This window comes from Xenopus laevis, chromosome 1L (assembly GCF_017654675.1).
Source record: "Xenopus laevis strain J_2021 chromosome 1L, Xenopus_laevis_v10.1, whole genome shotgun sequence".
NCBI classification, from domain to species: domain Eukaryota; kingdom Metazoa; phylum Chordata; class Amphibia; order Anura; family Pipidae; genus Xenopus; species Xenopus laevis.
This window is the reverse complement of record NC_054371.1, coordinates 114,745,918-114,818,006: the sequence shown is the minus strand read 5'-3', so window position 1 is coordinate 114,818,006 and position 72,089 is coordinate 114,745,918. Positions and strand designations below refer to the sequence as shown.

Below are 72,089 nucleotides of genomic sequence, written 5' to 3'. Positions count from 1 at the left end.
TGAAGATCGGAAAAGTGGTGTGTGACAATGGAAGCAATCTGTTGGCAGCACTGAGACTGGGCAATTTAACACATGTGCCCTGCATGGCACATGTTCTGAATTTAATAGTCCAACGTTTTGTCTCAAAGTACCCAGGATTCGAGGACGTTCTCAGGCAGTCCAGGAAGGTGTCGGCCCATTTCAGACGTTCCTATACAGCCATGGCACGCCTTGCTGACATTCAGCAGCGGTACAACATGCCAGTCAGGCGTTTGATTTGCGACAGCCAGACTCGCTGGAATTCAACGCTCCTCATGTTGGAACGTCTGCATCAACAACAAAGAGCGGTCAACGAATACCTGTTTGAACTGGGTGGTAGGACTGGATCTGCAGAGCTGGGGATTTTTTTCCCCCGTTACTGGGTGCTTATGCGCGATGCCTGCAGGCTCATGCGCCCTTTTGAAGAGGTTACAAATATGGTCAGTCGCACCGAAGGCACCATCAGCGACCTAATACCCTTTGCTTTCTTCCTGGAGCGTGCCGTGCGACGAGTGACAGATGAGGCTGTAGACCAGCGTGACGAGGAGCAGGAAGCGCACGATTTCTGGTCGGAATCACCAGAACGAACCCAGGCACCTGCTGCAACGCAGGGAGAGGTGTCAGAAGTGGAGTCAGAGGAGGAAGGTGGCTTTGTGGAGGAGGAGGACCAACAGGAGCAGGCTTCACAGGGGGCTAGTGGTGACCTTTTGGGGACCCCTGGTCTTGTACGTGGCTGGGGGGAGGAGACCGTGGATGATGCAGTCCTTGATAACGAGGAAGCGGAGATGGATACCTCTGCATCCAACCTTGTGAGAATGGGGTCTTTCATGCTGTCATGCCTGTTTAAGGACCCCAGTATCAAGAGGCTTAAGGAGAAGGACCTGTACTGGGTCGCGACTCTACTAGACCCTCGGTACAAGCATAAAGTGGCAGAAATGTTACCAACATACCACAAGTCTGAAAGGATGCTGCATTTACAAACCAGCCTGCAAAACATGTTGTACAATGCTTTTAAGGGTGATGTCACTTCAGGAACTCATCAACATTCCAGGGGCAGAGGTGCCAGTAATCCTGCCACGAGCGCACCTGCAAGGACAAAGCACTTTGGCCACTCTGTAACATCAGACATGCAAATGTTTTTTTGTCCAAGGCAGCGCCAGAACCCTTCTGGATCCACCCTCAAAGAACGCCTCGACCGGCAGGTAGCGGACTACCTGGCATTAACTGCAGATATCGACACTCTGAGGAGCGATGAACCCCTGGACTACTGGGTGCGCAGGCTTGATCTGTGGCCAGAGCTGTCACAATTTGCCATGAACCTCTTGTCTTGCCCCGCCTCAAGTGTCCTCTCAGAAATGACCTTCAGTGCAGCAGGAGGGATTGTAACTGAGAAGAGAACTCGCCTAGGTCACAAAAGTGTGGATTACCTGACCTTTATTAAAATGAATGAGGGGTGGATCTCGGAGGGTTACTGCACGCCGGAAGACTTGTTCTGAGTTTCTGACTCCCCATGCAGCTGTCCTTCTCTGCACGCCTCATGACTCCACACACAGCTGTCCTTTAGCGTCCTCCTCCCTCCACCACCGTTACAAACTAGGGTGCAAACCCTACTGGTTTAATTTGAATCCAGGTAAATCCTGAGTTTTTCTGGCCTCTGTGCTTCAGCGGCTGTGACAAAAAAAAATGAATATTTTCAGCATTTATATGGCATATTGTTTCTGGCCTCTGTGCTTCAGTGGCTGCGACAAAAATAAATGAATATTTTCAGCATTTATAGGGCATATTGTTTCTGGCCTCTGTGCTTCAGTGGCTGCGACAAAAATAAATGACTATTTTCAGCATTTATATGGCATATTTTTTCTGGCCTCTGTGCTTCAGTGGCTGTGACAAAAAAAAAATGAATATTTTCAGCATTTATATGGCATATTTTTCCTGGCCTCTGTGCTGCAGTGGCTGCGACAAAAAAAAATTAATATTGTTTGCATTTATATGGCATATTTTTTCTGGCTCACGGGGTGCAGGCAAGCAGATGGCAACCGGGAAACAAATTCATTCAAGGTGGAACCCAAAGTAGGTTAAAACTTCGTCTTTATTAATCCAAATAAAACAATTTGTACACGAGGGCAGGGAGAGTAGCTTGACGCGTTTCGTGACCAATACGTCACTTCATCAGAAGCTCAAGCACCTCCCTTCAAAGATCACATTTATAACCACCACCAATAAAGGAAAAGAGTACACCAATTAAAAGGTCACAGTAATTGCGTGTTGAGCCAAATCTGACTATACTTGTATTAGTATGAGAGATTTTTTAAAACAGTTAAGTAAAGTTAAATGTAGAAGGGTATTTAGAGCAAAAAATAACATGATACAAAAAGTGAACTAATATAATAACAAAATAATACAAAAAATTGCTACATAAAGGAAGGAAGAAAATATCTCACATGATACATAGTATATCAATATTAAAGTTGCAATAAGTTAAGGTAGCAAGCTATAAATGTGTCAAAAAAATATAACCATATAAATATCACTCTAAGTATCTGTGCAGAGGAGACAAGCACTAGCATATAGGGTATATAGACAAAAATAATAATAAATATATAAATATTAAATATTATTAATATATCAAAATACAACCGGGTATATAATGGTTTAGAATAAGTGACACTAAGGGATTGTGATCCTAAATGTATAAAGGACAGAAGTTTCACTCCACATAACAGTTAAGTTCCCACTCTCGGTTTAAACCCCTGGGTACAACAGTGCCTAACTTATAAATCCAAAAAGCTTCCTTTCGGAGGAGTGAGGTCTCAATGTCACCCTTACGAGCCCCAACGACAACCCTGTCTATGATCTGAAACGAAAGACACAATTCACCATTGTGGTGTTCCAATACATGTTTGGCCACTGCAGAGCTAGAGTCATGTCGAGCCACACAGTTCATGTGTTCTGATATACGTTTCCTAATAGGCCTTGTTGTTTTGCCTACATATTGTAGGCCACACTGGCAGGTAATAAGGTAGACAACATTCTTAGTCCCGCAGTTAGCATAAAAATCAATCTTGAAACGTCTCGGTCCATTTCTACCACCAAAATCCTTGGAAATATTCATAAATTTACAAGCACCACAGCGTGAGACGCCACATCTGTAACAACCTTTAACCTCTAGCCAATGTGTGGGCTTACAGGGCTTGGAATCGGTGAATAGACTGGGAGATATAATGGAGCCTAAACTGGACCCTCTTTTGTACGTAAAACTTGGTTGAGAAGGTAATATATCTTTTAGATTAGGATCCTGAGCCAGAATATTCCAATACTTGGAAACTGTGGTACGAACAAAATGACTGTCACGAGAATAGGTAGTGATGATACGAGGGAACTCACTGGTCATACGCCTCCTGCCTACCTTGTTGGCGCCCTTGGGTTTCAAAAGGTCAGCCCGGTTAGTGCCCACAGCTCTATCATAGGCCCTCTTAATATCCCAAAAGGGGTACCCCCTTTCAAGAAACCGATCCCATAGTAACATGGCTTGATGATTGAAGGAGTCCCAGGAGGTACAGATCCTACGCAATCGCAAAAATTGACCTGTGGGAACACCACGTAAAACAGAAGATGGGTGACAGCTGTCAGCATGTAATAAAGAATTACGAGTGATGGATTTGCGATAAAGATCTGTAGTCACCACATTCCGTTCTGCTGTGAATACAATATCTAAGAATGATATATGTTCAGAATGGTATTCACTCGTAAAGGAAATGCCACAATCAGTCTGATTACAATATCGTACAAAAGCCTCAACCGATGTAACGTCCCCGTCCCAAATTAAGATTAGGTCGTCTATATAGCGAAAATATTTCACAATTTGTCCACGGAACGGGTTATTTTCGCCATAAATAAACATACGCTCCCACCATCCCATGAAGAGATTAGCGTACGAGGGAGCAAATCGTGCACCCATCGCCGCTCCTCTCCTCTGGAGATAGTAGGAGCCGTTGAACATGAAATAATTGGTGTTCAATAGATAGTCAAGGGCACGCAATATAAAATTGCTTTGAACCCCCATGTATAGACCGGAATGACCTAGCCAAAACTCAATAGCCAGAGTTCCTCGTACATGATCAATTGAAGAGTACAGTGCAGCTACGTCCATAGTGACCCACAGAAATGAGGATTTCCAGGCAACATCACTAATTTTATTGATACAATCCATACTGTCCCTAAGGTAACTATGTAAATTCAAAACTAAAGGGAGCAGAAGATGATCAACATATTCAGATAAATGCTCATAGAGAGAGCCAATGCCGGAAACAATGGGTCCATACCGGATCTGTACTCCTGTCATCTCTGCAGTCACAGGCCGATCGGTGGCTGACCCCACACCAACTGAAGATCGGAAAAGTGGTGTGTGACAATGGAAGCAATCTGTTGGCAGCACTGAGACTGGGCAATTTAACACATGTGCCCTGCATGGCACATGTTCTGAATTTAATAGTCCAACGTTTTGTCTCAAAGTACCCAGGATTCGAGGACGTTCTCAGGCAGTCCAGGAAGGTGTCGGCCCATTTCAGACGTTCCTATACAGCCATGGCACGCCTTGCTGACATTCAGCAGCGGTACAACATGCCAGTCAGGCGTTTGATTTGCGACAGCCAGACTCGCTGGAATTCAACGCTCCTCATGTTGGAACGTCTGCATCAACAACAAAGAGCGGTCAACGAATACCTGTTTGAACTGGGTGGTAGGACTGGATCTGCAGAGCTGGGGATTTTTTTCCCCCGTTACTGGGTGCTTATGCGCGATGCCTGCAGGCTCATGCGCCCTTTTGAAGAGGTTACAAATATGGTCAGTCGCACCGAAGGCACCATCAGCGACCTAATACCCTTTGCTTTCTTCCTGGAGCGTGCCGTGCGACGAGTGACAGATGAGGCTGTAGACCAGCGTGACGAGGAGCAGGAAGCGCACGATTTCTGGTCGGAATCACCAGAACGAACCCAGGCACCTGCTGCAACGCAGGGAGAGGTGTCAGAAGTGGAGTCAGAGGAGGAAGGTGGCTTTGTGGAGGAGGAGGACCAACAGGAGCAGGCTTCACAGGGGGCTAGTGGTGACCTTTTGGGGACCCCTGGTCTTGTACGTGGCTGGGGGGAGGAGACCGTGGATGATGCAGTCCTTGATAACGAGGAAGCGGAGATGGATACCTCTGCATCCAACCTTGTGAGAATGGGGTCTTTCATGCTGTCATGCCTGTTTAAGGACCCCAGTATCAAGAGGCTTAAGGAGAAGGACCTGTACTGGGTCGCGACTCTACTAGACCCTCGGTACAAGCATAAAGTGGCAGAAATGTTACCAACATACCACAAGTCTGAAAGGATGCTGCATTTACAAACCAGCCTGCAAAACATGTTGTACAATGCTTTTAAGGGTGATGTCACTTCAGGAACTCATCAACATTCCAGGGGCAGAGGTGCCAGTAATCCTGCCACGAGCGCACCTGCAAGGACAAAGCACTTTGGCCACTCTGTAACGTCAGACATGCAAATGTTTTTTTGTCCAAGGCAGCGCCAGAACCCTTCTGGATCCACCCTCAAAGAACGCCTCGACCGGCAGGTAGCGGACTACCTGGCATTAACTGCAGATATCGACACTCTGAGGAGCGATGAACCCCTGGACTACTGGGTGCGCAGGCTTGATCTGTGGCCAGAGCTGTCACAATTTGCCATGAACCTCTTGTCTTGCCCCGCCTCAAGTGTCCTCTCAGAAATGACCTTCAGTGCAGCAGGAGGGATTGTAACTGAGAAGAGAACTCGCCTAGGTCACAAAAGTGTGGATTACCTGACCTTTATTAAAATGAATGAGGGGTGGATCTCGGAGGGTTACTGCACGCCGGAAGACTTGTTCTGAGTTTCTGACTCCCCATGCAGCTGTCCTTCTCTGCACGCCTCATGACTCCACACACAGCTGTCCTTTAGCGTCCTCCTCCCTCCACCACCGTTACAAACTAGGGTGCAAACCCTACTGGTTTAATTTGAATCCAGGTAAATCCTGAGTTTTTCTGGCCTCTGTGCTTCAGCGGCTGTGACAAAAAAAAATGAATATTTTCAGCATTTATATGGCATATTGTTTCTGGCCTCTGTGCTTCAGTGGCTGCGACAAAAATAAATGAATATTTTCAGCATTTATAGGGCATATTGTTTCTGGCCTCTGTGCTTCAGTGGCTGCGACAAAAATAAATGACTATTTTCAGCATTTATATGGCATATTTTTTCTGGCCTCTGTGCTTCAGTGGCTGTGACAAAAAAAAAAAGAATATTTTCAGCATTTATATGGCATATTTTTCCTGGCCTCTGTGCTGCAGTGGCTGCGACAAAAAAAAATTAATATTGTTTGCATTTATATGGCATATTTTTTCTGGCCTCTGTGCTTCAGTGGCTGTGACAAAAAAAATGAATATTTTCAGCATTTATATGGCATATTTTTTCTGGCCTCTGTGCTGCAGTGGGTGCGACAAAAAAAATGAATATTTTCAGCATTTATATGGCATATTTTTCCTGGCCTCTGTGCTGCAGTGGCTGCGACAAAAAAAAAATTAATATTGTTTGCATTTATATGGCATATTTTTTCTGGCCTCTGTGCTTCAGTGTCTGTGACAAAAAAAATGAATATTTTCAGCATTTATATGGCATATTGTTTCTGGCCTCTGTGCTTCAGTGGCTGCGACAAAAATAAATGACTATTTTCAGCATTTATATGGCATATTTTTTCTGGCCTCTGTCCTTCAGCGGCTGTGACAAAAAAAAATGAATATTTTCAGCATTTATATGGCATATTGTTTCTGGCCTCTGTGCTTCAGTGGCTGCGACAAAAATAAATGAATATTTTCAGCATTTATATGGCATATTGTTTCTGGCCTCTGTGCCTCATTGGCTGCGACAAAAATAAATGACTATTTTCAGCATTTATATGGCATATTTTTTCTGGCCTCTGTGCTTCAGTGGCTGTGACAAAAAAAAATGAATATTTTCAGCATTTATATGGCATATTTTTCCTGGCCTCTGTGCTGCAGTGGCTGCGACAAAAAAAAATTAATATTGTTTGCATTTATATGGCATATTTTTTCTGGCCTCTGTGTAGGGATGTAGCGAACGTCGGAAAAAAAGTTCGCGAACATATTCGCGAACTTGCGCAAAAACGCGAGCGGTTCGCGAACGGTTCGCGAACCCCATAGACTTCAATGGGAAGGCGAACTTTAACATCTAGAAAAGACATTTCTGGCCAGAAAAATGATTTTAAAGTTGTTTAAAGGGTGCAACGACCTGGACAGTGGCATGCCAGAGGGGGATCAAGGGCAAAAATGTATCTGAAAAATCTGCCTGTGTGTGCTTGGAAGAGATAGTGTAGGGGGAGAGCTGTTAGTGATTTCAGGGACAGATGATAGTAAGTTTGCTGGCTAGTAATCTGCTTGATACTGCTCTGTATTGGAGGGACAGAAGTCTGCAGGGATTTGAGGGACATTTTAGCTTAGGTAGCTTTGCTGGCTAGTAATCTACTGTTCTCTTTAAACAACTGCCATACGTTGACCTTGTAGGCATTGTTTGCCCAGTTTTTTTGGACGCAGCCACTGAAGCACAGTTGCCATAAAAAATATGCCATATAAATGCTGAAAATAGTCATTTTTCGCCATACGTTGACCTTGTAGACATTGTTTGCCCAGTTTTTTTGGTTGCAGCCACTGAAGCACAGTTGCCAGAAAAAATATGCCATATAAATGCTGAAAATAGTCATTTTTCGCCATACGTTGACCTTGTAGACATTGTTTGCCCAGTTTTTTTGGTTGCAGCCACTGAAGCACAGTTGCCAGAAAAAATATGCCATATAAATGCTGAAAATAGTCATTTTTTGCCATACGTTGACCTTGTAGGCATTGTTTGCCCAGTTTTTTTGGTCGCAGCCACTGAAGCACAGTTGCCAGAAAAAATATGCCATATAAATGCTGAAAATAGTCATTTTTTGCCATATACGTTGAGTCAACGTATGGCAAAAAATGACTATTTTCAGCATTTATATGGCATATTTTTTCTGGCCTCTGTGCTTCAGTGGCTGCGGCCAAAAAAACTGGGCAAACAATGCCTACAAGGTCAACGTCGTTGACCTTGTAGGCATTGTTTGCCCAGTTTTTTTGGCCGCAGCCACTGAAGCACAGAGGCCAGAAAAAATATGCCATATAAATGCTGAAAATAGTCATTTTTTTGGTCGCAGCCACTGAAGCACAGTTGCCAGAAAAATTATGCCATATAAATGCTGAAAATATGCATTTTTTTGGTTGCAGCCACTGAAGCACAGAGGCCAGAAAAATTATGCCATATAAATGCTGAAAATATAAATTTTTTTGGTTGCAGCCACTGAAGCACAGAGGCCAGAAAAATTATGCCATATAAATGCTGAAAATATGCATTTTTTTGGTCGCAGCCACTGAAGCACAGTTGCCAGAAAAATTATGCCATATAAATGCTGAAAATATAAATTTTTTTGGTTGCAGCCACTGAAGCACAGAGGCCAGAAAAATTATGCCATATAAATGCTGAAAATATGCATTTTTTTGGTTGCAGCCACTGAAGCACAGAGGCCAGAAAAATTATGCCATATAAATGCAGAAAATATGCATTTTTTTGGACGCAGCGACTGAAGCACAGTTGCCAGAAAAAATATGCCATATAAATGCTGAAAATAGTCATTTTTTGCCATACGTTGACCTTGTAGACATTGTTTGCCCAGTTTTTTTGGTTGCAGCCACTGAAGCACAGAGGCCAGAAAAAATTAAACCAGTAGGGTTTGCACCCTAGTTTGTAACGGTGGCGGAGGGAGGAGGAGGACGCTAAAGGACAGCTGTGTGTGGAGTCATGAGGCTTGAAGAGAAGGACAGCTGCATAGAAGTCAGAACAAGTCTTCCGGCGTGCAGTAACCCTCCGAGATCCACCCCTCATTCATTTTAATAAAGGTCAGGTAATCGACACTTTGTGACCTAGGCGAGTTCTCTTCTCAGTTACAATCCCTCCTGCTGCACTGAAGGTCCTTTCTGAGAGCACACTTGAGGCTGGGCAAGACAAGAGGTTCATGGCAAATTGTGACAGCTCTGGCCACAGATCAAGCCTGCACACCCAGTAGTCCAGGGGTTCATCGCTCCTCAGAGTGTCGATATCTGCAGTTAATGCCAGGTAGTCCGCTACCTGCCGGTCGAGGCGTTCTTTGAGGGTGGATCCAGAAGGGTTGTGGCGCTGCCTTGGACAGAAAAACATTTGCATGTCTGACGTTACAGACTGGCCAAAGGGCTTTGTCCTTGCAGGTGTGCTCGTGGCAGGATTACTGGCACCTCTGCCCCTGGAATGTTGATGAGTTCCTGAAGTGACATCACCCTTAAAAGCATTGTACAACATGTTTTGCAGGCTGGTTTGTAAATGCCGCATCTTTTCGGACTTGTGGTATGTTGGTAACATTTCTGACACTTTATGCTTGTACCGAGGGTCTAGTAGCGTTGCGACCCAGTACAGGTCCTTCTCCTTAAGCCTCTTGATACGGGGGTCCTTCAACAGGCATGACAGCATGAAAGACCCCATTCTCACAAGGTTGGATGCAGAGCTATCCATCTCCGCTTCCTCATTATCAAGGACTGCATCATCCACGGTCTCCTCCCCCCAGCCACGTACAAGACCAGGGGTCCCCAAAAGGTCACCACTAGCCCCCTGGGAAGCCTGCTCCTGTTGGTCCTCCTCCTCCACAAAGCCACCTTCCTCCTCTGACTCCACTTCTGGCACCTCTCCCTGCGTTGCAGCAGGTGCCTGGGTTCGTTCTGGTGATTCCGACCAGAAATCGTGCGCTTCCAGCTCCTCGTCACGCTGGTCTACAGCCTCATCTGTCACTCGTTGCACGGCACGCTCCAGGAAGAAAGCGAAGGGTATTAGGTCGCTGATGGTGCCTTCGGTGCGACTGACCATATTTGTCACCTCTTCAAAAGGTCGCATGAGCCTGCAGGCATCGCGCATAAGCACCCAGTAACGGGGGAAAAAAATCCCCAGCTGTGCAGATCCAGTCCTACCACCCAGTTCAAAAAGGTACTCGTTGACGGCCCTTTGTTGTTGCAGCAGACGTTCCAACATAAGGAGCGTTGAATTCCAGCGAGTCTGGCTGTCAGAAATCAAACGCCTGACTGGCATGTTGTAGCGCTGCTGAATGTCAGCAAGGCGTGCCATGGCTGTGTAGGAACGTCTGAAATGGGCCGACACCTTTCTGGACTGGGTGAGAACGTCCTGGAATCCTGGGTACTTGGAGACAAAACGTTGGACTATTAAATTTAACACATGTGCCATGCAGGGCACATGTGTTAAATTGCCTAGTCTCAACGCTGCCAACAGATTGCTTCCATTGTCACACACCACTTTTCCGATCTGCAGTTGGTGTGGGGTCAGCCACCGATCGGCCTGTGACTGCAGAGATGACAGGAGTACAGATCCGGTATGGTTTTTGCTTTCCAGGCACGTCATCCCCAAGACAGCGTGACAACGGCGTACCTGGCACGTCGAATAGCCTAGGGGGAGCTGGGGGTGCACAGGTGTGGAGGAGGAGAAGGAGGACCCAGCAGCAGAGTAAGAAGAAGAAGAAGACGAGGTAGAGAGCGATGGAGGAGTAGAGGTGGTGGCAGAACCGCGTGCAATCCGTGTCGGTGACACCAACTCCACTGTTGTTGTTGAGCTACCCATTCCCTGCTTCCCAGCCATTACCAAGTTCACCCAGTGGGCAGTGTAGGTGACATACCTGCCCTGACCATGCTTGGAGGACCATGCGTCAGTAGTCATATGGACCTTTGGCCCAACACTAAGTGACAGAGATGCGGTAACTTGGCTCTGCACATGTTGGTACAGGTGTGGTATTCCCTTTTTAGAAAAAAAATTGCGGCTGGGTACCTTCCACTGCGGTGTCCCAATTGCTACAAATTTGTGGAAGGCCTCAGAGTCCACCAGCTGGTATGGTAAAAGCTGGCGGGCTAAGAGTGCAGACAAGCCAGCTGTCAGACGCCGGGCAAGGGGGTGACAGTCAGACATTGGCTTCTTACGCTCAAACATGGCCTTCACAGAAACTTGGCTGGTGGCAGATGACTGGGAATGGGAACAGGTGGTCAAGGTGGAAGGCGGAGTGGAGGGTGGTTCAGACGGGTCAAGGAGAGCAGAGGTAGAGCAGTAAGATGCTGGACCAGAAGGAGTGTGGCTTTTAGTTTGCCTGTTGCCTTTGAGGTGTTGCTCCCAAAGTGCTTTGTGCTTGCCGCTCATGTGCCTTCGCATAGAAGTTGTACCTATGTGGCTGTTGGGCTTACCAAGGCTCAGTTTCTGACTGCACTCATTGCAAATTACAATGCTTTTGTCAGAGGCACACACATTAAAAAAATCCCACACTGCTGACTTTTTGGAAGTGTGCGATCTGGCGGTAACAGTAGAAGTTGGCGGCATTGGCGGCAATGGCGGGTGCGTTGGCCGGCTGAACACAGGTGCCGATACATGTTGTTGCCCTACTGATCCCTGCGGGCTGTCCTCCCTGCTTCTTCTAAGTCTTATTCTCCTACTGCCTCTCTGACTCTCCGTCTCTCCATCTGAACTACCCTCCTCTTGCTCTCTTCTACTAGGCACCCACAAAACATCAATCTCCTCATCATCATTCTCCTCAGATGCATCAATTTCTTCTGACACATCACAGAAGGAAGCAGCAGCGGGGACCTCCTCCTCATCACTCATTATGTCCATCTCTATCGTGTTCTCTGCCAGAATTAAATCTGGTGTAAGGTCCTCATCTCCTTCATCTTCTTCTGGCAATAATGGTTGCGCATTACTCAGTTCAAGAAACTCATGGGAAAATAACTCCTCTGACCCCAGTGAAGAAGGGGCACCGGTGGTGGAGGAAGTGTTACGTGGGGTGGCCATAGCAGTGGAGGATGAGGAGGATGTTGTGGTAAAGTTAGAAACGGTAGAGGATGGGGTGTGCTGTGTAAGCCAGTCAACTACCTCTTCAGCATTTTGGGAGTTCAGGGTCATTGGCTTTTTAAAACTGGGCAATTTGCTAGGGCCACAGGATTGCATAGCAGCACGGCCCCTAGCACGGCCTCTGCGTGGCGGCCTGCCTTTGCCTGGCATTATTTTTAAAAAAACAACAACAACAACAAAAACTCAGTTGGTTTTTCTGGAAACGATAATACACACAGCTAGATGGCGGGTTGAAGAAAACAGTGTGCAAATAATGCCTACAAGGTCAAAGTATACACTACTACAGCGGTGGATACGGATTACGTAAAATATATGAATGCTGCTTGAAAAAAAGTAACTCAAGTGGTTTTTCTAGAGACGATAATATTATCAATATTTAGACAAAATGTGAACAAGGTCACACAGCTAGATGGCGGGTTGAAGAAAACAGTGTGCAAATAATGCCTACAAGGTCAACGTATACACTACTACAGCGGTGGATACGGATTACGTAAAATATATGAATGCTGCTTGAAAAAAAGTAACTCAAGTGGTTTTTCTAGAGACGATAATATTATCAATATTTAGACAAAATGTGAACAAGGTCACACAGCTAGATGGCGGGTTGAAGAAAACAGTGTGCAAATAATGCCTACAAGGTCAACGTATACACTACTACAGCGGTGGATACGGATTACGTAAAATATATTATGGCTGCTTGAAAAAAGTCACTCCGGTGTTTTTTCTGGAGACGGTAATATTATGGATATTTAGACAGAATGTGAACAAGGTCACACAGCTAGATGGCGGGTTGAAGAAAACAGTGTGCAAATAATGCCTACAAGGTCAACGTATACACTACTACAGCGGTGGATACGGATTACGTAAAATATATTATGGCTGCTTGAAAAAAGTCACTCCGGTGTTTTTTCTGGAGACGGTAATATTATGGATATTTAGACAGAATGTGAACAAGGTCACACAGCTAGATGGCGGGTTGAAGAAAACAGTGTGCAAATAATGCCTACAAGGTCAACGTATACACTAATACAGCGGTGGATACGGATTACGTAAAATATATTATGGCTGCTTGAATAAAGTCACTCCGGTGTTTTTTCTGGAGACGGTAATATTATGGATATTTAGACAGAATGTGAACAAGGTCACACAGCTAGATGGCGGGTTGAAGAAAACAGTGTGCAAATAATGCCTACAAGGTCAACGTATACACTACTACAGCGGTGGATACGGATTACGTAAAATATATTATGGCTGCTTGAAAAAAGTCACTCCGGTGTTTTTTCTGGAGACGGTAATATTATGGATATTTAGACAGAATGTGAACAAGGTCACACAGCTAGATGGCGGGTTGAAGAAAACAGTGTGCAAATAATGCCTACAAGGTCAACGTATACACTACTACAGCGGTGGATACGGATTACGTAAAATATATTATGGCTGCTTGAAAAAAGTCACTCCGTTGTTTTTTCTGGAGACGGTAATATTATGGATATTTAGACAGAATGTGAACAAGGTCACACAGCTAGATGGCGGGTTGAAGAAAACAGTGTGCAAATAATGCCTACAAGGTCAACGTATACACTACTACAGCGGTGGATACGGATTACGTAAAATATATTATGGCTGCTTGAAAAAAGTCACTCCGTTGTTTTTTCTGGAGACGGTAATATTATGGATATTTAGACAGAATGTGAACAAGGTCACACAGCTAGATGGCGGGTTGAAGAAAACAGTGTGCAAATAATGCCTACAGGGCAAATAATGCCTAAAAGGTCAACTTATACACTACTACAGCGGTAGTAAAATAAAAAAAAGTAAAATAAAAAAAAATGAATATTAAAAAAAAAAAATTAAAGTTGGTGCTGCTGAACTACTAGGAGCAGCAGATTAGCACACCAGTCCCACTCCCCAACACTGCTAGACTAATAGCACTGGGCTCTTATAGTAGTAGTAGTAGTAGTAGTAAAACAACAAAAAAATAAATAAAAGCAGTCCTTACAAGGACTACTGTTATTGCAGCAGTCAGCAGATGAGATCAGAAGCAGGACAGCTGCCCACTGCAGCTACATACAGAGCACTGCAGTAGAAGGTAGATTACTAGCCAGCAAAGCTACCTAAGCTTAAATGTCCCTCAAACCCCTGCAGACTTCTGTCCCTCCAATAACAGAGCGATTACTAGCCAGCAAACTTTCAACTGTCCCTGAAATCACTAACAGGCAGCAGCTCTCTCCCTACACTATCTCTTCAGCACACACAGGCAGAGTGAAAAAACGCTGCAGGGCTTCGGTTTTTATAGGGAAGGGGAGTGGTCCAGGGGAGAGCTTCCTGATTGGCTGCCATGTACCTGCTGGTCTGGGGTGAGAGGGCAAAAAAAAGCGCCAACAATGGCGAACCCAAAATGGCGAACGTCGCGCGACGTTCGCGAACTTCCGGCGAGCGCGAACACCCGATGTTCGCGCGAACAAGTTCGCCGGCGAACAGTTCGCGACATCTCTACCTCTGTGCTGCAGTGGCTGCGACAAAAAAAAATTAATATTTTCAGCATTTATATGGCATATTGTTTCTGGCCTTCTGGTTCAGTGGCTGCGACAAAAAAAACATAATTTTTCAGGAAAGTACACATGCCTAATTTTTCAGGGTTCTGCAACAGTGGCAAAATCGCATCTTTTATGGTCACCGCAGGTGATCAATAAAGTAGACCAAAACTGGGCCCACACTGCAGAATCAGTGTTTTTTGGTTCACTTCACTGTACATTGAATTACCTCTGCCTGACCGTGCACGTGCGCACAAGCACGGTGACTGCTAAACACACCACTACAGAAATATTGCCACCAACAGGACGAACATCCTGGAGGTGACAAGCTCAACTAGTAATTAACAACTATCATTTGCTCACTTGACAGTATCATTCATTAAAGCTCTTTGCGTTTTTTTGCGTTGCAGTAAGCGCCGCGTTTCGTCTTTGCGTGTGAACAGGCTGTAACCTTTACATGACTTGATTGGCATGTAGACGCCGGACGTTTTAAAGCATTTTATTACACAGGTTTAGAAATGTAGTGTGATTTCTGCCCTTTACAGCACAAAACGCAGCGCTGTGTCAACAATGGATTTTTTAGAAACATATTTGCCCTTGATCCCCCTCTGGCATGCCACTGTCCAGGTCGTTGCACCCTTTAAACAACTTTAAAATCATTTTTCTGGCCAGAAATGTCTTTTCTAGCTTTTAAAATTCGCCTTCCCATTGAAGTCTATGGGGTTTGCGACGTTCGCGAACCGTTCGCATTTTTGACGCAAGTTCGCGAATATGTTCGCGAACTTTTTTTCCGACGTTCGCTACATCCCTACTCCCTGGACCAATTTCCAGGTTTTGGGTAGGGATGCACCGAATCCACTATTTTGTATTTGGCCCAACCCCCCGAATCCTTTGCGAAAGATTCAGCCGAATACCGAACCAAATCCTAATTTGCATATGCAAGACATTTTTACTTCCTTGCTTTCTGACATAAAGTCAAGCAATTTCCCTCTCCGCCCATAATTTGCATATGCATATGATTCGGTTTGGCGCAGAAGGATTCGGGCCGAATCCTGCTGCAAAAAGGCTGAATCCTGAACCGAATCCTGGATTCGTCGCATCCCTAGTTTTGGGCTTTGCCCACAGGGGGGCACAGAGGTGACTCTCATCCCAGGCCTGGGCAATTTCTGGTTCTCAGGGGGGCCTGGCCGTGCTGAAGAAGAAGCTGCTCTGTAGAAAATGGGGAGAGCAGGAAGAAGAGGTTAACCCGAACCAAACCCGCCTGCTACCTGCAAAGGGTGTGCTAAGGTTGGCCCGCACCCGCCCGACCAGCAGATAACAGGCCAGCCCGCACATCACTTAAGACTGCCGAAAGATTATTTTTGACCTTTAGAAGCAAATACACAACTTACTAGTGTGGAATAACCTAACGTGGCCTGGCTATAAACTGTATGATCCCTTTGAAGAACGGTGCAATGGGTGCCCCTTGAAGATTAGAAACCTTTAATATAAAACATACAAACTATATGGTTATCCTTTGGGTATCTAAGTTTACTGAAACTTGTGTTTCTAAATATTTCTACAGAGGGATGAAATCACAAATGGCTAATCCAACTTTCTCCTTCTAATATGTGAGCCTCACCCAACCTCTTATATAAATCAGGCCCGGACTGGCAATCTGTCGGTTCTGGCAAATGCCAGAGGGGCTGCTGTAATTTGCCACAGCCAGTCACTATTTATTGGGCTGGTGGGGAATTGTTTGGGCCTCTGTGTAGCTATAGTGCCAAGGCTTATTTTGAATCTCATTGCAGACCTGATATAAATAAGTTTGGTGTTATCGACCTCTAAACAATAATTAGCCCTCAGAAACAACAAGGAAACTCAGAGCAACATCACCAGTGGGAGTCTGAATATTATATATCACTTAATCACTAGTGCACTGATAGGTTTTTTCACACTCGTCACAAGCACTTTGTTATACTTTTGCGGGTACTACTGCTTCAGGTACTACCGTTATTGCTGTCTGCAGCGCATCAGGCTCACCGCCATTGGATAGGCTAATGGGAGGAGCAAAGTTCTCCCTTCAGGTTATCCAATCGCTGTACAGGCTGTGCCGGGTTATACGCGTTGAGAGTACTCAAATAACACTAGCAATTCCAGGAAGTGATAGCAAGTAATTGCACTCTGCACCGCATACACTCATGCAGTAGTGTTTCCGAAGATGGTTTTTAGAACCGACTAGCCTGATATGCTTGGACATTACTCAGTGCACATAACCGGGGTATGTGAGCCGTAACTAGCGAGCCCACACTTATAAGTTCCCCTGTACCTATTATTTAATTCTTAGGCTGTCCTTCCGAGGCGCCTCGCGTGACTTCCTTACCTGGGTCACACCCCCTCATTCATTACAGCAGCCAACCAGCTTCTTTTCTCACATCCGGGCAACGCTGCTCCTCCTAGTCCGATGCTCGACTGGTGGAGGTACCCGGTGCTTTGGTGGTGGAGAAGCGACTTCTTGATTTCGCTCGGACACCCTGCTGGGTCGGAGGTTGTCTGTGTGTGTTGTAAACGTATGGGTAATGCTGAGTTCTCATGCCTTGTCACTGTCACTAAAGGAAAGAGACAGCTACTACAGCAATAAAGCCAGTGTGTATCGCTATGCATAAATAGTTCCGCCCATAATGACGCTGCCTCCTTATAAACTTAGAATATTATGACAGGCAAACGCAGTACTTTCTCAAGTTTTTACCTGAGGGAAAGAGTTGATAAATACGACATTGTGTGCGAGGATCAGTTAGTGAGATGAGAAGGGAGGCCAAGTGTTTGTAGTTTAGGGATCATGCGAATGCATCAATAACGCTTTGGGTCACATTCACAACCTGCAACACGTTTAAGGGATTCACAAAGACATCACAAGATTTGGCAGAAAGGAATAGCCAGACACCTGTAATACTGAACAATTATGATTGTATCTGATTATTCTTTGGCTCAACAAGAACCCACCTGTTGCCTTTAGGAACCTACCTTACCTGTCAAGCCATTGTGGAACACTGGAGACACCTGGTGCCTGTCTGAAGCATTGCGCAACAATCTGCCCTGGTCCTGAGTGAGACGATCAGCAATTGGTCACAGCCAGCAAGGAGTTAAAGCTAGCAGGGATCCTGGAGCAGCAGGAGGCATCCTGGGGCAATGGGGACACACAGGTAGGACACAATAGGGACAATGGATACCAGGGGTGTAACTATAAAGGAAGCAGACCCTGCGGCTATAGGGGGGCCCAGGAGGTATAAGGGCCCCATGAGGCCCTAATTCATATTCAATTTCAATAAACATTGGTAAAACAAGCCAACAAGTCAAGTGGGGCCCAGTAATATCTAGTTACGCCGCTGATGGATACCCTTGATGAGGTAGTGTATTGGTACAATACTGGAATTAACAGTGTTTTGGGCTTTTAGGTGGATGATCTGGCATTCCAGGAATTACTGGACTTCTATGGTTATGAAGCTTCGGATCCCCTTTCTGACCAAGAGGGTGAAATCAAAGGATCTGACTCTGAGCTGCACCAGAGTAGCCAGGAATTGGTACGATTAACTAGCCTAAACAAAAGGCACTTCTCTACTAATTAGTCATACGTCATTCATCATAACTAGGATTTATATTCCATTGTATTACCCTGTGCCTGTGAGGGTCTGGACACATTCATTATTTCTGTTTACTTGCAGGAATCAGTAGATGATGTGCCCCTTGAAGCTGAACAGATGCCCCCCTCTTTGCCTCCTAGGGATTCACTCAGTCTCTCTCCCTGGTCTCTCGGTAGTAAGTTTACTTTTATAATGAACGTTCAGTTCTTGTTAAAGTAGATGTCAACCCAAAAATTACATTTAACCAAACAAAACAAATTGTATTTCTCGGCTGTTTTCCACTGCATGTTGATTACACACTTTCAGTTGCTACTTGTAAATATAACTGTTTTGAAATATTATAAGCAGTATATGTTTGTCCCTTGCTATTTTCAGCCCTGGTGGCTTGGACTTTTGAGAGCGCATGAGTGTGCCCCTTAGTGCTCACTTGCGTCCTCTGGACTGCTGCTCTCTGCCCTGTGTGATGAATCAAAAATATGGCACTCGTTTTATTTGGATCTGATATCTAAATTGTCTTAAATGAAAGCATGGTAGTATCAGATGATGGCTATTTTCTTAAAGGGGCTATGGTGGAATAGTATGTAATTAAATCCACAATAAGGTATTGCAGCAAGTTCATGTATATCATATTAAGTGGCCTATTAAGGAATCTTACCAACCAAGAACTTGATATCAGGGCAGCACTCCCCTACTATATTGGCCTCAGGTGCACGGTAAAAGTTCCAAAGTATAATAAAAAAAGACCAGCAACTTAGAGATTTCTTGTGATAAAAAATGAGTGTATTAAAAAGTGCATGTACAGCCAATGTGATGCTTCGGGCCAATCAGGGACCTTTGATAAAATGAAATGAAAATTGATGCAAGGCTAGGGTGTCACTTTGTCCATTCCCTTCCAGCCTGAAGACTTACAAGGGGGCAGGATAACAAGTGGCCCTCCAAAGAGGTCCCGATACATAATGCGCCCACGGCAGGCCAGTGTTCAGGGGGGGAAGGATCCCAATGGCCACACATCTCTCCACTAGAGAGGTGCATCTTACCTGGAGGTTATGGCACCAAATCCAAAAAGTGCTATGTGTTAAAAAGTGCCAAGGTGACTCCAAAGGGTGTTAAAAAAGTGAAACGTTAGTTTAAATGCAGTTGCAGTGTTTTAAAAGTGGCTTTAATTTAGGGATGCACTAGATGCAAGGAATCGGTTCTCGATTTGGATGTATCCCAGCACTTTTTACAGCATTTGGCTGCATCTATAGAGTTTGTATTTGGTTTGCCAGAATACTTAAAGTCATGTGACTTTAAAGCTGTGAACATCTGAAAATGAAGAATGTTTTTTATTTATCTCAAATTTGAATATGCAAATTAGGGTTGAGCTTTGTTCAATATTCAGCCATTTTTTGTGGAACATTCAGTCCAGTTTAAATTAATATTTTTTATTTTATTGCTGCAGCTCATGAGGACCGGACACTGGAGCCATCTAGAGTTGAAGAAGTAAGTGATAAACTATGATTTATGAAACTTTTATCTAAGTACTCAACATTTATGCAACTGGTCAATTATGCACTTTCTGTACTGGTCTTTAATCCACCAATTCATATTTCTTTTAAATACTGCCCTGAAAAATTTGTAGAATTGTTTTTTCAGTTATTACTTGTTTCTGGAACTTGCTTTAATGGACTGAATTGTTACTAAGTTAATAGGAGTCACTGCTAAGATGGCAATCATAGCCTCTAGGTATGCCAGAAATTCTTTGTCATTTAGTTTGTCCTGTTAACTACAGTAGGTTACACCAGGTCTTCAGTGATATAAAATAATGGCATAATTATGAGGGTAAGTATGACATAAAAAAACACATATACATACACTTAAGCACATCAACAATGTCAGATGTTGCAAACACAAGTTTGTCCACTGCTGCCATATGCTTTGTAACACAAGAATTTTTCATACATTTTGTAGCAGGAAGTACCCATCAGTGCATTTGCACATAATAAATTGCCCTTCACACATAATACATTGTTCTCTGTATATCCTAATTTTTCTTTCATATTTGATTTTGGTTTGTTGGATTGAAGCAATCCTCCGATTATTTGAGGATAATTGATTACCTGTGCCAATTGCCAAATATTATTTTCTATGTGCTATCGCCTTATTAAAAAGTTGGAGTAGAGCAGTCTATAAGCAGGAAATAGAAACAAACAGAGACTTTTATATTAGCGCTGAAGGCATCTCTGTTTTAAATCAGGGCAGACTAGTGCAACCCTAGTATGCAACTGTCTTCTTCCTGGAAACAGTGCCTAAAAAGCACTATGAACATTACCTTTCTAAAACTAAGCTCACTGTTATATTTGTCAGTCCAGTCAAGAAGTTGTGGGTGGAAAATAAACTGTTTTTCTTGCTTAAAATATACAATGCAGAATCCTTTATCTTAAAGGCGAACTAAACCCTAAAAAGGAATGTGGCTAAAAATGCCACTTTTTATATACGGTAATGAACTTATTGCACCAGCCTAAAGTTTCAGCTTCTCGATAGCAGCAATGATCCAGGACGTCAAACTTGTTACAGCGGGTCACCATCTTGGAAAGTGTCTGTGACACTCACATGCTCGGTGGGCTCTGAGCAGTTGTTGAGAAGCTAAGCTTAGGGGTCGTTACAAATTTTCAAGCAGAACATGAGGTTTGTCTGTAATATAAGCTGATGCTACAGGGCTGATTATTAAATTCTAATGCTAATTGCACTGGTTTTTGTGCTGCAGTGTAGTAAGTATCTGTATTAATTACTAATCAGTCTTATATTGTAACTTTTATATTCTGTGTACTGTATATTGTGAGTGGGCCCCTAAGCTCAGTAAGTGACAGCAGCACAGAGCATGTGCAGTGAATCAGCTGAAAAGAAGACAGGGAGCTACTGGGGCATCTTTGGAGACACAGATCTTTACTGCTAAATGGTTGTGGTTGCCTTGGGCTGGTACAGAAGTTCAAAACATAATGTACAACATTTCTAGCCTACATCTTTAGTTAGGCTTTAGTTCTCCTTTAAGCCTAATCATTTTTTTATTTGACCCAGTGGCCATTTGTTAGTTTAAATATATTTTAACTTTTATGTTAGCCAAACTGGGCTGGTCTGATTGTTTGGCCCAGTTCCCACAATTCTACAAGTATAGGATGCATTATCCAGAATGCTCCTATAGATTCCATTTTAATAAAAAAATGAAAATCTTTAAAAATTATTTTATTTTTTTTCTATAATAATAAAACACTACCATGTAATTGATCCCAACTAAGATTACATTAATCCTTATTGGTGTTAAAACAATCCTATTGTGTTTACTTAATATTTAAATTTTTAGTAGACAACGTATGGGGATCCAAATCACGGAAAGATCCCTTACCCAACATCCGTGAATTATTACTTCAAGGGATCAAAATGGCTGTTGTTAATGGGACATAGGATGTTTGGCCACCACAGTTCTTTTGGAGCATTCTGAAGTAACCCTCGTGTGAGAGTGACAGCATCTGCAATTGGCAATTGATAAAAATGGGAAGTGGGTGCAGGAGCAGTTAAGTTTTTGGGTAATGTAATTTTCCATGCAAGCATTGCAATGGTCGAATGCATTGAGTCAATGACAGTATGTTCTTTGTTTCAGGAGACAATGCTCAGCTGTCAGGCCCAGCTTCCAAATCTGCATTATATTCCACCTGCTGAGAGAGGTGAGGGACTGTACTATTTATCAGTGTGTTAGTCGATTAGATATTCTACACTTTGAAGTGTCTACATCTTTAGTACAGCGATATTCAGAAAATACACTATTACAGTTAATCTTTGTCATTATAAAGTACATTGGCATTATTATTATTATTATTATTATTATTAAAGGGGACCGTCACCCAAAAAAAAAATCATAATCCTATTTTATCACATCAGTCAAGCAAAATGAACTTTAATTGCACTGTATAAATTATCTGAATCTTGTTTCCTCCAGTCTGGTAATTCATAATTACAGCAAGCAGGCAGGAGCCATTTTGTGGACATTATTATTGAGGCAAGCCTTGCATCATCTCAGAAACTTGTTTGTGCACCAGAATGGGGGACCTGATGTCCATCCCCATGCCCTGGTTACACAATTAAATGGTGAAGAGAAAGGGGGAATGTGGGGAGAGCAGCGATTTCTAGAAAGTGCTGAATGGAAAGTGAAAGTAATTGTCTGCCCTGCCTCTATGCCCAGGGCATAGAGGAGGGGCAGACAATATTTGATTGACAGCTGAGATGTTTAAATGAGCTTACAACAGCTATGAACGCTTAATAAAAAATAGAAATTGGATTTCATGTTTAATTTGAAAAGGACTTTTACTATACAGCTTTTTGTGTCTGGGTAAAATGTCCACTTAAAGCATTCTGAATCATTTCTCAGCCCTGTGCATACTGTGCTTGGATACCTAGTAATGCCGATCAATGCTCAGGCCTTTTAGATAGCACCTGAATTATGAAATTAGCTTTGGCCTGTGTTTCAAGCAGGTTGTATAAACAGAGGGAGCTCTGTACTTTTTGTATGTAGGAAGATCATAATGATATATGTTCATTAATTTTCACTCTACTGATACACTTTCTCTCATGGTACAAATAAATGAAAATTAACTCACAAGTCTTATAAATCTGTGCATAGATACTTCATATTCCATTTGTGGCCACACCCACACTGACATCAACCTACACTTTCATTCTCTAGAGTTAGTCTATGTCCCTAATTAAGGATTTATCTAACACACGACAAAGACTGACAGGGGCTTTAGAAGAACAAAGAATTTAGGTGGGGAAAATGCAAGGAACCATTTTAAAGTGGTACAGAGACATTCCTATATAAATAAGAAAGATGTTTATTTTCTGTAGGAGGTATGGCTATATGTAATAAGTGTTGGTGTAAAATACATTCTCTTGAGTTTTTATACTACGCAATTATTTATGTTCTTTTTTTTACAGATGATCAATATAATGTTATTATATCTTAGCATCAGTATGTTTTGCTGCATGTTATTTATAGATTTTGATGGAAAAGACCAGATATTATGGGATCCTGATGTCCTCCCTGAACAAGAGGTGGAGGAATATCTGATTCGTGTCTCTGAGCTTCAGCACAGAGCAGGCAGAACATATGTTCATGATGCAGAGCTTGTAAGGGATAATGAGCAGGTAAATGGTCAAAAAGTTCTATACTTTCTTTGATCACCATAATAGTATATTGCTTTTCACTCTTATTTTCTTTACTGTTCCTTGTTTTCTTTTCTTTTTTTTTTTCTGCTTGGCTGGGTAAGATTATTAATTGGTGTTCTTGCCTCTACTCGAGTGAGGTTACAATTCTTCCTTTCACCTCTTATATGTTTTTTTTATTGTTTCAGGCACTCTATGAGTTGGTCAAGTGTGGATTTAACTCAGAGGAAGCTATTCGAAGGTTGCATTTTAATGTGAAGGTTGTACAAGGTGAGAAAAGGATGGTAGCTTGGCAGAAACCAATGAAAGTAATAAACATGATAAATTAGTGGTAAATCTAGAACACATGTTGTACTGTCTGTGCCTGTATGACATAAGTAGGACTACACACTAATTGAGCATCATTTACATGGTTAAAAGTACTATATTTTTTGTTTTCTTTTACCTCTTCTTCTTTTTGCTTGTGTTTCAACCTTAGGTGGACTCGGTGCCTGGAGTGAAGATGAGCGGAGACATTTTGAGCATGGGTTCCGTGTTCACGGCAAGAATTTCCACCTTATCCAGGCTAACAAGGTAAGTTGAGAAGTGGTTGGAATGAATTAATGGCAGGTAACAGAGATGGGGATGCTAAAAAGCAGCTTGTTCTATAATGATGATTTTCCCCATAGTAAGGCTGAGAAAGCCTTTAAAAAGGATTTTTTTTATTTGTTTAGGCTAAAGCTTCTAACACACATGCTTAGCAATCTGTGGTTTATTAGGCGACACACGGTTTGCCACTTATTAGACCTAGTTATTGGGCTCACTGACAAGACCACAAGGACCTCAGGCAATCTCTCAAGCCAGTACAGGTATAGGACTTATTATCAAGAATGCTCAGGAACTGAGGTTTTCCAAATTTGGATCTTCATACTTTATGTTTCCTAAACACGAAATAAACCCAATAGGATTGTTTTGCATTCAATAACGATTCATTATAAAGAATGCTCAGGACCTGGGGTTTTCCAAATTTGGATATTCATACTTTAGGTTTCCTAAACATTAAATAAACCCAATAGGATTGTTTTGCATCCAATAACGATTCATTATATTTTAGCTGGGATCAAGTACAAGGTACTCAAATTATTTGATTGCAATGGAATTTATGGAAGAAGGCCTTTCTGGAAAAAGGGCTTCCAGATAACAGATCCCATACCTGTGGTGATGTTCTGAGCAGTCTCATCAAAATGGACAGACACATTATTTTGGGACAATACACCGCAGCTTATGAAGAAAAAAAAAAGAATATGGTGTTTTTTTCTGGTGCAATACAGTACCATTTTTATATTAACAAGAAAGAAATACAAAATATTGTAACTCAATTAGGCTATTGTTTGGATAATATACAAGATAGATACACGTTTAAAAGTAAACCTGCCATAAGATAGTTAATTTCAAATAATGGAAAAGGAAAATGAGATAAGAGCGGCTATAACTTCCTTCGTTAGTCAAGTCCATAATGACTTAAGTAAACAAGTAAAAAATAGCTGATTATAATTGCTTACTAGTCTCCATCTTCTTCCGCTTCTTCAGTCCTCTTTCCATTACAGGCAGCCGCATGCGCAGTAGAGTAAAAGCTGAACTTAGGTGCTGAAAGCTGACTTTTTTTTTTTTACAATGCTACGCATGTGCCTGCCTGTGCCTTGAGAAAAGAAGATAGAAGAGAAAGGAATAGAAATAGGAATAAAATAGTAATTTTAACTTTTTTTTTTTTTTTTTTTAATCTCTGAGCAAACTTGTCATTTCCTAGTACGAAGTCCCCGTTAGTTATGCTTTTTTAAAACCAGTTTTATTTCTATTCTAGGTTCGAACAAGATCAGTAGGGGAGTGTGTTCAGTACTATTACCTCTGGAAGAAGTCTGAACGCTATGAGCTTTTTAGACAGTCTCGTCTGGGGAAGAGGAAGTTTGGGAACGCACCATCTGTGTAAGTTTTTATGATACTTAAAATACGTATAAACTGCAGCCCTCAATGTGCCATGTATGGGCGATTTAATGAAATGTTGTAATGCCTCCTATAGGGAGAATGAATTTGACCTACCAGAAGCAGCATGTCCAACAAAGTTGCACGAATCTGTATTCAGAGGAGAACGTTTAGGACAAACAGGTAGAGGGGCTTTTCATATACCTACTTAATTCATTGCCTGAACACATTGCTTATATCTGTCTATAGTTCCAGCAGCTTCTTAGTTACTATTTTTACCTCCCTTTATACTTCCTAAATAAATCATTTCACGTTGCCACACATCTTTTCTGTGACACTAATGAGAATACTCATTATTACATGTTTATCTTCTAATAATTTACAACTTTTCTATTGTAAGCAGCTGTTACACAGAGAAATTCTGTAAACTATACCACCTGCAGTTGCAACAAAGACCAGTGTTCCTGTGGAATGAGAAGACAATCTGTTGCCAACTCCAGTGGCTATCAAAAAGCCCCTCCAATCACTGGTGACCTCATCAGCCTCAACTTTTCTCAGCAAACTCTGCCCTTGCTGCCTGATTTAAAGGCTCAGGATCCACCATTATCCACTTTCTCTATGACAGAAATGGCACTATCCGACTTCCTCTCAACACCCTCTCTTCTTTGTACTGCCTCTCTTCCTCCCTAATACCTATTTTCTATTCAATTTTCTGGAGACGTGAGATAAAGACTTTAAGTTACAGATACAGGTCATTCTGGTCATTTTCAACAGGAACAAAGAAGTGTTGTTATTTTCCTGATAACTTTCATTGGAGACCCATCTCTCTCCCACAGGTGCCTGTTGCACCCAAATTATTCTCCTCAGGGTGAACTTAACTAGTATTTAGCCACTGTGCTAGAAAACACTGGTGGGTGAAAACACTAATTTGTTGTACAGTGACAGCAGTTTAGCCATTTCATAAATTCTATTAAAGAACCTTGAGTGCCAGAATATTGTGATACAGCTCACAGTATATAATTTCCTTTGTAGCCTTTAGGAATTGTCTGAATACAAATTAGGTTGCTCCCTAGGATGTCATCATGTGGAGAATGCCTAAAAACTTTTTTTATGCACCCTCTTTGCCAGCAATAGAATAGGATGCATTTATTTTTGTGGGTGGTTAAATTATTTTTCAAAGTTTTGCTCTTTAAATGTAAGTATTTTAGACTTTTTCAATGAAATGTCCTGATGTATTTTTTTGGGTAAAATACTAGCCTGTATTTCTATGTTGCGATGATAACATTTGTTATTGCTAAACTTCTTTACTGATGTGTATTTAAGAGCACAACTCCTTTTTTCTCTCTGTTGTCTTTTGTCTCTCTCTGTACAAGAGTCTGGTTGCCAAAACATAGGTCGTGTTTTATACATACTTAAATTCTTATATAATTTTGAAATTAAACATTTGTACAGAATTCAAACGGGTGTCTGCAGTCAAGATCCTTACATGAAGTGATGTCTTAAAGAAGATTCAAACTCTGCCTATTCTTGACTACAATGGTGGTGCTCTGTCTGAATAATCTGTTGCTTATAAGATCAATGTGTCATATGAAATTAAGAATAAATCAGATGGCACTCAGAACCTGCAGTTGTGCTACTATATTCAGGTTTATTGAAATCTCTACTCATCCCCAGTTGCTTGAGTCATTGGTTTAGGTTGATGACTCCTGGGTCAAAATGAAAACACACAAGATTCTTTTCAGCATTCACTGAACACATAAATTCTGTGCACAAGAACATCAAGTTAACAAGCCAAGATGTGAAAGACAGCAAATTAGCATATTTGAGGGGATATCGGAATGCTTAACTATACAGCAAATCCACTCATACTGATCAATATTTGCTGTTTGATTCAAACCATTCTGAAAAATATACTGGGGGATATCAGAACTATACACCACCAGGCTGATTCCAAGGACAAGGAATACAAGCATCTCAAAGGAGATTTTAAAGCCTGTGAATAACCAGATGGGGCCTTGTAAGAGCATCAGCGTCATGCAGGATGACTAGATCAACACAGATAGGCAAAATTGCGTATATGTGGCTGAAATACTAAAAAAAGCTATTTCTGAATTTTTAAGGAATTATTGTATTTGTGTATTTTAAACCAACACCCTAGACCAGAGGTCCCCAGCCTTTTTTACACTCAAATGTAAAAACCATTGGGGATGCCAAGTAAGGGCTCTGATAGGCTAATTCAGTATAAATAGGGTGACCCCAAGTTCAAAAAATGTGCCTTCTCACATAAAATAATGCAATGTCGAGTTTTTGAAGACAACCAAATGATGAGGTAGGTTTTATTATTCATTTAACCTATTTTGCCATATGCCATTACTGTAATGTTGTTCCCCTTACACTAAGTAAAAATTCAGTATAGTACTCACTTGAGAAGCATTGTGCCTCATTTCATCATTAGGGTCCTCTTCAGCCATCTTAGAAAACTCTTCCTTTTCATGGCACCTACCAGGTCATAGGTCAAATGAGTCCATTTAAGTAGCATGGTGACATTGCATTGTCTCACCTTGACTTCCGAGATGCTTAGCTTCCTATAAGCTCAATGATACCACAAGGCTAACAATGTGAGCTTCATTTCATTGCTGTAGCCAGAGCCAGCATGGTTGACTTCAGCAGGGGCCATTGCACATGTTCCAAGCTGAAGGCAAGGGTGAATATTGCTGTGCCATATTACATCCATCAGTTTATTAGAATAATTTCATTGCAAAAATTTCTTAAACAACATTTGCATCAGAGTACGTTCCCCTATGTATACCTTCAGTTTTGAACAGGCAACCTCTGGGCAATTTTGTCACTGAGCACCTCTGTGGCAATATTTTTCTGCTAGTTTCTTGTACCTTATCACCCTCCACATTCCTGGTGTTCATTATAAAGTTGTTATAGTGTTACTGCAGGAGTTGAGCTGGCTCCTAAAAGTGTAATAATGTGACTGCAGGGGTTGGGCTGGCTCCTAAAGTTTTAATAATGTAACTGTAGGGGTTGGGCTGTTTCCCAAAGTTGTAATAATGTGAATGCAGGGATTGGGCTGGCTCCCAAAGCTGTAATAATGTTACTGCAGGGGTTGGGCTGTTTCTCAAAATTGTAATAATGTGACTGCATCGGTTGGACGGGCTCCCAAAACTGTAATAACGTTACTGCAGGGGTTGGGCTGTTTCTCAAAGTTGTACCAATGTGATTGTAGGGGTTGGACTGGCTTTTAACATTGATGTAATGTGACTGTGCTGGTTGGGCTGGCTTCCAAAGCTGTAATAATTTTACTGCAGGGGTTGGGCTGTTTCCCAACTTTGTAATACTGTGGCTGCAGTGGTTAGGCTGGCTCCTAACATTGTAATAATGTGACTGCATTGGATGAGCTGGCTCCTAAAGTTGTAATAATGTGACTGTGGGGGTTAAGGTGGCTCCTAAAGTTGTAATAATGTGACTGTGGGGGTTAAGGTGGCTCCTAAAGTTGTAATAATGTGACTGTGGGGGTTAAGGTGGCTCCTAAAGTTGTAATGATGTGACTGTCGGGGTTGGGCTGGCTTCCAAAGCTGTAATAATGTTACTGCAGGGGTTGGGCTGTTTCTCAAAGTTGTAATAAAGTGACTGCAGGGGTTGGGCTGGCTCCCAGAGCTGTAATAATGTAACTGCAGTGTTAGGCTGGCCCCTAAAGTTTAAATAATGGTACTGCAGGGGTTGGGCTGGCCCAGCAAATATCTTGCTCATATTCACAGACTTCTGGTGATTGAAGAAAAATTTATTTTAGCTGTGATCCTCCGTTTGGTAATATTTATATTGGTCTGGAGAATATACAGTATTTAAGGAATGGAGAATGACAGTGGATAATTGCAAGTAATCCTGTGCTTATTACAACAGGTGAAATAAACAAAACCAGACAAAAATCATTGACTGGGTAAGCCTTTTTTTCAAACCAGTTTAGGCTGGATTGTACATTAATTATATCATAATGTGGAGTTGAGATTTTGTCAGACAAGGTTAATTCAGGAGGGTAGCAGTTCTGTTTAGTTTACTTATACACTTAAATACACATACATTACCCTACATTTTCAGCAATATTGTATTACATAACATTCAAATTGAGCTATGAATTTTTGATGTGATTTAATAACCTAGTGCTATGGCTTTCGTTTATGAAGTATAAGATAATGAATGGAAATGCATTTATTCAATCATCCCTTTATAATGTGGGTTAATATTGGCTGATTAGAGCACACATTGTAAAACAATGCAAGGTAAGAAAAAAAAAATCGATTTTTGGGATCAAGAATCCTCTTTAGATGTCACTCTTGCAGCCTACTGTACTGTACACCGTGGAGGTGCATATTCCATTTCCATTGCTATCTTTATTTTCTGATTGGTGGATACTGTGTGCTCTGCATTATCTATGTCTGGGAATAGGATAATCTCAGAATGAGGGAATTAGGCCTGCAAAAACACAGGCGTCACGTCGGATGTGACAGAAATAAGGCAAGTAATAGCACTGTTGGATGGTGTTGCAGCGTTGATCCGACGCGCCACAACACTGCGTCTGCATCCGACAGTCCTGTCGCGTCGGATCAATGCTGCAACTTCATCAGACGTTTCCAACTCTAACTTTATTTCCGTCGCATCCGACGTGACGCCTGCGTTTTTGTGCAGCACGTCTGTTCGCGCCAAAATCGCCCATGGAGTTCCTCCCTTTAGATGAGTTGCAATTATAGTAAAAGAATCCAGGTGATGGAGATGGATGAAAGTATGACCCTGACCTCTTGCTATATGTTCTTTTACAAGTGTGTAGTGGCATTAAAGGGGCAGAATACCCCCTTGGTCAACATAATCATTGAACTCATGGGGCTATTCTGCTCCTATGATGTAGAGAGTGAAATTCTGAGACAGTTTGCAGTTGGTGTTCATATTTTATTATTTGTGATTTTTGAGTTGTTTAGCTTTTTAGTCAGCAGCTCCCTACTTTACAATTTCTAAAATCTGGTTGCTAAGGTCCAAACTACCCGAGCAAATATGCATTGATTTGAATAAGATTCTGAAATATGAATTAGAAAGGGCCTGAATAGAAAGATGAGCAATAAAAAGTAGCAATAACAATAATGAGCAGATTTTTTAAGGGTCGAATAGTAGATTTGAATTTAAAAAAAAAATTTTGGTGTCAAGAATTCACACATTCAAATTTTAATTCCCCAATTTTAATGTAAATACGGATGTGAGATTTATCACACCTCAACCGTGGAAAAAGTTCTAATTCAAATATTCGCTGTCTAAAACCTGCCTAGTTCATTTACAAGTCAATGGGAGAGGTCCGTTGACCCATTTGAATATATACATTTCCTTCCTGACATTCGTTTTTTTCCAAGGGAAAACTCAATTCGAATTTTCAGGTTGAAACTATTCGATTGAATATTAGACATTCAAAATTTTTCTTAAATAACCTCTCATTCGAGTTGTGAGTATTTTCGAATTAATTAGAGTAAAAAAAAAATTCACAAATTCAAAATTCGACCTATGATAAATCTGCCTGTAAGTGTGTGTCCTTACAGACCATTTGTTTTTAGATGGGGTCAGTGACTTCCATTTGAAAGCTGGAAAGCGAAGAAGGCAAATAATTCAAAAACTATAAAAATGAATAATGAAGGCCAGCTGAAAAGTTGCTTAGTGGCCATTCTATAACATACTTAAAAGTTAACTTAAAGGGGAACTTCCCATAAACATAACTTAAGCTTTTTTGAAAAGTAAACATAATTTCAAGCAACTTTGCAATATACATCATTAAAAAAATATGCAGACTTTTCATGATTTTTAATGGTTTCGGACAGTACCCTAAACCTAGCCCCCCTGCTCTCCTGCTGATCTTTCTGACTACTTTGCTGAGCTAGTCGACTACTGTTACTTTGTATCAACAACCAGCTGTCCTCAGCCTGCATCCTCCAAACCCCGCAATTCCCTGTGCATGTGATTTCAATAAGGAATGGGACATCACAGTGCAATGCATTGTGGGTTATGTAGTTCCTGCATGCTGTCTGTAAGCTGTGGAGAAGTTGTTACAATTTGTAACATAAGTGTTAAGTTCCCTGCCAGAATTTCAAATGATGCAGAAAGAGAACAACTGTTAACCAGCTGGATTTCAGCATAGAAAATGGCATTTATTCATACATTTTGAAAGAACAGGTAACTGTGATGAGTATATTAGGGGTTCTGTGGGCCTCTTTATCAAATTTTGGTTTGAAAGCTGGAGTTCCCCTATCAAGATGAACCACCCCTTTAAAACTCAAATAATTAACTAAATGGATCACAATTGAACAGCTGATGTTATTTTAGAAGTAGTTCATATAAATATTTCAATTCATGTGCTAATAATTCAGGTAAACTCCACTGATTACCAATGAATTCAAAAACTTAGGACATACTCCACTTACACTCTGACTGAGTGGAATTTACCTACATTTCAACCCTACACACATGCCTGCCCCTTTTGCACTGCTCTTGGTTGTCAATACTTTATATGTAAGTTACATACGTTTCTATTTAAGCCACGCTAGTTTCTATGCAAGTCATATTAAAAGTGTTATTTAAAAACAATTTATATAATTTATGTTACCTTTGTGCTAAGCAGCTAAAAGTCCCAGGTCAACAGGCTGCATTTTAAAATGAAAGCAGGGCTGTATTTAGGTCCGATGCAGCCCTAGGCATCGGACCTAAACACCCCCCTAAGTCGTGCACGTTGACGTCACGTGATGTATTCAGCGGAACGTCAGTGCCCCATGTAAGTGACGTCACTTCTGCATTTTTCCTTGGCCCCCATACTCCTCAACTTCGTCAGCGGATTTCCTATGGAACTCCGTGGCAGAGGGTGGGGAGGTTTTAAAAAAAATAGGCACCCCGAGGGCCGCCCCCAAAACTGTGCCGCCCTAGGCATAATGCCTTGAATTAAAGGGGAACTAATCCTCAGTAACAGTGCCGCAATACACGTGGCCACCATATTTGTTTGTGCTATTTTGAGTCCCAGGCTCCATGGCAATAATCAACAACCAAGAGAATGAACACTGGAAGCCAATGTGTAGCCCTGGCCCAGTAGGCATGCTCCTGCGTGGTGATTACATTACTAGTTTGATGATGCACAAAAATAATAAATAATAAAACTATTTCAAAGTAAATAAAAAAATAAGATGACATATTAGATTTATTAAACAGTTATGGTTCTAATCAATGTACCCTCTAATTCCTTTTTGGCTATGTTCTTAAAAAAATATTTTGTGTGCACATTTTAAACTTGTGTGCACAGATCAGTCATAAATATAAAATGTGTTTTCACACAAATTTCTTTGTGTGTACCACATTTTGTTGTGAGCGCACGCACAAGCGCACAGCTTAGAGGGAACATTGGTAGGGTTTAATATATGTCTTCTGATGAGTGACATCTGATATTGTATATTCCTTATTTAGCAATTACTGGAAAACCATTACTTGGAAATTACATTGCTTTGTCTCTTGTGAGCTGAGTTAAGGCAATAGTTCACAGAAGCCGAAGGGCAAAAACCAGATCTTTTGAAATGTTCATGTCATTTTTATGTCCCTGGATCAGTGCAGCAACACAGAACAGAAAAAAAATATAATGTATAATCTTATTTCTTAATGTATAATCTTATTACTTACTACAGGAAAATAACTACCTATGTTTCACATTAAAGTGAGAAACTATCATCTGCATTTATACATGTAACAAAAATAAATAACAATATTATAGGTTATCTTATTGGTTTTCCACCAAACAAGCACATCAAAGAAATTCCCCCAGTCTGGTACTCCAGCACAACATGACAGCAATAACATATACAGTGGCCTATGATGGTCATTATAGATTTAACACATTTGTTCACCTTTAAATTAACTTTTAGTAGAAAGTAATATTCTGATACAATTTGCAATTGGTTTTTATTTGAAGTTTTTGAGTTATTTGGCTTTTTATTCTGCAGTTTGCAATTTCAGCAATCAGGTTGTTAGGGTCCAAATTTTCCTAGCAGCCATGCACTGATATGAATCAGAGACTGGTATATGATAGGAGAGGGCTTGAAAAGAAAGATGAGCAATAAAAAGTAATAATAACAATACCTTTGTAGCCTTATAAAGCATTTGGCTTTTAGTGGGGTTCAATGATCCCCATTTAAAAGCTGAAAAGAGTCAGAAGAGAAAGGCAAATAATTCAAAAACTATAAAAAAGAAAAAATGAAGGCCAACTGAAAAGTTGCTTAGACCTACATTTTACTATTATGCATATAAGTTGGGCATATCTTCCCCACCCAAGCCATATCATTTGTAATGCATACACCCCTTTCATTTGCCAGCGCCATCACATTTTCCTAAAACAAATAGCAGCTTTCACCTGGCGGCCATTTTCCCTCTGACACATCATCAGTAACATTGACATCTGCAAACAGGACACGTATGCTGTAAAGTTCATGCAATGCAAAATGCAGCTTTACACAGGCACAAGATACTTTGAAAAAAAGTTCTGCTGAGGTTGAGCAGTGTAATGGTTAAACTGAGCTCAGGAGAGGTGGTTAGGAGAAAAAATTAGGATCAGATAGCTAAAGATGAGTTTCTATGGGAACCAGCAATGCTATCAATGCTGCAGCCTTACTGTTAACCTTTTAACAACCAGAGTGGCAGGTATCTAAAGATTTCAAAGAAGCTGTTAACATTGTGGGAAGGGGGGGGGGGTTACACTAATTTGTTCAGCACTATACTAGGGTCAGCCATATTTAATGGTTCAATAAAGATTCTCAAACCTGTGGGCATTGAATTACAGCCAATATGGGGCTGCTGGTCATTTAAATATTTAGTTGTTTATCACTTAAATATAACTATATGTCAATTTCATAGGCTCATTTAAAATAAATATTTTTTTAAACAACACTTTTTAGGAGCAGTTGGTAATATGGATTCACTAATCCATCCAGTTCAGCATATATTTATCTAATTATCAGACGTACATTGAGTTAATCTTCAATGCAGCTACATGTCTGACATTTGTGATTAATAACATTTCCATTCTTGATACCAACACTGATCTACTATATGGAACAGATCACATCAATATAGAGACAAGCTTGCATTTAAAAATAAAGAGTGCAATTTAAATTGGAAAAGAAGCAGTGGTGAATATATATATTTCCAAGTTCATTAAAACTGAACTGAGAAGACAATAGTGGGATTTAGAGAGGATATTTATTGTCGTTCCATTCTACTTTGTTTCCTTTCCTCTACTGTGCAATTATGTCAAGATCAACTCTTGTGTTTTTAACAACTGAATTAAAGGGAATGAGAGAAATGCCCAAATCAAAACATTAATTTGTTACAGTCTCTTCATCTGTATGGGTCCTTAGATGTTCTAAAAGATTAGAGTCATTATTGAAAGTTTCCCCACAGCTAGCACACATGTAGGGCTTTTCTTCACTATGTACTCTACTGTGTCTTACAAGGCTTGACTTGTCCTTAAACCTCTTCCCACATTCACTACACGTATAAGGCCGCTCCTCTGTATGGACTCTCTGGTGTCTAACAAGAGCTGAGCTGCCGGTAAAACCCTTCCCACACTCCATGCAAACGAAGGGTCTCTCTTCAGTGTGAGTTTTCTGGTGCTTGACGAGAAGTGAATTATGGCTAAAGCTTTTTCCACAGTCTGAACATGTAAACAGCTTCTCTACTGTATGGACTCTCCAGTGAACTACAAGGCTTGAGCTCTGAGTAAATCTCTTTCCACATTCTGTGCAACTATAAGGTCTCACTCCAGTATGAACTCTCTGATGAGTTACCAAATTAGAACTACTGCTGAAACATTTCCCACATATTTCACATGCATACGGTTTTTCGTTAGTGTGTACCCGAAGATGTGTGCGGAGCTGTGAGCTACAAGTAAAGCTTTTTCCGCATCCTGGGCAGTGCCAAGATTTCTCTCCTGCATGAACCTTTTTGTGCTTCACCAAATTTGAGCTTCCGCTAAAGGATTTTCCACATTCATTGCAACTATAGGGCCGTTCACCTGTGTGAATTCTCTGATGTGTAACCAGATGAGAATTCTGGCTGAAGCTTTTGCCGCAGTCTGTGCACATGAAAGGTTTTACTTCTGAGTGAACTCGAAGGTGCCGAGCTAAGCTGGAGCTTTGCGTAAACCTTTTGCCACAAACAGTACAAGAATACGGTCTCTCTCCAGTGTGTGTTCTTTGATGCACTGTATAATCTGGTTTCCTATAAAATATTTTGCCACAAACCATACACATATATTTTGCCAGCACTTTCTTGCAAATATCATTCTTTTCTGTTTCCCCAGTTAAGCTTTCATCATCATCATCAGCATCATCACCGGCAGCAGTGGCATCATCAAACAAATCTGGTGTTTCCAGGAGTTCACGGTCAGTGTTTTCACTCTGCCCTGGAAGATTTCCTTCTTCTTGAGACACTGGTGAATTTGATACTTCACTGGAACTTCTACCATAGGCTGGCTGTTTGTTGCTGGTTTCTGAAGCAGCTCTAGCATTATCTTCATCATTATGGTTTTCCTCCATTTCTAGGCTAGATCTGGTAAGGTGGCATCGATTTTCACTTTAAATGAACAGCAACCAACGAGTACCCTGTAAACAAACATATGGCAAAATGTTCATTTTTTGACATAGTAGTTACTCTTTGATGAGACATCAAATCTATTAAAAATATAATACACAAAAGCCATGAATATCCTATAAACTGATGCTCAGTTTCCAGTGGTAGTAAATGATCACAAAAAAGCCGTTGCTTTTTCTCTTTGTTTTGAAATACGAACGCATTTTTATGAAAATTCGAAGGAATGTGTCAAAACTGCTAGACCAGTGATCCCCAACCAGTAGCTCGTGAGCAACATGTTGCTCTCCAACCCCTTGGATGTTGCTCCCAGTGGCCTCAAAGCAGGAGCTTATTTTTGAATTTGTGGCTTGGAGGCAAGTTTTGGTTATATAAAAACCAGATGCACTGCCAGAGCCTCAATGTAGGTTGAAAATCCGCATAGGGGCTAGAAAATGGCCAATCACAGCACTTATTTGGCACCCCAAGAACATTTTTCATGCTAATTTTGCTCCCCAAACTCCTTTTACTTCTGAATGTTGCTCACAGGTTCAAAAGGTTGGGGATCCCTGTGCTAGACAATAGCCTGTGTACATTTTTTTCCCTTCTGTCTGATATGAGGGTGGAGCAATCCTACTATAGGCTGGAGTACAATGAAAACTGTAGTCCAGAGGTCCCCAACCTTTTTACATGTGAGCCACAAATGTAAAAAGAGTTGGGGAGAAACTCAATAATGCAAAATGTTCCTGGGGGTGTGAAATATGGGCTGGGATTGGCTATATACTAGCCCCTATGTTGAATGGCAGCCTACAGGAGGCTCTGTTTGACAGTACACCTGGCTTTATGCAAACAAAACTTGCCTCCAAGAAATGAATTAAAAAATAAGAACCTGCTTTGAGGCCACTTGGAGCAACATCCAAAGGTTTGCGGATCACTGTTCTAGCCTATCGAAAGATCCCAGCGCTTCCTCCAGTGCGACTGCTATGATGCATTTTCAATGTCGGCTACAGTAAGTACCGATAGGTTAGGGGTGTTTTGGGGTACTGTTGGTAAAAAAAATATCACGTTCATTCTTTTAATTAATACTGGCACATTCTTACAGCTTTGGATTGGAATGTGTCAGTATTGCTTGAAGCAGAACCAGCAATTTATAGAGCAACATTTGCTGAAAGTATCCCTTGCAGCTGAACAAACTATAAAGAGTGGGTGGGCCTATCTGATGTAGCTGACCACAACTAGCAATGCAGATAAGGAGTTTGGCGTTTCCCTATTTTTACAAGTTAGTCTCTGTGGTGGTGTGAATGCAGAAAGATGTTTGAGGTCCCACATGGCAAGTCTACAGTCCACAGTCTAAAAGACCACAGCTTCTTGAGACTGGCTCTGCCCAGCTCTCTAACTCCATTCACTGAATTCAGAAAGATTATACAGGTATAGGACCTGTTATCCAGAATGCTTGAGACCTGGGGTTTTCCGGATAACGGATCTTTCCGTAATTTGGGTCTTCATGTCTTTTGTCTACTAGAAATTCATTTAAACATTAAATAAACCCAATAGGCTGGTTTTGCTTACAATAAGGATTAATTATATCTTAGTTGGGATCAAGTACAAGCTACTATTTTATTATTACAGAGAAAAAGGAAATCATTTTTAAAAATTTGGATTATTTGGATAGAATGGAGTCTATAATTCAGAGCTTTCTGGATTTCGGGTTTCCGGATAAGGGATCCTATACCTGTATACATTTACAATGGAAACAGATTACCAATAATTACACAAACTGCATGAAATTAAAAAGGTAAGGGTAAAAGGGAGTGCAAATCTAACCATAAGCCTTAAGATATGATAAGTAGATCACTATGTTCAACCAGTAAACTGTGGCACATGGCAATAGACAACCAGCACAGTGTGGCTATCTTAGTACTCGTAATTAGCCGACTCATTCATTGGATATTTATCTAATACCCCCCCCAAAAAAGATGGATCTGATTGTTTCCTAGTAATTGTATTGCTTTCACTGCTTTATTGAGTGATATAATAATTACTGAGAATTTTGTTTCTCTTATGGAGCATGTTGGAATAGCACAAAGGGATATTACTTAAAATCTCATACGCTTTTCTACTGTTTTGAATGAGAGATTCTCCTAACCACTGGCCTTTTGTCTTCTCGGAACCAACAGGAATATTTTGGGCCATCCACTTACTATGGGTACATGACTAGCTACTTCACACTGGCCCAGGATATAGGCAGCTAACCCCTTGCTCTATCAGCAGTTTATTGCAGATTCTAATGCACACGATAGAAAGGATATAGACAGTGATTAGTTCTATGGTTGGGCTGATTGTATGTCTCGTACAAATCTCGTGTGGTAATTTTACTCTTAATTTCTGTGATTTTATGAATACATATCAAATGGGAACAAGAAAAAAAAAATTCCATAAGAAACATCCTGTGATATCTCATCTTTATTGGATTTTACAATAATATTTTGCCTGCTGCACCCAGTCACATTTGAGTGGGTGCTATTCCTTGATATACACACATTTGCAGGACACTGTGGCACTCCACACTAAAGTTAGCCCAGTCTTAAGCTGGCCATAGATGTTGAGATTTTTAAAAGATCAGATCCTGATCGTGAGACCACGATCTTTTCAGAACGATCGTACGAATTTACCATCAACTAAAAAGACCAATTTGCCAGGAAAACAAAGGGGAGCTGCCTGCTTGGCCCTGCAAACATAGATAGATTGCACTGGGGCCGACAAAGATTTTTTGAGCTGGCCGATCAATTTCCTGACAGATGTCGGCCGAAAAATCGTAAGATGTACGATCGTTCGAATCCCACTAACCGCACGATAATTTCGAAGGATCGGTCCGGCTTCCCTAAAATCGGTCGTTCAGCAAGAAGAATCGTCGCGTCTATGGGGAGCTGAATCTGATGACACTGGAAGGTCACTCAGAATAGGATACCTCCCAACTGTCCCGCATTACGCGGGACAGTCCAATTTTGCCTGCCTGTCCCGGATAATAAGTAAAGATATCTTGCAGGTTCGGATCCTCTTCCGGCACTTCTTCTGGGTTTTCTCGGCACTAGGGGCCACTGTGATTTGTCGCGGTCCCAGACGTGGGCAAGAATCGGGCAGGAGGGACACGGGGAGCCCTGGGTAGGAGAGTGGATCTCGAACGAGCAGGAGATCAGCCAGGGGGGCCCAGAAGAGGAGCCTGGTGAACTTGGAATGATCCCCGCACAGCTGGGCACAGTGGAGCCGCAAGCAGCAGGCACCTGTCCGGGAACACGGGCAGCAACTCCTCTAGTTCTGTTACCCCCAGTCCAGGCTCATCTGCCACCAGTGCCGGACCCACTGCCACAACCACCGAACTGTCCCCTTGGAAGAGAGAGCCGTCCACATTCAGATGAGTCCCGACTGCTTAATGCTCACCCGACCTCACCCTGGCCACTGGCACCCACAGGGTTACCCTCTCCCCCCTATACAGTTATATACCAGCTGCTGGGCTCTGGAACTCACAGGGTTACCCATTTCTAAAAGAGGGGTAGATTTTCTGGGTGAACTGGGGGGAGGGGCACACACTATACCCAGCCATGCAGGATGCCAGCGTACCCCTCCAGTCCAGTTATACTGGGCATAGGACTGGTAGAGCAGTACTGTACATAAGGACAGGTGACATAGAGGTGTTGCCTACCCACCCCACTAGTTAGCCATTAACCTGGTCACTGACTAGCAGCCACAACTTATTTCCTTGCAGTTGGTCCTTTCTGGTTTGTGAATGAAATCACTTTCTGCGTTGCAAGTTCTGTAAAATGAACATGGTAACTAGGGGTGTGGCCACAAAAATGGGCGTGGTCAAAAATGTTGTCCCTCTTTGTATGGGATAAGCGTTAGGATTGAGGTACACAAATTAATAGAGTAGGAAATCTTTTGTGAATGCAGATATGGAAGGAGGTTTCAGCCACTGAGTAGCCTCAATCTCTTCAATTCTGAGCTCTGAACTTCACTGCTCCGTGGAGGACACTCTCTGCAACTCCTTCCACTTATAACAAGTGATCATATCAAACTGTACAAGTCCCCTTCTATCTACCTGTATCTACAGCAAATGCAAACATTTCCCTTCATGCTTTTGTCAGCCTATAACTACATACCGCCCAACAGTCCCGTTCGTCGCATCATTTTCTTTACACAGCCTACAGTCCCTGATCGCATTTTATACGTTCCGTAACACCTTTCAAGTCCAGCTCCTTAAATCCAGATTGACAGCTAAATCCCGACGTCACAAGGTTAATCTCGCGAGACTGTGGTTTTCCCGACTTTACATATATAAGCGTAATGACGCACAACGTTGCATTGTTGGGAGAGAGATGAGCTGTGTTGTCAGAAAACAAAAACTATTAACCAAAATAAATCAATTTTCCTCTGTTTATTTCAAGGAATACCAGAATAATGATTACTGCTCGTTAATAACAGATGTAGTATTTTGGGAGGGGCATATTTAGGGCAACTTCTGGACTCATGCTTTAAGACTCAGGAGCCCTGAATTTAGCCAGTTGGTGTGCATTCATATGCTCATCAATAAGGATCATTATACTCTGGCCTTGGTGTAATACATTATCCTCAGAGAATGATAGTTTAACGTAAAAAAAAAAAAAGTTAAGTGAAATTGCTAAACTGGTTTCCTATATATTTATCTTTTTCCCCTATTAACAACATTGGGATCAGCCATCATTTTTACCAGCCAGGCTGGTAAAATACTGGCCAGGTGGCAACCCTAGCTAAACATCCCTTAAAGTAGAAGTCAACCCCTTTGGCGCTAAAACCCTCCCTTGTGTTTCCCCTCCTCCCCCCTGGCCTACCTCCCCCCCGGGCAAATGCCCCTAAGTTGCTACTTACCCCTCGGCGCAGGTCCTGTCCATGGAGTCCACAGGCGCCATCTTCTCCCATGCGGTCATCTTCCTGGATTGCCCAGCGTTTGGCAGCGCAGTAGGAGTATTTGCCTGGTTCAGCTCTACAGCGCATGCGCCGAAAGTCACAAAAGTTACGAAAAGAGAAATCGGAAAACTTTGTGACTTTCGGCGCATGCGCAGTAGAACTGAACCAGCAAATATTCCTACTGTGCATGCGCCGCCAAACGCCGGGCAATCCAGGAAGAAAACCGCATGGGAGAAGATGGCGCCTGTGAACTCCGTGGACAGGTCCTGCACCGAGGGGTAAGTAACAACTTGGGGGAATTTGCCGGGGGGGGAAGGTAGGCCATGGGGGAGGAGGGAGGTGGGGAAACACAGGTGAGGGGGGAGGGATTTTAGCACCAAAGGGGTTTAGTTCTCCTTTAAACAAATGCTGTAACTACATACCTCCCAAGTGTCCCCCTTTTGTCAGGATAGTCCTGATTTTAGACCCCCAGCCAACAGTCCTAGATCTCAATTTTCTTACTGGCTCATCAGTGTAACGAGATTAGACTTTAATGTTGCTCCCCATAATATATAAAACATAGCCACTTGGAGAAGAGTGTTCAATATTTGAGAGGTTTCCACTGTATCTGTCATGGAATGCTTAGGGCCATAGTGTGTCTGTTGTTCGATCATGTAAAAAGGTGTGTGCTTTTGTTCACTTCCCATGGTATTTTTTAATGTGGCTACAAAGTGGGCATGATGAAAATTTTCACTTGCTCATTTTGCAGGGCAGTATCAATTATATCAATCTCAGTTTTTCAAATGTTAAGGAAATGTAATTATACCAAACACACATAACCATGGTTCCTTTCATCAACCTTAAAATATACCAACTGTTATTCCTACTGTAAGCACACCAAATGAACAAATGCTTACTGTCTACTTTATCCATAACAAAAGGTTAATCCTGCTGATAGTGGTGAAGTCTCCATCCTTCTAAGGGGAGCTCAATGACATTATCACATGTTTAGCCAAACTATTCTACGAAAAAACACCATTCCACAATAATGTAGCTTCTATATGTAAATGGCTATTTCCCTGAATGTGCTGTAGTAGTAATTATAATGAAGGTTAATAAGTAACTAAACTTACACTGTAAGTTACTATGCACTGTTAGAATGGCAAGCGTTGTGTAGCAGAGCACTAGGCTAAATCATAGTATATCATATTCAATAACAGCATATTTTGAACATTTTGATTTGCACCTTGACTATAGGATAGAAGTCTTTTATAAACAAATATATGCTGTTAGATCCCTGCTGACAATGAACAATAAGAACTTATAGGTAGTGAAATTCTTGCCTTACAGAGATGTGGCAAGATTCCTTACCGTCCTGGAATAAACATGCCACCTTTGAAGGGGGCTGTTCACCCCCAAGCATATTTTTCAGTTAAGTTGTTTTCAGCTTGTTTACCAGACAAAAATTTTTTTTTTTCCAATTGCTTTACATGTTTTATTTTTTTACCTTTTTCAAAAATTGAAGTATAAAATGTAATGTTCCTGTCTCTGGTGTTCTGGTTTGGCAATTCAGTAATCCAGGCACAGATTTTGAACTGTTACAACTTGCTATATCTGTTGATACATTTCTCAACTGCAACTGTGAAATATTAGCAACAAATGCCTTCAATAAAACTCAGGGATTCTGCTCAGCAGGGTCAAATATAAGAAATGTCTCACCTGATGTATCATTTATAATAGTTTATTCTGGTCAGTTACTCCACCCCCTTCCCAGTGCTGATTTAGAAGTGCATATTATAAGTCATGAGCCCTGATGTGATGTCAGCGAAGGTGAAAGCAATATCACAATAGCCATGTACATGCAATGCCTGATTGTTCACTTTATATCAGAATCCTCTTGAGAAAGTACTTAGCTCCTAAATGTTAGGGTATTTTCTCTGTTACTAATGTGTCTGCTTTACTTCTCTACATTTTGCCATTTGGGAAGTATGTATATTTTATCATTGATTGCACTTTATACTGTTGTATAAGTACAATATTTTTGATACAAAGCATTATATTTGGCATACCATCTGATTTGTTTAGTATTATTTTATGGGTGTGCATTGGTTAGACGCTGCTTTGTGATCAGATTACATTTCCAACCTGAAGAGGAAATTGTCTTTTCCACCACTGGCCAACTCAGTTTTGAGGTATTTGTTCAAGTGTTAGCCTTTTTTAAAAAAAAAAACCTTCTTACAGAACACATACAACTACTACTCATGTGGATTGAATTTGTTTGCCTTGATTTATGTCCCATAGTGATATACATATATAAAGCACATGGCATACACGCAGAGAAAATGCATTTACATAGTATGAAATGAAACAGCATGAACAATTAAGCAGTACCGGATTTAGAAATAAATTCAAAAGCCTGACGTCTCAAATGTAGTTCCACATTTACGGAGAAGAGGCTTCTTATCCAAACGGCAACTACTGGAGAAAGATATCTCAGTAAATGAGTGGATATGGTTGGATATAGTATAGTAATATTGGTGTAGTATTGTTATCCTTTAAAAACAAGAACTGAGCAGCAGCAGATAGCAGTGTCAGACTGGAACACCAGGGGCCCACCCAAAAACTTTAGACCAGGGGCCCACCAAAAGACCTTAGATCAGGGGCCCACTCTCAGTACTATTATAATTCCTGTCCTCACTCGGCCTCTTTTCTCCTAGTCTCTTTTCTTTACATGCTATAATCTATTATTCAACTATTTTGTCTCTTTGTTCTCATAGGAATGGGAATGGCTATGAAATAGACCAAATATTTAGAAGCAAGAGGGCCCACTGACATCTGGGCCCACCAGGAATTTTCCTGGTATCCCTGTGGGCCAGTCCGACTCTGCCCCCCCTCCCCATCAGTAGATATGCTGAACCTACTATTGCTCCTGTTTGGTGTTATGCCCGCACTATGCAAATTATCTCAAACCTTGATCAAGGTTGTGGTAAACTGCATTGCACTGCCACTATTATCATATGATATCATCTGAGAATAACAATTTCACATAAATTTCAGTGGTTCCATTTTCATCCCATTTTATTTTGACAGCATTCTCTATAAAAATGAATTTGTAACAATCAATATTCCCTCTTAAAGAAGCCCAAGCATTGTTAGTACAACAGCTCTACATGAAATTTATTGTTGTCAAGCATTATGTTTAAAGGTGAAGAAAAGGCATCCTACAATTGGCGGTGCCAAATCGTAGGCACCCCCAAGTGATTGTATTGACTTACCTGTTGAACGAAATAGCCAACTTTTTAGTTAAAGTTAGGTTTTTTGTTCTATTGATAGGCAAACAAAAGGGAAGGGCCGCACTAGCTCACCGCTCTCCCCTCTAATCAGGTGCACAGTCAGACAGTGACCCCACTGTGTATACGACAAAACTTTCGACGGCAGACGGCACTTCTGAAAAAAGAGGGTTTATTGGAAATCCTGCTGGAATACACCTAACGCGTTTCGGGAGTTATCCCTTAATCATAGGTCCTATGATTAAGGGATAACTCCCGAAACGCGTTAGGTGTATTCCAGCAGGATTTCCAATAAACCCTCTTTTTTCAGAAGTGCCGTCTGCCGTCGAAAGTTTTTGTTCTATTGCCCAAGCGTAGCCGCGTGAAGAAAGTGGAAGAGAAGCACTCCGTGGTGCTCACTGGTATAACCCGGGCTAGTGCAGTTTTCTGCTGACAGGAGCACCGGCCCGGGTTTCAGGTAAGTCAATATAATCACATGATGCTAGACAACACATTTTTCCATTTTTTTTTCATATGTAACCCAGAGATGTTTGCTACTGCCATGAAGGTACTTCTGTGTTTGTGTCAAAAGAATGTGCTGTGGAGCATTGTGTGACCTTGATTTTGAAAGCATCATTCTTCATTTGACATTTGGTTACCTCAATCTCGGAGTACAGCTTTGCACATGTACATGATCGCTGAGAGAGGATCACAGCAAGACGACATCGATAGTGAGTCTGCACTTGGATGGCAATCTGTTAAAAAGTTTATGGCACACAATATGTTTGTTCCCTGCTAAGGTTTTATAAATTCACAGGAAAACTGAGGGATTTACCTGTTTAATACTTTAGTGTAAAACCAACAAATAAATAACAGAAAAAGTAATTTACTGCACATATAATTAAGTCAATAAATATTAAATATCTACTTTTAACTATTATATATTTTCCCGATATATATTGACATGCTTTGATGGCTACATGGTACAATTATGGTTCAAAGTTACAAGTTAAAGGGGTTTTTCACCGTTAAGTAAACTTTTAGTAAATTACAGAATGGCTAATTCTAAGCAACTTTTAACTTCATTATTTTTATATAATTTGCCTTCTTCTGACTCTTTCCAGCTTTCAAATGGGGGTCACTGATGCTATATATAAAACAAATGCTCTGTAAGGCTACAAATGTATTGTTATTGCTACTATTGATTCCTCCTTTCCATTCATGTCCTCTCCTATTCGAATCAGTGTCTGGTTGTTTGGTTAATCTGGACCCTAAAAACCCAATTGCTGAAATAACAATCTGGAGACCTGCTGAATAAAAAGCTAAATAACTCAAACATCACAAATAATAATAAATGATAACCAATTAAAATTGTCTCACAATATCACTCTCTACATCACACTAAAAGGCAACTCAAAGACGAACAACCCCTTTAAAAACGAAATCCACTGGCACAAATAAAATCAATTTATATGTATGACAAGAATAGCATTCTATATAATTGTATTTCACTTGTGTTCATACAAAAAACTGACGTTTAGTTGACTAGTGGTTGTGTCATCATTGGTTTAAAAAACAACAGCTTTGGGGCAATTTATCTTATCTAAGGAACTATAAATAACACATTGATATTATATATTGCACAACATGGCCAACTGTCCCCCGTGAGTCCTTTTATGAACAGAAAGGGTAGATTTCTGTGCAAATCCTTTTCCACATTCACTGCATTTATACGGCCTCTCTCCGACATGAGTTCGCTGATGCTGGATTAATGCAGTGTACCAAGTGAAGTTTTTTCCGCACTCAGTACATTCATAGGGTTTCTTTCCAGTGTGAATAATTTGGTGTTGTGTAAGGTGTGCTTTCATAGCAAAACATTTTCCACATATGGAACAGGGATACGGTTTTTCTCCTGTGTGTTTTCTCTTATGACTGACCAAATGAGAACTGTCAGTGTATGTTTTCCCACACTCAGAACATGCGTATGGCCTTTCCCCTGTGTGAATCCTCATATGTCTTAAAAGGTGAGTGCTCCCTTTAAAGCTTTTCCCACACTTGTTACAAATATATGGTCTCTCTCCTGTATGGGTTCTTTTATGTAGTATAAGACCTGCTTTGTAAGTGAAGCTTTTTCCACATTCATTGCAAACATAAGGTTTCTCACCAGTGTGTGTTCTCTGGTGATTAATCAGATGTGAACTATCAGTGAAGGTTTTCCCACATTCTGTGCATTTGTAAGGCTTCTCTCCAGTGTGAGTGCGCATATGTCTTACTAAGTGTGAGCTATGATTAAAGCTTTTCTCACATTTATCACAACAATATGGCCTCTCCCCAGAGTGAATTCTACGGTGCTGGCGGAGGGCTGATTTATGGGTAAACCTTTTTTCACATTCTGTACAAGCAAAAAGTCTTTCACCTGTGTGAGTTCTCCGGTGCTGGACAAGATCTGAACCCCGAATAAAACTTTTTCCACATTCTGAGCAAACGTAAGGCCTTTCTCCTGTGTGAATTCTTCTGTGCTGGACAAGATGTGAACTGACGCTAAATGTTCTGTTGCATTCAGGACACGCATATGGTTTTTCCCCTGTGTGAGTTCGTTGGTGTTCAATGAGCTGGGATTTTTGGAGAAAGTTTCTTCCACATTCAGTGCAAAGGTATGGTTTTACACCCGAGTGAGCTCTTTGATGTCTCCGAAGGACTGAGCTGCGACCAAAGCTTTTCCCACACTGATTACATATATAATGCTTTTTTCTTTTGCCACTTGTATTAACCACATAATCTTCATCATTATCATCATCATTATCATCATCATTATCATCATCACCACCATTTTCCTCCTTCTCATCATCATCATCTTCATCAAGAAAACTCCGGCTTTCATTTTCTTGAATATTTTTGTTGTTTTCTGGATTTATTGTATTAAACCCCTTCTTTTGACTATATAATTGTTCCACAGCACATTTGTGTTGGCTTGACTTGGCTTCTGTCACTTGTGGAGGGTGAGAAGGTTCACATTTCTGAGGTAATATCTTCACAACATTTACCCTTCTCTCCCTTCTCTTGCACTGTTCTTCTTTGGGGAAATACTGGTGCATTTTATCATTTTTCAAGCCCCAGCTTGACGATTGGATTTCTAAAGGATGATCTCTTCTAGCATTGCGCAGCATTGAAACATATTTTGCTGAAAGGAAAATATGCAAAGTAGTAAAAGTTATTTAGGAACCAAAGAGCAGTGCATACACACAGTAACTTGCATTTTATGAGGACAACTGATATAAATAAAAAGGGGAAGTGAAATTTATATATTTGGTTTAAAGGGTCAAAGTTAACCTTTTAGTCAACAAGGGCCAGTTCACCCTTCTCTTTGTTCATTAGAAAATATATTTTTTAGAACTAGCAGCCCCAAAATAAGGCACTTTTAGTGATAAGAAAATATTGATCCTATTCTAACAACTGCTCGTAGCACGTAAAGCCAGTCTTGTAAAATCTATTCTCTCACTAATCTTTACACGACGACAGGCATATTTATTTACCTTTATCCATGCATGTCATTGGAGGAAGATTTGATAATGATCTTAATCTTGTTCATGTTTTACTGCATTTCTTGCATTTCTCTCCCACTTTTTGTAATCCACAAAAAGTAAAGTAGTGGATTTAAACAGAATGTTTGTGAAAAAAAAACAATCCATGCAAGAAATCATATTTTACCTCAACATGCATGCACCCGAAAGACTACTAATAATAACACCCCTGCCCTTAAATTTCTACATCTCACTGCCCTAATCCTGTGCAAAGTTACTGTTCACAGTATGTTATTTCCTAGCCTGATATTATTCTCAGTTTTGGTTTAGTTTATTTTCCCCTGGTTAATATTCCACTGATTTACCCTCACAATTAAAAAACTTCTTTGCATTTATAAGAACTTCAATCAATAAAAATCAATATCAGCACTGATCCACTGTTCTTGCTCAAAAGCTAGCTCACTACTACAACTGATTTGACAGACTACTGGGATTCTCCATTCCATCCTTTTTACCAATTCTGTCTTTCCAAAAATACTTTTGCTAAGCTAAGCCTCATATTCCATCTCTCCAGATCTACTACTACTAATTATTTCCTTTACATCTTCAATCACAGTGTCAGTAGCTACTGTTGCTCAAACATCTTCAATGCTTTTCTTGGTGTGAACGTATGTCTGGACAGCTGCACAGTGTGTTGTTGGCTTGGTACCACCAGGATTTTTATATTGCTAAAATAATAAAATGTTAATAGCAAAGATTATTACTTACTTCTCTCAGTAGGTGTATAACCCAAATATGTTTTCTCTCCTTGCTCAATTTTAACAATAATATTTGGCTTTTCCTTTGCACATCCTGTAAAGCAATATGGAAAAGAGTTCTGATATAAGTATTTGATATTAAGATCTGCATGCATGTTTACATTACTAACATTACAAATGTATGGCATTTTACTATTTTTTGGTAATAAGGAGCTATATAGAAGACCATATATTTTCCACTTGATAAGCTAAAATGATAGATTGGTGCTGGCACATCCAAACCCTGCATTCCTAGTCAAGCCACAACATAAGTTCAGTAGGCCACACCAGTAAAAGCAAGGTCTCCGGAAGAGTGAGGTAATGTAACTTAAGATACACTGCAATCTATAAGACAGAAAAACAGAAAATACATGCCTCAACACAAATACAATACAAATTACTGTTGTTTGGTCTTAAGCCCTCCTTTAATAAATATATATTATCTATCTATATTTAAAAATATAAATTTGCTGTACAATAAGGTAATAGATGTTATTGAAAATTAGCATATTGGGAAAGAAATCTTATCCTTGCAGACAAAAAATATATCATGGTTGTGTAGACTGTCTGAAATTTCTCTCACCAATTGAGCTGACACTATAATAATTTTCCATCATGACATTTCTGTAAAGGTTCTTCTGTCTATCTTCCAAGTAATTCCACTCATCCTCACTGAAATAAACTGCCACATCTTCAAACTTTATGGGTATCTGCAACACAAAAGTATGTCAATCTAAATGTCTTGAAAGAGTTGAAGTTCAAGAAACAAGTACACAAACACATGGATTGACGTGGACCAGAGTTTGTGTTTGAAAAAGGCAGCACATAATCTTTACTGCTGCACGTCACCCTAGGAGGACACAGTGGTCCAAACAGCCAGTGCTGAATTGAGGTGGGGCAGATGTTAATAATGCATAATATCAAATGATAGAAATAAATAATAATAAATGTACTTTGCTCATCATTCAGTGACTTATCAATCTTACAGTTACGGTAACACTAGTTCTCAAATATTATTGTTACTAAAAATGTTTTAGTATATGAGGAAATTAAACATTTATTTGCTCCAATTATTTTCCTGAAAATTCGGGTAGACTATATTGCATTATGAACACTTTTACAATTCATATACATATATGTCTCTCTGTATAAATTTACAGGGGTACTGTGTCCACAGCACTTTTTTTATTCACTGAATTATTTTTCCAAAACAAAATATATCTTTTTCCATACAGATCCTGCCAAAAATACTTTCTATTAGTTATGTTTCTTTCATTTGTTCTAAAAAGTATGTATGCTCGGTTTTCTCTTTACAAATAAATTCACTAACTTGAAAACAAAGGTAATTATTTTTAATAGAGCCATGCAGGCAGCATTATAACCAGATATAAAGGAGATTTGCTAAATACATATATAACTCAATAATATTACCACATAAAAAACAGTGAATTTAGGGATGTCAAGAGTATCATAAACGTTGTCGACAAGATATTCTCACTAACCAAGGTTTTATTTAAATATAATTACAGTATTTACGTATCCCCACAACTAAGACAAAGAGTTGGGAATTTAAAGAGAATTTACCCCATAAACAAATAACAGATGTGGTTTACAAATAACAGATGTGGTTTATTATCATGGGGCAAGGGTTTAAATAATGAGATGCAAAAGTGACTGCTCTGTCTTTATAATTGCAGTTTCATATTTCACCTGGTTATAAGATGTGAATGTTTGCCAATGTGAAGATATATTCCACCAATGTGAAGTTAATTACCCAAAACTTGTTGTACTGTACTTTTAGTGGCGATTATGTGGTGCATGTTCATATTTGGTGAAATTTTAGCTTTCACCCTTTAGTTATTATGCCCTTGACAGTGACAAACAAACAAATTTATAAGCTTTGCTTTATGAGCTCCACCCCTTATGTATGTACAACCATAATAAGAATTATAAAGCAGCCGGAACACTTTGGTTTCCTCATAAATGAAACAGATCTACAATTGTAAGAAAAAGAATCAGTGGCATCATAAGTGATTGGATATACTGAAAATGTTCAATATTTTTCTATTGGAACTCTGTACCTTTCTACAGAAACCCTTATTTTTGCTTCCTTTTGGTCTTCCTCTTCGTCTTTTTTGAGGTAGCTCTTCTGAAGCAGGATCCTAACAATAAAACAAACAAAATATCAAGGTACCTTGCTCACTCAGCCTGTCTACCAATATTTTTAGTAGTCCATGGAAAATGAGAAAATAAAATATACAATTTCACAAGCTTTTGGTAGTTTATTTTAGAATTTTTAGAAGGAACTCAAATTATTTAAGCAATTCTACTTGGAAAAACAGTAGTACAGTACAGATTTGTAAATAACAGCCCAGAGAATGTGGTAGGAAATCTATTTATAGAAAATATATTTCATAGTTTAAACCCATACATATTATCATCACATACAGCTAGAATGGCATTCATTGAAAAATATAAATTTGGATTTCTGGGCATACAGAACATATATCACATGCAGACTCTGTATATGTACATATATATATTTTATGATTGATTACATCTAGTATTAAGGTATCGAGGGTTAATGTCTAGTAAGATATAGACTACGGTATCTAAGACAATTTGCATGGTGTTCATATTTTTTTTTTTTTTATGAACTTCCTGTTCTACATCTGTAGTACTACTATCTATACTTACTAACACTTACAAAATAGAACAATAAAATGGAAGCATCACACAGTAGTGTGAGCATTTGAAATACCTAGCTCGGGATTAGGTAAACAAATAAACAGTATAAAAATACATAAACAATAAAAATACAAACTAATTGGGTGAGGACCATATAGTCGGTGTCCAAACCGGATCTTTGCTGTAGTTTTGTAATACCCATTCACAGCTATATGCATCTTGCTTACAGAGGCACTATAACCCCTTGTTCAACATGAGTGCAACAAATAGTTCTAGTGTAAAATCTATGGTGTTTGTTGTTACTTGAGCTAAACAAGATAAACAGGGGAATTGAAGCTACTCCACCTTCTTTGTGCCTTGCAATATAGGTAATTAAATAGTAAACAACCCCTGTCCTTCCACCTTTGTTGTGACTGTTTTGCTAGCAGAAGTCCATTATGCTGGGGGCTTATCTATGCACTGATATCTAAACAAAATCACATATTTACATCTAAACAAAACCATATATTTTTCATGATTTAAAACAGTAAGCAATAAGTATGTTCCACACAAGCCCTTGAAAATGGGGGATACTGCCTATTTAGTTTATGAAAAACAATTGTTATATAGATAACAATAAGTTTAGCATACAATTGCACCACTACAGAAATGTTAATGATTGCATTTTATTGGGTGAATGCATACAGTTTTCTCTGTACAGTATGTACTTTTTATTAGATAGATAGATAGATAGATAGATAGATAGATAGATAGATAGATAGATAGATAGATAGATAGATAGATAGATAGATACCTTGTCAGTGAGTATTTTATTTTTCATCTCATCCTTGTTCCAGGTACAGAATTTCATCAAAGTAATTTCCTCCATTTTTAAAAACTCTTACAGAGGTGGTAGGAAAAACAGAACACCTGTTTCTGGGTCTGTCCATGTAACAACTGTGATTCTTATTTGGAGGTGCTGAAACCTTAGAAAAAGAAAATCATAACAAGGCTTATACCATTGTTAACATTTTAAAATAATGTATTCTACATTCCTTCTCTCATTAATTTGTTAAGGAGAATCATAATTCCCATAATAGAAATACAAATGTCCAACCTTATAGTATGAAAAAGGATCATCTAACTCAAATAAGTCAAAGGGCTTGCTTGAATAAAATACAAGCCAGATTAAAGGAATATTAGCATATTTTACATTAAAAACCTCTCTTCTAAACAGGTATCATACAGAAATTTCAATGTGGCAAGTGTTTTTTGAAGAAATAACATTACCATGGATTAATAGGACAAAAGAAAAAGCAATAATACATCCATTAGGCTGCAGATCTCTTTCCGTGCATCCTTTCCAGGCTCCTTCCGGTACAAACCGGAAGTTTGTTCCCTGCATTCCTTACTTAGTGCGATTAGGGTTGCCACCTTTTCTGGAAAAAAATACCGGCCTTCCTCTATTCTTGCCGCTTTTTCCTATTAATATCATTGGCATCAAGCATCATTTTTAAATTACCGGCCAGTTGGCAACCCTAAGTGTGATGTCTGCCTTATGAGTGATTAAATGGGCTTCCCTTGCCAGTTCAGGGACAGGGATGTGGGGAGAAGGATGTATCTTCTCCTGCTGTGTCTGCGAGTTGGTGTGTGAGCTGAACTGAGCGCTGGCTGAGCTTGTACTGGGGGCGGGGAGGAGCAGGGCTGTCACATACACTGTAGTTAGGATTACAGCACATAGGGGGCTGTTACACAGAACTAAGGATTGCAGCTCATGGGGGAGGGGATGTCTGTCACACAGACTATAAGGATAGCAGCGCATAGAGATTTGCAGCCTGGTGGATGCCCGATCTTTGTATGCGTTGTTGTAATAAAATTCTTATTGGCTTCACTTTCTAGTAGCATCATGTAAACACTAATGGGTTTTATAAATTCGCTGTGTAAAATGAATACACATGGAAGTCAAGAAGTGAAGGGACATTATTAAAAAATCCTGGGTTTGCATTACATTGTGTAGTAGTGTAATGGTTAAATTTGTATAGCAGGCCTGACTTTGTGTAGACAGTCTACTCGCAGATTCATGCCCCCCTGTAGTCCTCAGTACTGTTTCACCCATCAAGGACAGAGTGAAGTGGTTTCAGATTACCCCTTCTTTGCTGGAGAGTAGACCAATGGCTGTAACATCTCCAGAGTGGGGTCTTATCAGTTTCTGTGTATGGTTCTATTGTTTTATGCTTGTGGGGCTTTAGTGGATGGTATGACTGCCTTCAAGGTTCCTCCAAGCTTACATACAGTTCCCACAACACTGTTTTTATGTTTTTGCATATCTTTGCCATAACTTATTGTGTAAAATGCTATAAAAACCCCACCCTGTTCTTTGTTCTGTATTCTGCCACTTGTGAGTACAGAATCTGCACAGATTTCAATAATCTTCACTTTCTACCTCAACTGATCTCTGGTTCCGGTATATTCCCAAGACAGTAGCATCCCACCCATTTATTAGTTTATTATGGAGATGACAAAGATAGCAAGCACAGTTGCAATAGCAGAAGACTCTAAGGGGGTTATTTCCCTGAATGCCAAAAACACGAAAAATCTGTAATTTTTTTTAATAAAATGGGATTTTTTAAAAAATCCTGTTTTTTTCGGGAATTTATTAAACCCTGAGGATGGAAACAGGGTCAGACTTAGGGGTAGGCAGAGTACGCACGTGCCTAGGGCGCAAAGCTGGGGGGGGCACCAGGCACTTACCACCTCTGTCGCCTACCCCAAGTCCAGTGCCTCCCGCCGGCGTTATGGCATGCGCTTAGTTTTCGGAAGTTGCCTGACAAGAAAACTTCGGGTGACTTCAGAAAACAAAGCCCTCCGAGTTCCATCCCGCGGGCGATTTATATTCTAGCCGGCGGGAGGCAGTTCAGGGAGATTAGTCGCCCCAAAGAAGAGGAGATTTGTCTCCGGGTGACTAATCTCTCCGAATCTGAGAATGTGCCCTGAACCTTAATACCTGCACAGTGAGTGTTCTGTGGTGAAAATGAAAGGGACGTTAAGGAATACCAGACCATGACTAAGACCAGAATCTCACTGTAATTGAGACATACTTCAAGCAACGCATCCAAAACATTGTACCTGTCTGTGCAATAGGTGCCATGAAATGTAGCCATTTGTTGGCAGCACGATCTGTGTGAATAAATCAGTAAGGCAAGATTGCTGTGTTTCATAAAAGTTTTATATAGAATTCAAGATCACCCAACTTTGTGCACTGCTTTGAGTTTATATGCAGCAAAACAGAAAATGTTTTATTTCCAGTATTGCACTTACAGGAAAGACCAGTAAGCAAACTTATCTAAATCCTTACACGTCCCAATTAGAATTACATGTGTAGGATCTGTTAGCCATTATCCAGAAAGCTCCAAATTACAGGAAGGCCATCTCCATAGACTCCATTTTAAAATCTTTACCCCCAAAATGAATACTTAATCAACAGATTATATAATATTAATTGGCCTATTAAAGAATTTTACCAAAGTGGAATATATATGTAAGTAAATATTGCCCATTTATATGATTTCCCTTGAGCCTCTATTTTATGATATTCTCTGTGCTCCCTCAGAGATCACCAGAAATACTGCAGCTCTAATTGTAACAGGAAGAAGTAGGTAAGCAAAAGACAGAACTTTGTCCAGTAATTGGCTCATGTGACCTAAGATATATGTTTTGTTTGTGTGCACTGTGAATCACAGGACCCCAAGGGGCAGCCCTTAGTACTTAAAATGACAATTTTCTATTTAGGCTCACCTAATGGCACATACTACTAAAAAGTATATTATTGTGAAAATGGTTTATTTACATGAAGCAGTTGAGCATATGAGCTGTTTTATGCAGAATATTTTTTATATAATATATATATATATATGTATAGTTTTCATTCAATCAGATCATTTTTAAAAATGATATCCTTTTTCTCTGTAATAATAAAACAGTACAGGTATGGGTTCCATTATCAGAAAACGTGGCTCCATTTTACCCACATAATCCAAATTTTTAAAAATGATTTCCTTTGACTTTGTTATAATAAAACAGTAGCTTGTACTTGATCCAAACTAATATAAAATTAATCCTTATTGGAAGCAAAACCAGCCTAGTTTGTTTATTTAATGTTTAAATGATTTTCTGGTAGACTTAAGGTATGAAGATCCAAATTACAAAAGGATCCATTTTCCAAAAACCCCAGGTCCCGAGCATTCTGGATAACAGGAACAATACCTGTACTTTGTACTTGATCCCAACTAAGATGTATCTAATTCTTTTTTTTTGTGGCAAAACAATCCTATTGGATTTGTATACTATTTCATTTTTTGAAAGATATGGAGAGCCAAATAACAGAAAGATCTCTTATCCAGAGCATTTTGGATAACAGATCCATATCTGTACTACATCTTCTGCATTACATTCAAACTCTAAGCAACCAGCAATTACATTAAACTATTGCTCCAAAATACTATTTAAAGAAAGAACATAATTCAGTAATCTTATTGAAACCTTTAGGAATTTTTGTTTCTCATTCATTGATTCAAACCAGTTCCCTTTATAAAATTATCAAATTACCAGCAATTCAATTAAGCATTGCCCACATGCTCCCTACCAATAAAAGTAAGATGTTTTGGATTTGTAACGATCGGCACCCAAAATCCAGAACCAATGCTAGGCTCCCTGGTCTCGGCTCTTGCTTCCACCTTTAACAGCCGCCTTTCACCTTGGGAGGAGCCCTCGGCTAATCGGATGCCGCCAGGTCTTATAAAGAGAGGAGCGAAGCTAAGGGTTCCGGACAAGCAGAGGGGCATGATTGTATGCAAAAGTCTGTCGGTGCAGGCAGAAAACAAGTGGAGTCAAACAAGCAGGGGTCAAAGCCGGGAGATCAATCAAGGATGGTCAGGATAGGCACAGGTCGGAATACAGAGATCAGATTAGTTAGTTTACAGGCAGGGGTCGGGATCACAGAAGTCAGCTTAGTCAGGCAGGCAAGGATCAAAAATAGGTATCAGATATCAGGAACAGGCAATCAAAAAATACAAAATGTCTCTTTAAATACTTTTGAATTTCGCGCCATTGCGCACTGCCGTCACTGCGCAAATGTGCCTATAATTAAAGAAGATGAGCGCGCTGCGCACCCTTAGTTTACCGGCACAAAGAAGAAGAGGAGCGGCATGGCGGATGTCCCCGCCGCACCACTAGACCACCAGGGTAAGTTATTACATTACCCCCCCCCTTCAAGGAGGGGCCACCGTACCCCCAGGTCTCTCAGGAAACTTAAGATGGAATTGTCTCCTGAGACGATCAGCCCTAATGTCACAAACAGGAACCCAAGAATTCTCCTCAGAGCCATAACCCTTCCATTGAACTAGATATTGCAACTTACCCCGCACAAGGGTCAAGGAGTTCTTGGACTACAAATTCAGGCTGACCCTCCACCACACTGGGGGAGGAAAAGATTGTTGACAGACCTGAGAGGCTGGTTTCAAAAGAGACACATGAAAAGAGTTAGATACTTTAAAATTATTAGGTAGTTTGAGACAGACAGAGGAAGGATTAATAATTTCCACAACAGGATATGGTCCAATAAATCTGGAACCCAATTTGAGTGAAGGAACTTTAAGTTTAATATTCCTTGTGGCCAACCATACAGAGTCTCCTACCTGATAATTAGGTGCCTCCCTGTGAGACCTATCAGCCGCTTTCTTTTGAGCAGCCGTAGCTGCAGAAAGGGACTCATGTACCCCAGACTAGATTTTGGAAAACTGTTTAACAGAGGAATTAACAGATGGTACAGAGGATAACGAACCAGAAAAGGAAAAAGCTTTTGGATGTAAACCATAAACAATAAAAAACAGAGATTGGCCAGTGCAAGCATGAGTTGCATTATTGTAAGCAAATTCTGCAAAAGGTAATAGCTCAGCCCATGAAGATTGGTTATCAGAAACATAACATCTTAAGAATTGTTCAAGGGACTGATTAACCCTCTCAGTCTGACCATTGGTTTGGGGATGATAAGCAGTAGAAAATGATAAATCAATCCCAACCAAGAAGCAGAGTGCATCTGCCTTAGTATTTTTATATCCGGGCTTGTATGTAAGGGAAAAATTAAATTGAGTAAAAAATAAACCCCATCTAGCCTGCCTATGGTTCAACCGTTTTGCAGACTCAATGTAAAGCAAGTTTTTGTGGTCAGTATAGACTGTTATGATATGTTTAGCCCCCTCCAATAGGTGTTGCCATTCCTCAAAGGCCCATTTGATTCTCTATTACCAATGTCATAATTGGCCTCAGCAGAAGAGAATTTTTTAGAGAAGAATGCACATGGATGCACCTTGTTGGTTATCGGATGCCTTTGAGAAAGGACTACCCCTGCCCTAACTTCAGAAGCATCAACCTCTACAATGAAGTGAAGAGTAGTATCAGGGTGACGGAGAATGAGGGCAGATACAAACTCCTTCTTAAGGAATTCAAAGGCTTGAATAGCTTCGGGAGGCCACATACTTGGATCAGCACCCTTCCTGGTCAGATCCGTAATTGTAGACACTACCAAAGAAAATGTTTTGATAAATTGACAATAGTAATTAGCAAAACCTAAGAACCTTTGGGTTGCGCATAAGGAAAGAGGCTGAGCCTAGTCCAATACGGCCTTGACTTTCCCAGGATCCATTTCTAGACCCTTAACAGAAATATTAAATCCCAAAAATTGGACAGAATAAACCTCAAAAGTGCATTTCTCAAGTTTCACAAATAAATTATTCCTTCTTAGCCTGAGTAAAACCTCCCGGACATGTTTCTGATGGTCGCCCAGGTTAGAAGAGAAAATTAAAATATTGTCAAGATATACCAGTACGAATAACCCAAGCAGGTCCCGGAAGATGTCATTGACAAATTCCTTGATCACTGTGGCATTGCAAAGACCAAATGGCATAACTAAATATTCGTAGTGGCCATCCCTGGTGTTAAAGGCTGTTCTCCACTCATCCCCTACCCTGATACGAATGAGGTTATATGCACCTCTAAGATCCAGTTTAGAATATATGGAAGCATTTCTAACCTGATCAAATAACTCAGAAATCAGTGGAAGGGGATAGCGGTTCTCGATAGTAATTTTATTGAGACCTCTATAGTCAATACATGGACGAAGACCTCCATCCTTCTTGCCCATGAAAAATAACCCAGCACCTGAAGGGGAATTAGAGGGCCTAATGAATCCTCATTCGAGATTTTCTTTGATATAATCTTTCATTGCCTGGGCTTCGGGCAATGAAAGAGTATAAGTTCTCCCTCTGGGGGGAGTAGATCCAGGAATGAGGTCAATTGGGCAGTCAATACGCCTATGTGGCGGTAATGTTTCAGCGGCCTTTTTAGAGAATACATCAGAAAAATCATTGTAAACCCTCTAAGGATGTGACTGCCACCATTTGAGGAACATTTAGACATGACCCTTTACACTTTAGACCCCACTGAAGAATTTTCCCAGTTACCCAGTCAAAATGGGGGTTGTGTACCTGTAACCATGGTAACCCTAAAATTAGAGGAGAAGATGAAGAACCCTCGATAATATGGAAGGATAACTCCTCAGAATGCAAGTTGTTAATGCACGTGGTCAATGCTACAGATCTTATGGTTACCAAACCTGACCCCAAAGGACTTTTGTCAATGGCCAAGATTCTCATGGGAGGAATAAGGGGTGTTAGAGGAATGTTGTACCTTACTGCGAAGGCAGCAAATAACAGGTACCATGATCCTAGAGGAAAATTGCGGAGAGGAAACTTCTCGACCCAAATGGAGCTCCCCTTCTCCATTTAGGCTTTGAAGTTTCCCGGCCTCTTAGGACACTGATTGAGAACATTACCCTTTTCCCAAAAGTAAATACATAGAACCTGAGACCGCCTGCAGGCCTTTTCCTCAGAAGTTAGACGAGTGATACCCAATTGCATGGGTTCCTCCTGAGGCAGAGGCACTGAGGGTTTAGATAGCTTAACATAAGTATACCCAGTAGGAAAGGAAGTGCCCTTTTCAGCCCTTCTCTCCCTTTGTCTTCTATCAACCTGGATGGCAAGACACATTAGATCATCCAGAGTAGCAGATAGAGGGTAATTAACAAGGCTGTCTTTTACAGCTTCAGAAAGCCCTAACCGAAATTGGCTACGAAGGGCCATGTCGTTCCAACCAGTTTCTACAGACCACCGGTGGAACTCGGTGCAATACTCCTCTACTGCCCTTTTCCCTTGGTGTTAACTTATGAATCACCGTATCAGTGGAAGAAGCACAATCCGGGTCATCCTAAAGCATTGCCATACAATTAAAGAATGTTTCAAGGGAGAAACAGGCAGGGTCAGTGGGGGGTAACCTTAGCGCCCAAATTTGTGAGATGCCTTGTAATAAGGTCATTACAAACCTCACTTTTTCCTCTCCTGTAGCAAAGGAGTGAGGAAAAAAGCTATGGTATAATTTACATGCCTCTTGGAAGACATAACATTTTGTCCTATCCCCACTAAATTTATCGGGGAAGGAAATTTTAGGTTTGTAGGTTTTACTGCCATTACCTATCGCTGCAGAAGGACCCTCTAAGGTGGCAACAGGAGGTTTAACTGCAGGATTCGGCATCCGTTGTGAACTGTCAAATCTGCGAGACAGGTTATGCAGACCTTGAGCCAGATAGTCTTGCTTTTGCTCTTGTACCTCCAAGTGCTGCAGAAGGGTGGTGAGGAGCGCTTCAGTGGTGGGAGGTGCAGCGTGACCTTCAGCGTTTCCGCCTTTCAGCCATCTTTCACCTTGTAAGGAGCCCTGGGCTAATCGGATGCCGCCAGGTCTTATAGAGAGAGGAGCCAAGCTAAGGGTTCTGGACGAGCAGAGGGGCACGATTGTATGCAAAAGTCTTTTGGGCAGAAGGTCTCAGACAAAAAGTGTAGTCAAAATCAGGCCGGGTCGGTGCAGGCAGAAAACAAGTGGAGTCAAACAAGCAGGGGTCAAAGCCGGGAGATCAATCAAGAATGGTCAGGACAGGCAAGGGTCGGAATACAGAGATCAGAATAGTCAGTTTTCCAGGAAGGGGTCGGGATCACAGAAGTCAGTTTAGTCAGGTGTGGTGTTTATACAAATGGCCTGTAGATGTCACTGTGTTCAGACATACTGTGCATACTTCCTGGACAGCTTAAAAGTGAAAGTTACTGTTGTGTAATGCCTGCATGACTGTTATACTCTACTCATCCTCGGCTACTCAATACATAACAAATGGTGACAAGGATGGCTCTTCTACCTCTGCAGCAGCCTGCACCTTTTCTTCCAAACCCTGGTGAGTCTACCATACCTTTGACTGCTTGGATTCGTATGTTTGAAAATTACATTATTGCTGCTGACCAAGGGGAGATTTCTGCTGCTAGAAAGCGTACTTTACTTATTCACTGCCTGGGAGCAGAGGGACAGTGTATATTCTATACATTACCATTACCTGATGATACTTATGAAACTGCTATAAAGAACTTTTTCGTGCCAAGAGTAAATGTGGTTGCTGAAAGATATAAATTCTGCCAACATGGACAACGTAATGGTGAATCCACAGAACAATTTGTAGCAGCTTTGAGAGAGCTGGTTGTTACCTGTGAGTTTGGGACTCTAACAGATGCAATGCTAAGAGACCAAATAGTGAAAAAAACAAACTCACCTCTCATCAGAGAGAGACTGTTCCTAGAGCAGGATTTAACCCTTGCAAAGGCTATTACAGTTGCTAGCCAAATGAAACAGCAGTAGCAGAGGCTAAAACTCTCAGGGAACTGCTGGGAATGTACAGATTGTGAATTCAGCACTGTGGCCTAATAATGCACAGTCACAGGCCAAATACAGTGCTAAGGAAAGGGATTCACCTACACTGCAAATCCGTGCAGCAAATACAAATATAAAATACTGCTTTCGCTGTGTTCAACACAACACACTGCAAATTATGTTACATGTCCTGCAAAAGCTTTACAGTGCCGCAAATGCAAAAAGGTAGGACATCTCGCTAAGATCTGCCGTAGTTCTGCTAAAGATGTTCATGAAGTCACTACTACAAATGTCACAGTATTAAGTGTGGATAAAGCTGGTACATTTATTCCAGACAAGTTTATATGCACTGTCAGTATCTGTACTGCTTCTGCTGACAAGGGACACTCCATTAACCTGATGCTTGATACAGGTTCAGCTGTTTCTATACTACCAAAGGATATTTTCTTTAAATAATTTGCAAAAGATCCGCTTGTTGCACCTGCCCTGAAACTGGTCAGTTACTTAAAGGATCCAATCCCTGTGCTTGGTTGCTTGCCAGTGACTGTACAATTTGAATCAAATCCTGCAAAATCGGACTTTTACATTGTGAATAAGGGTACTGCTATACTTGGAGTTGATGGTCTCATTACTACAGCGCCAGTGCCTGCCACACAGCCAGTGTCTAAAATTTCACCACAAAGCAACACTTCACTGGGTTGTGCAAAGAACTTTGTACACAAAGTTAAGTTGAGATCAGATGCAAAACTAATACCATTACCTGATTCAGCATGGGAAAAACTTGCTATTAATATTGTCGGTCCTTTTACAGATGCTCCTATAGACTGTAGATTTGCTATAACCTTGATAGACTATTACAGTAAATGGCCTGGAATTGCATTTGTTTCTCATATAACATCAGCTACAGTAATAACGTTTCTGTCTACAGTCTTCAGCAGAGAAGGTAATCCAAAGGAGTTAATATCAGACAACGGACCACAGTTTGTCTCTTATGAGTTTGAATTCTTTCTGAGAGAGAGGAATATTGTGCATCGGAAATCTTCAATGTATTCCACAAGCAAATGGAGAAATCGAGCGATTCAACAAAAGTCTGAAAGAAGCACTACAGACAGTAAATCTTACTGGGAAATCTTGTATTTACAACAGAGTTCCTACATAACTACAGAGCAACGCGCCATGCGACAACCCAATCATCTCCTGCTGAATTATTACATGGCAGACAGATGCGCACTAAGTTACATGTTGCAGACATCAAACTTCCACAAAATAATGTGCCTAGAAAATCATCTACTGCTGACATTGTGAAACGTCACCAAGCCAAATGCAAGGCTTATACGGACAGAAAACGTGGTGCAAGAGAAGTACACTTTCAACCTGGATCTTTAGTCAGAATTAAGAAACCAGGAATACTGAAAAATGACAATCTAAATTTACTATACCACTTGAAGTGAGACGCCAGCAAGGACCATACACATATGAACTGTCTGATGGACGCATATGGAATGCAAGTCATCTTGCTCCTGTTAGATATGACTTTGGAGAAGCTCCATTTGATGAAGGACATTTTCCTACTCCTGATGTCAACTACAATAGGCCTGAAGAAAGTGAACCTATATACCATATGTGATGTGAATAATGTATATTATTGTTTTAAGATGCATTGTTGTTGTTTATTACATTTGCCCAAATGCTTTCCTATTATAGGGGGAATACGTGGTATTTATATAAATGGTCTGTAGATGTCACTGTGTTCAGACATACTGTGCATACTTCCTGGACAGCTTAAAAGTGAAAGTCACTGTTGTGTAATGCCTGCATGACTCTGCTAATAAAGCACTGTTATACTCTATAACACTCTGCATGGGCATTAGGTCCCCAATTCTGCCACATACACAAGATTTTTGGGTTATTCACAATTTGTCTTAATAACATTGCCACAAAATGGCTCCTGCCTGCTGGCTGTGATTGCGTGATTCCAAGACTGAAGGAAACAAAATTTAAATAATAAATATAGTGTAAGTAAAGTATATTTTGTTCAACTAACATGATAGAAACTAATTTGGAATTATTTCTTAAAGGGACAATAGAAACGCACTCGAATTTGTTACTAGAAAAATGCACTGCTTATGAAATAAGCCATGTTTTCATTTTAAACCTTGTTTTTGCATCTCAGGAATTGTACATTTTTGCATTTTCAAAATAAATCTTTTTTTATAGTAATTAAAGCCAGGCAAATGTGGTTTATTCATAAAGTTTTGTAAAATATAAGAAGTAAGGCAGGAGAGGGTCTCCTTTTATGTATTTCATATTGCACTACCATGATTAGTGGACAGATTAAGTAGAGGGGTTTGCTGTCTTCTCAGATTTTTGATGTTTAACAAGTGACTTGTAGTCAATAAAGCTTTTTCCACACTCAGAACATATATAGAGCTTTTTTGCCTCATGGGTTCTTCTGTGTTTGGCAAGTGATGAGCTGTCAGTAAAACCCTTACCACATTCAATACACACATACGGTCTTTCTCCAGTGTGTGTTCTTTGATGGACAATCAAATTAGAACGATCCGAAAAACTCTTTCCACAAGACTTGCAGGAATATGGTTTTTCACCTGTGTGAATTCTCACATGCCTAACAAGAGCAGAGTAGTCAGTAAAACTTTTCCCACATTCAGTACAGGAAAATGGTTTCTCTCCTGTATGGGTTCTTTGGTGTGTTATAAGATTGGAGCTCTGGTTGAAGCTTTTCCCACATTTTGTGCAAACATATGGCTTTGCTCCTGTATGAACCCTTTTGTGTCTGACAAGATGAGAACTGTGAGTGAAGCTTTTCTCACAAATACCACAAGCATAGGGTTTCTCCCCTGTGTGGATAATTTGATGCATCACTAAGTTAGAACTGCGAGCAAATGTTTTCCCACATGTACTACAGTTATAATGTATACTTCCTTTGTATGATTTCTTCCGCACCTGATCAGGGTAGATAAAACCTTTTGAAGACTCTAAGCATGCAAAGTGCAAAGTATCTGTGTCATGATAATTGTACTTCTCATCTGCAGTGCATGGTTCCTCAAGCTGTTCTAACAAGCTACATGGATCTATGAACGTTTGGCTTCCAGAGGAATTAGTTTCACCTGGGATTCCACATTCTCCATCAATGGTGCAATTACATGGTCCCTCTATAAAATCACAGTTGGGTACAACATCTTCCATTGTCCAATCTGTTGAAAGAGAAACACACAACAAGATTAGGAAATGGAAGATATATATCCAGTTCATTTTAAGATTTGTTCCCCAAGGACACACCAGTCACCAGCAGATGGAAAATGAATGTGCCATGTGCAGGTATAGGAGAGCATGTACAGTATATCCACATTTTATATTTCACGTATCTTGTTTAATTTGATCTTAAGTTTTTAATTCTACAAAATAGTTGGGTCTGCAAGACATTTAAAATAAAGTATAAGATGTGTGACTGATTACATATGTTTAAATACATTACATGCCTTTTATGGGAATCTTTATTTCTAGGTGTGGATATCAATGAATGTCTTGAACACAGGTTCAAGACACCTCTGGGTATATTTAGTGGGACCATTGGTATTTCTGTGGAAAACCATAAGTGCTGGAAATTTGAGAGGCCAAAGCCTGATTTTAAAGGAGAAGGAAAGCTATGGAAGCATTTTATTGCCAATAGATTAGCTGCAATAGTGCAAGCTGGAATGCTATATTTATTTTGTTTCTGTAGAATGTTTTACCATACCCAAGTAAAAAGCTCTACAAGCTCTCTGTTTAGGATAGCAGTTGCAGTATTAGCTTGTTGTGACATCACTTCCTGCCTGAGTCTCTCCCTGCTCACTTATAGCTCTGGGCTCAGATTACCGCAGAGAAGGGAGGGGGGGAGAGGAGCAAACTGAGCATGCTCACGCCAGGGGCAAGGAGGTTTAAGCTGAAGGCTTAAGTCTGATACAGAAGCCCATGTGTACACAATAGAAGGAAAGAAATGCAGTGTTTCTTTTGGCAGAGGACACAGAGCAGCACTACTTTAAGGGTTTACTGGTATATTTTTGTAAACAAAATGCTGTATAAATGTCAGTGCCAACATAGCTTCATTGTAATCAGCTTTGAAGAAGGAACTGCAATGTTCTGAAAGCTTGCTGTGATTATCATCTCAGTTAGCCAATAAAGGTATCACCTTTACACCACTTTTGTTATGCTTCATGTCAAAAGTTCTTTCCTATAAACTGGTAAATTTAAGTGGACCTTTCTGATAAGGCTTACTTAGTTTTAACCTTTCCTTCTCTTTTAAGATTTTACTCACAAACGTCAACAAGGACTCCCATGTTTGACTTTTAGGTACTGTCGTCTGAGCTACTCATTACATTACTTACATTTGCAAGATGGTTTCTAACCTCTTAAAGTGAATTATGGAAGGAGTTTTCTTAACAGAGAAAGATTTGACGATATTTATGGATAACAGACTTTGCAACTGAGCAGTGTCATAATGGGGACGTTTTAAGTAGCCTTGGGGGTCTGTTTACTAAAGTGCGGTAAATCTGACTTTAAGGGGCAGATTTATCAAAGGTCGAATTTCGAAGTGAAATATACTTTGAAATTCGACCATCGAATACCTATACTTCAACTTCGACCGTTTTGCAGTTGAAAGTAAAATCGTTCGAATGATTAAATCATTTGAATTGAACGATTCGAATGATTTCAGCGATCGAATGAACAATTTTACTTTGACTACAAAAACTTAGAAAAATGCATTAGAAGGTCCCAATAGGCTAACATAGCACTTCGGCAGCTTTGATTTGGCAAACTATTGAAGTCGAAGTTTTGTTAAAGAGACAGTACTTTGATTATTGAATATTCGAATATTCAAACTATTTTACCTCAAATCGAATTCAAAGTTAATTCGAAGTCGTAGTATCCTATTCGATGGTCGAAGCAAAAAATTACTTTGAATTTTGAATTTTTTTACTTCGAAAATTCCCTCAAATTCACTTCGACCCTTGATAAATCTGCCCCTAAGTTTCCGCATGTTATCGCTGACAGTATTTTTCGGCCAGAATATTCGCAGCAACTAAGTTTACTAAACAGCGATGTGCTCAGAAGTCATTGCGATCACTTGCTGTAACTACGTTAATAAACCAGCTTACGTTAGCAGTAATTTTTAGCGAGTTGCAAATTTTTTGGCGACAAATTACATTTTTGCTAATATTTATGCCATAAAATAGACTTGTTTTATGGCGGTTATTATGGCAATTTTTACTGTGACATTTATTGCAAGAAATGCATCTTCAAAACTCATAAACTTAATTGACTGATGATTATTCCATCCAACAACATTACCAGAGTAACACCAATCAAAAGTGTGCATCATATAAACCCTTCTGCCAATAGAATCATATGAACAAGAGATCATACCAGTCAATCTCTTTGCTTCATAGAAATGCACAGTTTAATGTAGCCAATTGCTGTTGCAGCAGATAGCTACAGATCTCTCTCCTGTCAGCAAAGAATGATGGGTAAAAAAAACAGTATTATGGAATATTTCCTGACCCTTGAGAATTTTCTGGCGAAAAAATACTTTTACGGCACTACATAGGTGGCGGTAAAATTTTGCGAATATTCTTGCGTAAATTTTCTTTTGCACATTTCGCTGTTTAGTAAACCAGGCATTTTTATGTGTACATAGCGTTATTTTCAGCGAATGCGATAACTGGCGAAAACATATTTTTGCGCAAGAAAATACGCAAATTTATAATTACCGCAGGTTAGTAAACTGGCGAAAACATATTTGGCGTCAAATTTGTCTATATTTTTTGCACATATTTTTACCGCACTTTAGTAAACGGACCCCTTAGTTCCTTCATATATTACCTACCTTTGCAAGTCCTTCCAAAAAGATGATTTTTAGAACATGGGGAAGGACCAAGAACAGTCTCCTTTGGTACTCAAATAACAACACCGGTTCAATTAACAACACTGGCAATCACAGAGCTGAGCTTTTTGTACCCTGGGGTACATGTATATTACAATGCATGACCAATCATGTGAACACATATACACACTGAACCCATTAGACAAAGAACCAAGTAGAGAAACCCTTGGAAATAGGAGCCTGTTAGTCTACAGCTGAGTGCAGTGGTACCAGTCTGAATGCAAACACTATGGGGCAGATTTAGCAAAATGTGAGATTAGAGCTCATCACAGAAAAACTCACCCATTTTCTATTCATTCCTATGGGATTTTTAGATGCGTATTTATCAATGGGTGAAAGTTAGAGTTCACCATTTGAAAAATATGCTTCCAAAAATCCCATTGGAATAAATAGACAGCATTTTTGCAGTAAACTCTAATCTCACATTTTGATGAATCTGCCCCTATGGGGCATTCTTATCAAAGGGTGTAAACAAAGCTCAGCACAGTTTGCCGGAGCAAAATCTCACATCTCTCGATGCACTTATACAGGTATATATTGTACTGTAGGTATATAACAGAGAAATGTAAAATTTATCTTTGGTGAACTGTGATTTAATTTTTTAATATACATTGCCCTCTGTTTACATTTCTACCCTTCTGAGGGTATATTGGGTATATTGGTTAAACATTATTTCAGGCTATTTATTATAGTCTGAAAATAGAACATGTCATAGGTCCCCATGGAAAAAGTACAGATCTCTGTTGAGTTTATTATTATTATTCTTTATATAGCACTGGCATATCTCCCCAGAGCTTTACAGAGATTAAACATCATTTACCTCATCAGACCCTGTCCCAGGGGAGATTACAATCTAAAATGTGTTAGTTTTTCCTTTGTACAATCACTAATTGTGTGTGTGTTTAAATCTGCATGCCTGAGTGTAGTTGTTTGTCATTGTGAAAGATACATTTTCACTCTAAATGAAAAGCAATCTTCAGGGCTATTTATTGATGCTGCTGAATTGCCGTTGAGACCCACCTCGACCAAATGTTCAAGTCAGTGTACTGTTGTCAGCCATATTTTTTCTGAAGGATCAGTCATGATAAATCGTGGATAATTTTATAATATTATGGCACTGTTTATGTTGAGCAGTACATACAGACATAAACAAAGATCATCCTACCCACTATATATAGATTCATGTTTTCATTTCCTTTTATTGTTTAAGATGCCCACCCCTTTTTGCTGCACTGCCTCCATTCTTAGTTCATGTGCATCCACATATTTACCTCCCTCCATAGCTTCTGACAATTTATTTAGTAATATTTGCATCCATAAAGGATAGCACACAAGCATATGTGTTTGTGAGTCCTACTGGCTAAACTATTTGTTTCCCTGCTTTCTTTGTACCTACTGAATCTCTTCTTTTCTTATTTACTATGATTTTACAATAGTTTTTAATTCAAGAAAACAATGGAGCTGCCTCAGTTTCACAGCATGTTAGAATTTGAGCTAGACAATGTAATGCATATTTTTTTCACTCACCCAAAGGACAGCCTTTACTTGAATCTGTGGAGAAGCAGAAGTTAAATCATGAGCTTAAATGCTGCCTCATAAGATGTTAACAGATGATGCTGTAGCTGCAGATGATCGTGCTTTGTTCTGTGACTGCTTGACATTTTATACACTCTCTGTTACACTCCAGCAAGGTTCATTTAAATTGTCTCTTCTATTAGAATCCTGTTTTCCTTTTCTTGATGGGGTGGGTGCCTGCACCCTGCAGGGAGATATTTCCATTCATTGTAATCAGCATAGCTACAACCTCTCCTAGAGTATTCCACATATCAGGATATTCTTCTATAGTCATTCTTTGTACATAGGCTAGCCTATGGTGTGCATAAGCTGACTTGCAGTAATCATGTGATTTTGGTTGGCTGTTCCTGAATGCAGAGCCATTTCCACCCCTTCTAAATTTTTGCTGGCAGTTTGTCCATGAATGAGCTGGCTCAGCCTTGATGCTGACTTTTTTTCATCCTCTGCCTCTATTGTCTGTTCTACACCATTGGCAAGGGTGCTTAATATAGAGCTTTGCTGGGAAGCAGATAGGTCTGTTTGTCTCAGAATGTTTTGGCTGTGCTCTGGATGAAAACTGTTGTTGTTAAAAAACGTAAGGCAGGCAGTAAAAGTATTTTTACACAGAAGTCTGCATAAAATGATTTTTATTGTGATAGTAATACCCATAAATGTATTTATTTTGTTTGGGAGTTATTGATTTGGCTTCAAGGTGAGTTGAGGGGGGGATTCATCTTAAAATTATGCAAATGCCCTTTGTATAGCAGACATATCTACAACAGTCACTTAATTGCATTCCGTGCTTGCTTTATTGTAGGGTTATTTTAAGATTGATGCGCTTTGATATAGCACATGGCTACCATATATTGGTCACTTTACATCACTTTATATCATAGTCACTTTATAGTATATCACTTCAATGTTACTTCCTGTTGAATTGCCTATTTGGGTATTTATACTGATTTGATTTTTCCTAAGATATCTCGATGTTGCTGATCTTTCATAGAATATATATTGACACCCCCCATTGAATTCCCACTCCAACTATTAGAATTAACCCTATCAAGGAACTTTTTTCGGTTTGAGAAGCTGTTCTACCTACAGGTGCTAGGGACGGCTATGGGAAGTCCATTGGCACCATCAAATGCCAACCTGTTTATGCTGGAATTTGAAGTCACTCACATCTACCCACTATAGGGGAAGTCTATATTGACCTACTTTCGGTACATAGACAATCTCTTCCTGATCTGGACCAGAACAGAAGAGGCTTTACACTCCTTCCACCAACATCTTAACAGCCTAGATACTCCAATCAAGCTGACCATGGCTTCAATAGTAACAACATAGATTTCCTCGACTTGAACATATGCCTGGAGGAATCCATCATCGGCACAAGACTGTTCAGAAAAGCAACTGACCGCATCTCGATTTTGCAAGCAAGCAGCAACGACCCCCCGGCTACAATTAGGGGTATTGCTTATTCTCAGTTCCTTTGGGTGATAAGAAACAATAGCTTACGGGATTCAGCCACAAACCAACTAAAAGAAATGTTTGAGAGATTCCTAGAGAGAGGCTACTCAGAGAACCTGTTATGCCAACAGCTTGAAACGGCATTAAAATACACACAGTCCGACCTTCTGATGGCAAAACAACCTAAAGATGGATTAAACGCCCCACTGGTTTTCTCAAACACATATTCCAAAGCCTCTTAACACTTGACCACAAGTGTCAATAAACATTGGCTAATGCTAAACTTTGACGAATCATTGTCCCTCCACCGCACGCTCAAACCCATGTTTGGATACAGAAAAGACAGAAACCTTGGGGACCTATTAGTACGTACAGACTTTATCAGACTTCCAAACACCGAAACCAATTGGCTCACTACACAGAAAAATTTGGGTTGTTAGAAATGCCCAGATTGCGTGACATGCAGAAGCCTCCTCACCGGCCCTGATTTCCCTCATCCTCACACAGGAAAAAGATACAGGATTGCACACAGACTGAGCTGTTCATCATCATTCGTTGTATATATCATAACCTGTACCTGTGGTCTGTACTATGTAGGCAAGACCTGCACCACTTTAAAAGAACGCATTGGAAATCACAGGTCCGATATCAGCAAAGCATTGAAGGAAGGAAAGGTATTACAACCAGTAACACTTTTTACTTAAAGGACACTCTTTGCCAACTTTCAGGTGTATGGCCATAGATCACCAACCCCCACTGGACAGGGTTGGAAACAGAGACCAATCATACTAAGGATGGAATCCAGATGGATCTACAAACTTGATACTGTAGCCCCACATGGGCTTAATGAAACACTTCCCCTTGGCTGTTTTGTATAAGGACCTCAAACTGACCATTGATTCTATCAAACCCTCCTTCTGACACATGGACAATGTTGCTACGGAATTCGGCTGTAGATCATTCACCGGACATTGAACTGAGTTACAATATTGTTCCCTATCTTGTGTTTTCTAACATGCATCTTCTTTGCTTGATATATACCAATAAGCATAAATATACCATCTCCTTACTGCCTTGTTACTACCTACACAGAACTCTCTTGTACAAAGATATTGTTTTTATTCTTCTTTTCACACTTCATTGTACCTCCTAAATGCCCCCCTTAGCTTAGTGGGTAGCAGGAGTACCCCATAGCATTATATATGGGTAACGTCACCTGTGGCTAGAGTTGGGACATGTAGCCAAGCATTATGCTCTTATGATATGGCACTGCAGGACTGATTCACACTGATACTGCTGAGCAGTACCAGTAACGTCTTGGAACCTACTCCTTCAGATCTCCCTCTGCACAAGTGTTACGCTTGGATGACAGCCAGTTACCGGTTCTAGCTCCCTGTGCTATGCGCTGGGACACTGTCACCAGCTCTGGCAAGAATACACCCATATGCGCACGCAGATGGAGAAGCAGCTGTGGTTGACTAGCAACAGGGGAAGCGATCTACTCACGCAACCTGCCTGACGCTTCCGGGTTGTCGGCTCACCGCCATAGGGACTCTGGATGGATAAACCATTTCCCTTGCTGCATATTGATTAAGCTTTGCCACAAGAGGTGCGATTCCAGGTAAGGGGGGCGTTGGATGGTACTGCGTGACTTTTCCTTTCCCTATTCACTTCACTCCTAATTTTTTTCCTCACACTAGTGTTGCTAGGCTCCCTAGCTCCGGTACTTTGGCGCCATTTTGTATGTTTAAATTGGCTCTCTATGTTTGGCAGTCTCACCCTGACGAAGATTCGATCGATCGATCGAAAAGTTGGTCCACCTAATAAACCTACACGAACTGAATTGTTTGTCTAAACCTGATTGAATATGGAGTGCCGTCATCGAAAGGATTATTTATATTTTTAAAGACTGGTACCTCGCCTTCGGATCTCCTTTATGGTTGTGCATTCCTTTTCGTTTAGTCTATATATATATATATATATATATATATATATATATATATATATATATATATATATATATATATATATATGTGTGTGTGTGTGTGTGTGCGTATGTATGAAGACGGCTCATGTGACTGGGCCGAAACGTTGAATAAACGAAAATAATTTTTCTTCACTCAAGTCCTGTGTGTGCGGGCTCTTCTTGTTATCTCCATTTTATGTT

General features: G+C 40.4%; 2 protein-coding genes across 11 annotated transcripts; one reads left to right on the top strand and one right to left on the bottom strand.

The window, feature by feature from the left end:
- Positions 1-16,677: 16,677 nt before the first annotated feature.
- Positions 16,678-26,968, top strand: mier2.L (mesoderm induction early response 1, family member 2 L homeolog). 6 transcript variants are annotated; one of them, XM_018255983.2, is made up of 12 exons: positions 16,678-16,832; positions 17,568-17,754; positions 18,007-18,132; positions 18,274-18,367; positions 19,634-19,674; positions 21,830-21,893; positions 23,222-23,370; positions 23,577-23,658; positions 23,867-23,961; positions 25,229-25,350; positions 25,445-25,530; positions 25,751-26,968. In XM_018255983.2, exons 4-12 carry the CDS (start codon positions 18,310-18,312, stop codon positions 26,035-26,037), a joined length of 984 nt encoding a protein of 327 aa, XP_018111472.1. In that variant the 5' UTR covers positions 16,678-16,832; positions 17,568-17,754; positions 18,007-18,132; positions 18,274-18,309; the 3' UTR covers positions 26,038-26,968. The 6 variants fall into 6 exon arrangements, with proteins under 6 accessions (XP_018111472.1, XP_018111481.1, XP_041418232.1 ...); XM_018255992.2 differs by lacking the exon at positions 16,678-16,832 and adding an exon at positions 16,885-17,127 and having other exon boundaries at positions 18,274-18,364; XM_041562298.1 differs by lacking the exon at positions 16,678-16,832 and adding an exon at positions 16,890-17,099.
- A 6,451-nt stretch (positions 26,969-33,419) lies between these two features.
- On the bottom strand, positions 33,420-68,921 carry LOC108713124 (zinc finger protein 883). 5 transcript variants are annotated; one of them, XM_041562275.1, is made up of 7 exons: positions 52,450-53,006; positions 51,974-52,145; positions 50,574-50,654; positions 49,076-49,202; positions 48,464-48,547; positions 45,831-47,355; positions 33,420-35,610 (listed from the first exon to the last, which is right to left on the bottom strand). In XM_041562275.1, exons 2-7 carry the CDS (start codon positions 52,046-52,048, stop codon positions 34,737-34,739), a joined length of 2,766 nt encoding a protein of 921 aa, XP_041418209.1. In that variant the 5' UTR covers positions 52,049-52,145; positions 52,450-53,006; the 3' UTR covers positions 33,420-34,736. The 5 variants fall into 5 exon arrangements, with proteins under 5 accessions (XP_041418209.1, XP_041418203.1, XP_041418206.1 ...); XM_041562269.1 differs by lacking the exons at positions 33,420-35,610; positions 52,450-53,006 and adding an exon at positions 68,426-68,921 and having other exon boundaries at positions 45,001-47,355; XM_041562272.1 differs by lacking the exons at positions 33,420-35,610; positions 52,450-53,006 and adding an exon at positions 64,086-64,153 and having other exon boundaries at positions 45,001-47,355.
- Between the last annotated feature and the right edge of the window lie 3,168 nt (positions 68,922-72,089).

Excerpts from the sequence above, each read along its gene's own strand:
- LOC108713124 (XM_041562275.1), bottom strand. The coding sequence starts at position 52,048 with ATGGAGGAAATTACTTTGATGAAATTCTGTACCTGGAACAAGGATGAG. Across the intron at positions 50,655-51,973 it reads ATAAAATACTCACTGACAAG|GATCCTGCTTCAGAAGAGCT; the intron begins GTATCTATCTAT and ends TTTTATTGTTAG. Across the intron at positions 48,548-49,075 it reads TTATAGTGTCAGCTCAATTG|GATGTGCAAAGGAAAAGCCA; the intron begins GTGAGAGAAATT and ends ATTGCTTTACAG.
- mier2.L (XM_018255983.2), top strand. The coding sequence starts at position 18,310 with ATGCCCCCCTCTTTGCCTCCTAGGGATTCACTCAGTCTCTCTCCCTGG. Across the intron at positions 23,659-23,866 it reads TAATGTGAAGGTTGTACAAG|GTGGACTCGGTGCCTGGAGT; the intron begins GTGAGAAAAGGA and ends TTTCAACCTTAG. Across the intron at positions 25,351-25,444 it reads TTTGGGAACGCACCATCTGT|GGAGAATGAATTTGACCTAC; the intron begins GTAAGTTTTTAT and ends TGCCTCCTATAG.